The sequence below is a fragment of the Pyrus communis genome, chromosome 6 (assembly GCF_041283825.1).
Source record: "Pyrus communis isolate YQ-2024b chromosome 6, ASM4128382v1, whole genome shotgun sequence".
Lineage (NCBI taxonomy): Eukaryota > Viridiplantae > Streptophyta > Magnoliopsida > Rosales > Rosaceae > Pyrus > Pyrus communis.
This window is the reverse complement of record NC_142570.1, coordinates 4,056,600-4,124,876: the sequence shown is the minus strand read 5'-3', so window position 1 is coordinate 4,124,876 and position 68,277 is coordinate 4,056,600. Positions and strand designations below refer to the sequence as shown.

The following is a 68,277-nucleotide window of genomic DNA, read 5'->3' as shown; positions in this document are numbered from 1 at the left end:
CTGAATCCCGATGTTCAAAAACAGAAACATACGTGTATTCCTTGTGCAAATATATTAACTTAAGAAGCGTACATAACAGACGTAGATATACGAGTAGTACCTGAGATTAAGGTATTCAATGAGATGAGCTCAAGACTACTAGTAGCTCACTTCCTCTTCTTGTATCTCAGTTGTTGAGCCCAGCGGTGAGCTTCCATTGATTTGCTCCAGTGCACCTCCAGATTCAGCTATCTTTGTTATCCTCTGCAACTCATCGGTCCCTTGCGATGGGCCATCGGTCACTTCTGATGGATGTGCAAAGGGCAGATCGTTACCCAGCTGTTCTTTCTGCACTGGTGGTTTTGGCCGTCGGATGGCTTCAGCTGCTGCTGCCATTGCGACTGGGGGTGGCTGGGGAGGAACCCATGTACGCTGAACTGGCTGAACTGGTTGCTCTCTAGTTCGTACGCCATAAGACCCTCCATTGACTTCATTTTCTATCTCAGTAATTCTGGGATTTTTCCGCTGCTGCTGCTGCTGCCACTGCAACACTGTACTGTCACCGTTTGACAGATAATTGAGCCCATTGTCCCGAATGCTGGAATTCAAACCTTCACTGCTTACTTGAGACTGCAGTACTTGGCTCGAGTTGTTTTGGACCTGACCAACTTCCCAAGGCTACCCCAGAAAACACAAAGTAAAAAAATCATCTCCAAGTATCAAAGCATGAAAACTGAATATTATTTACACTTAGTCAAACTTTTGAATACAGTCAAATAAATCTCTCTTTAATTTCATGTAGCTTACAAGTAACTCTGGTAACATTCCAAGATAATCTTTACGAATATGATAAAACGAAACCATTTTCCTTTCTTCCAGAATCCAGATTTTGAAGGACACGTTTCTTAAATGGTCCAACAAAGTTTACAAATCTGGAGTGAATCCAATTCGAATCCTCTTTTAACCCACTGGAAACCAAAAATTGGTAGCCCAATTTCAAGTAACTGGCTTCAGAGGAAGAAACTATTATTTTCTATAGCTAAAATGATTTAATGCACTCAATGAGTCTACATTAGTCCATAACCCATTACTGTTTCCTTTTACTGAACGGGGAAAGAGGAGAAGGTGAAAAACTCTCGAAAGCAATACCTTAGCTCTAGGTGCCAAGCGAGGATTTGATAGTTGCTGATTAGGGTTGGGGGGTGAATCATCAATGTCCTGCATATAATCCAGAATGACAAAGAATTAGCATTTAATTATAAAAAATTATAAAAAAAGGTTGAAAGAATTTACTTTGACATTAGGAGGTTTCTCCCCTCTTTGTACCATGGCCATGATCTGCATTATAATAAAAGTTAAAAATGCAGTCAAGAAGTTAAATACATGATAAATACTGTGGGTCCAGAGACCTACAATCTGCAAATTCAATTTGCAGTTGGAATGATAAAGACTACCAGACAAGCAACAGGTTAAAAAATTTCAAAGTGGCCTGAAACATAATTTTCAACCTCGTCAACTTATAATCTTTTAGACCTCCTGAATCATGCATGATTCATCCATTCTAACCTTAGATTTGGCTACTCTTAATAACAAATTCGCGAAAGTTAAAGAGTAAACTGATAGCCCCTGGGAAATCCCATAAACCAGCTCTTCGAATCTACTGTCGCTGGATGACAGTCCAAACACAAGTTGAGAGAGAAACATAATAGTATTGCTAGATTATTTAATCACATCGAGTTTATATGTTCTCAGAACTCCTTCAAACATTATATGGGTTTTAAGGATAAAAGAGAAGCTCTAAATAATAGACCCATGTACTACACACCATTTCTTATGATAACATTTCCAAGCAATGGAAAGGCCATATAAAATTACTTACGTCCATATAAGACTTTGGGTGAGGTGCAGCAGATGGTTCCATAGATGCAGCAGCAGAGGAAGATTGCACTGTACAGAGAAAATTGAAACAATATGAAGCAGAAATCAATATACATTAGAAAGATTAAACAATCAGAAATTTGACAATTGATTAGAAAATAATAACCTGAGCGCACGTCATACTCTGCCTTGCCATTCACATATTGTTGCTGTAAAACAGATACATGATAACAGATTTTTAGAATAGATCTGGATATCATATTTCTATAGCGTTCCAATATCAATAAGAATTTCAAATTTATGCCTACTGTCAGATGACCTTTGAATTTGTGATAGCGATGCGATTGTCTTCATGATCGACAAGAGAGTTTCTTGAGGCTTTTGTTTCTCCTGATGGTTAGGGCGAAAGATGGCATAATCAAATAATCATCATCAGATTCCAATGTACAAACAAGAAGTTTCTGGTTGCAAACAAATGAGATGTAACTGTTCTTTCGGCAGAACTATCAATTATAGCCACTTGATTAAACAATAAAGTATTCCCAGTACCTTCCAATTTCCGTATGGAATTGCTCATTGACTTCATTTCTTGCACTTGCACATCTAACAAACTCATGAGTTCCACGAAGTGTTTCCTCTCTGGCCCAAGTATAAACCAGGGTGCAGCAATCATGAAAAGGTAATACTCATCAGTATAAGAAACAACAATGATAACAAAATATAAATTCAATCAAGAAAGATAGGTTACGATGATTGGTGAAAGAAGATCACAATCCCACCTTCGGTCTTAGAATTCAGCATTTCCTGGATTACTTTTGCCACATCTGATGCTGCAGCTGCAGCTGTTTTAGCAGCTGCCACAGCTTCTTCTGCTGAACTTGGTTTCATATCAACTTTGTTTTCAACGTCATTCTCATCTTCCAATACAACCTTGCGTATCCAAGCCTTCAATCTAGGAATAAGAGATTTCTAAAACAGGGAACATGTTATTAGACAGCAATCAAGTTGGAACTATAGAGTGACAGAAGTCCTATGGTAAACTGGGTCAAGAAGCATAAAAAAGCAATAAACATGAAGGACAAAATTAACATGTCATGATTGTAGAAGATTGAGTACAAATACCTTAATTAATACAGCTGTTCCACAACCAGAGAGTGTTAGGAATCCTATGGCAAAAACGGCATCAAACCAGCGAAATCTATACCCAGATAATGCACCCACAGGGGAAATGACTTTAGCGGGAGCAGTGGGTGAAGGCTGTAAAGCTTGAGTTGTATTTTGTGCCTGAACATTTGACGATGTCTTCACCTGTCCATCTGCTACAAAAAAGCATATACAAGCAAACTTATTTAAACAGTAGACAACTTGACAAACTCAGTTCAAAACCAAAATACCAGGTTTTTGTGACGGCGTTACCTTGATTTCCAGTAGTTGCCTGCGTACCTGAAGGTGGGTCCTGAAATTTGCAAACAAACAATGTCAAACACTTAAAACAATGACAATTAACAATTAGCTTGAACACCAAGAATCAATCACTAACAGGCACACGCCGAAACGCTTCGTCAATCTCTTCTTTTGTGAGACCCTTCTTCTCGAGAAAAGACCGTCTATAAACAACAGGAGAGCCCCTAACTTTCGGGTGTGAAAGGAATTTCACAGCATTTTGCACTTGTTCCTCCCTCATTGGTTCGGAATTCACAAACACCGACGGTGTAGAACTTTGCTTAGCAGGCTCAGCCCCAGCATCTTGCTGACCCTCAATTGTGGGTTGAGCAAGCCCTGCTGCTCAAGTTAACAACCACAATTATAATTTTCACATAAATTGGACTAAAGCTAATTTTGCAAGAAGTGTGATTTTTTTCATAGACCATCAATTTATTCAATTAATCAAACAATAATCATAAAAACCAATCTCCAGGTTTTTGTTCAATCAATTCCACCAGGAACTAAATTTCCCTAAGCAAATTATTCAGTAAAATAGCAAAAATTTACATAACCAATAGAAAATTCAAATTGTTCATTCAATTTCCAATTGCATAACTTCCTCAGCAACTATACGAACAATAAACAAGAAAATTAAAGTAAAAAAGACACAAATTTGAGAAAATAAGAGAGAGAGAGAGAGGGAGAGAAATGGCACCTGGGTTCTTCTCTTTGTCCTCCATCCTCCAACTGAATCACTCAGCACAGAGAGGGAAAAAAAAAGTACCAGAAACAGTGAAAAAAAGTGGATAAATAATCAACAAAAACTGAATAAAAAGCTTGCAATTAACAATTAAAATTGTGAGATTTTGATCAAGAAACAACTTACAGGAGACGATGGAAATAGTGATGTCAGCGGAGAGCTAAGGTGGGCTTTTGCTCGTCCCAAAGCAGCTTGCTTTTATGAATTATTGTTTTTCGGAAGGAAAGAGAAAAAGTCTGAAACTTTGCGAGGAGAGATTTGCTGATGCAGATAATTGTGTTTTTAGTATCGGCTGCGGTGCCTTGTGGGAGTATGGGTTTTTTTGGGCTTTGGATTATGAGCTGAATTTATTTGGACCCATGATGGGAAAGAAGAGGTAAAGAAACTCTTGGTCCAAGCCCAAAGGCCCATAGCAAGCATTCTCGTCCTTTATTAATTCTTTCTCCTCGCTTTCTTCGAACTCATATCCAAAGATTTCTTGTAAGAGGATGGTACGATGGTTTATAACAGGTTTTGGGGAATATGAATAGGATAAGCATATGGATGAGCCGGAACATGGATAGCGTAGTGTTTCGAGCCGGCGAGAGTACGAGCAGGGCCGTTCTGAGACTGTTGAGGTTCGGGGCGACTTCAAAAATGTACCCTAACTTCATATAAGAAAAATTATTTGTTTTCACATGTAAGACTTCGATAAAGTTATAATTAGAAAAGCACTTCGAACTCAATAATTTAGACACAAAAAACTAATTTATTTTGTAATGAGAAAAGGGAACCAAAAAACCTCGGGCTTACAAATAGATAGATGATGAGTTTTTTTTTTTCTTCTATCTGAACTTTTAAAGTGTTTTTATACAACTCATGATGTGTTTTTTCTTATTTACTAACCTTGTCAAGATGGGACTAAAAAAAATAATCATATTTTCGAATATTTAGTTGATATATATAGGCAGTGAATGAGACATGCATCCATTATTTCTTGAAGGCTAATGCTAGGGATACCGAATTTTTAAACCAAATTTTGTGAATTGCATGATGCTAGGGATACCTAACATGCATCATTTATTACTTAAATGTTGATTAACGAGCTTATTTCTTATTAGTGACACGTCATATGTGTTGCAAATTTGGTATATGCATTACTCTTTGTTGAAGGTTAGACTTGAATTGGAATGAATGTCTAAAAATTGCAACCCACACAACTACTAGCTAGCAATTAAAAAGAAATTAACAACCAAACAGAAAATGGTAAAAATTGAAAAGAATAAAAAAAAGCACATAGCATTTCAAACTTAAAAACTTTCGTTAATTTTAAACAACAAAAGCTATTACTTCTGATTAAAAATTTCTTGATCATTTAACCAAACTTTAAAAAGTTTATACGCTTACGAAAATAAATTCTAAAATTTAAAAATTTATACTCTTATGAAAAGAAATTAATAAAAATGGAAAATAAAAAAACACACATTATTTTTTGAATTTGAAACCTCCTTGTTAATTTTAAACATCATAAACTACCACTTCTAGTTAAACTTCTTAATCATTTGACCAAATTTTATAAATTTATACCCTTATAAAAAGAAATTCGTAAAAATTAGAAAGTCAATAAACATATAGCGATTTTGTGACATCCCACATCGCCCAGGGGAGTGATCCTTAAATGTATATTCTCATCCCTACCTAGCACGAGGCATTTTGGGAGCTCACTCGCTTTGGGTTCCGTAAGGTACCGTTTGGTACGTGGGACGGGACGGAACAGAGTGGGACAAGGCGTTCCGTCCCACGTTTGGTGCGCCTAAAACGGGTGGAACGAGTTGTTCCACGGGACGAGTTTTGGGTGAATTTTCGTTCCACCTCACCCCCTTGGAACAACTGGTTCCACATCTATGGAACACAAAATTATAACCTCTCCGTCTCCTTCTTCTTCCTCCTTGTTTCCATCCAAGGGCATCTTTGCTCCCGCTCCGTTCCGTTCCGTCCTGTCCCGTCCCGTCCCGTCTGCATACCAAACGATACCTAAGAACTCCGAAGTTAAGCGAGAAGGGGGCTAGAGCAATCCCGTGATGGGTGACCCACTGGGAAGTTGCTCGTGAGTTCCCAAAAACAAAACCGTGAGAGAATGGTAAGCCCAAAGCGGACAACATCATGCTACGGTGGTGGAGCGGGCCCGGGAAGTGATCCGCCACGGGCCGGGATGTGACAATTTGGTATCAGAGCCAATCCCTGGCCGGAAGTGTGCCGACGAGGACGTAGGGCCCCTAAGGGGGGTGGATTGTGACATCTCACATCGCCCAGGGGAGTGATCCTTAAATGTATATTCTCATCCCTACCTAGCACGAGGCCTTTTGGGAGCTCACTCGCTTCGGGTTTCGTAGGAACTCCGAAGTTAAGCGAGAAGGGGGCTAGAGCAATCCTATGATGGGTAACCCACTAGGAAGTTGCTCGTGAGTTCCCAAAAACAAAACCGTGAGGGAATGGTAAGCCCAAAACAGACAATATCGTGCTACGGTGGTGGAGCGGACCCGGGAAGTGATCCGCCACGGGCCGGGATGTGACAGATTTGAACCTAGGACATCCTTATTAATTTTAAACAACATAAACCATTAGTTCTAGTTAAACTTCTTAGTCATTTAACCAAATTTTATACATTTATATTATGAAATTATATATGAATATAACACCCAAAATAATTTTGGTGCCCCCGATTTTTTTGGGCCCCGGATGGTCGTCCAGCCCGCATTGGGCCTGGGCAGGCCATGCGTACGAGATTACTGATCAAAGACTCTTCAATTGAGATGGGCTGAAGACCTGCTAAGGAATGGGTCGGATTTATCCCAACGAAAGCAAGAGTAAAATAATTAGGTCGCGCTTGGTATTGTTTTTTTTTTTTTTTTTTTCTTTTCACCAAAACTTCTTTACCTCAAAGTTAAGCAATAAAAAGTGTTTAGAAAAAATAAAACATCTTGCTTATCATAAGAGTAATAGTTTCCTGATTACAACTTTCAAAAACAACATGTAGATTGTGTTTTTAAAAGCTACTTTAATAAAAAACTGAATTGAGTCTTTAATAAATATTTTGAATTCTTGTAATACCCTCATTAATTTTTTTAAATGACATTATTTGCCTTATTTTAGACACATTTTGTCCACCTCACTACATACCCCGACTACAACCATAATTGCCAAAGTTGTTACCGCCACCACTATTGTCACGACAACTACGACCACAAATACCATCATCGTCGAAATATTTTATTATATTTTAATATTATTTATGTTGTTTGGTCGTAACTAAGTACCAAATTTTACGAAACCTAACATGATAAGAAAGAGATAAAAATAGGACCACGTTTTGTCAATGACTATTGAATGAAAGACTTATATCGATCCATGCGTAGCTTTGTGGTGAGAGGGGCACATTCATTACTTTTTCTTAATAGAACCAAAAAAAAAAGGACAAATGCTTGAAACTTGAAAGGACATGTCACATAATCCAAATGGACATGGACATCTTGAAGCTAGAATCTTCGTTTGCATCATGGGGCATGTCACACACGCATGTTGTAATGCCACTAAACATCTGACCAAAAACCATCTCTCTTTCGAAACCTATACCACGAGTTACATATCAATTAATAATCAACCAATTCTAAGTTTCACAAACAAGTGTGAAACTTATCAATTAAGAGCAATTAAGAGCCAACCAATTCTAAGTTTCAAATACGAACTTACGATTTAATTGTAATGTAATCTGTTTATTTGACTGTTAAGTGATGACATAATAAATATAAACCCACATTTATTTTTTATGTTGTGGAACTTTGCAGAGGGGGTTTAACTGTGGCTTAGGATTTTTACCACCTACAAAAGTAAGGATAAAAACACTTAAATACTTGTAAGAGTACAAGGTAACTGTAGTATAGTCGGCTCTAATAAAATCGTTCTCCACAGGGATTGAGTGAATAACTTCTGTATATACCAAATCTTAATTAATTATTTGAAAACAAAGTTTGGAAGTGGTTGATTTTATTACCTAAAATATTAAACACGAATTTAATTAAAAACAATTAAATAAATTGGCAAAGTAAAGGAAACAAAAAAAATAGTTTTGAAAATCAATTTGAGCACTAGGGTTCTGCCATCACCTTAACAATCTTACACAGTTCGTCGAATCACTTATGAATTACCCATGCATATTTTGAAGGTTAGGTTTTCCTAAAGTATATCCTTCTTGGAAGCTCCAACATAGAACATATATTTAACATGCAATCCATCCACGGTGTCCAAATCGAATGTGAACATGCAAGACTCATTAAGTTTTGTGAAAGCCTTTTGAAAAAATCATGCAACCCTTAAGATATGTCGTCTATCCTAATAAGTTACATATACTAACCATAAGAAACCTTAGTCAATTCCAAGGATAGTCTCCCCCAAAATTGCATCAAATTACTTTTTTAAATATCTTAATGGTGGCCAATCACTAAGACAAATAGATGGTTTTAACCGGTGATTAACAATTCAAAACTTGCATGCGTAATATCATAAGTAAATTGAAAATAAACTACATATTCTTGCTAAGGCTCGTGACCTCGTCCTAGTAAACGAAATTAGTTATGAACAATCATAAAACAAAATAACATTAAAAACATGGATAGAAAACACCTTGAAAGTAAACTTGAATCGTCAAAAGCTCTTTAAACTAAGCTCTCCAAAGTAGTGCATTCTCTCTAAAGTAATGCGTTCGTCTCCCTAATGGCTAAAAAGTCTTATTTATACTACTAGAAAATAAAACCTACCTATAAAAGGTATTAGATAAAACTAGGAAACATAATAAAATAATAAACTAGCAAATAAAAGGTTTCCTATTTAAATTGAAATTCTGACTTCAAAGAAGATCCATCTTTTGACCAACCAAATCAACTCCGATTTGGTCTCAAAAGGTCTATTTTTAAAGCTTGAGACATCCCTAACAAATCCTCAGAAGTAATCTTCCTCAAAATATGCCATCTTAACATTCAAAATACCCAAAACATCCAAAAACGTTAATCTGGGAAAGCTGCGCGCTGGGCTTTTATTTCATTGCCACAGCCAAACACCTTGGTAGAAAAATCTAAAACTTTGATACGAATAAATCTACAGACTCACGAACATCTTGCAATTGAAATTACTCCAAAATTCATCCATTTGACCACATTTTACCCCAGAGGACATCAAAAGTCCTACATTAAGAATATAAATCAAAGTATCAAAATTCTCATAAAATAACTAATAAATTATAACTAAGAATAGGGTAAAATATATATTATAATATCGACTCATCAGTGGTTCGCTTGCTACGGATTGTAGTCAAACCGAGGAGAGAGAGAGAAAAAAGAAGGTGGTCATCAGTATTAATAGGAGGGTGGGGATGGTGTTTATCGACAATTGCTATGAGGAAGGAGCTGGGGAAGGAGGACATCGGAAGAGAGGGGAAGGGGCACGAGGGGGATGGTGTTTAATTATTTATACGTATCCAACAAGAAAAATTGTAATTAAACCTTTTTTATTTGTTTTTTATCCACATGTGGCAAAGTTGGGATCCACGTCATTACTTAACGGTTAATTTATCAAATTTTCTTATGGATGTATGACATTGCAACTAAATCGTAAGTTTGTTTATAAGATTGCAATGTTTTAAAGATGTTGTATCGGTTTGTAATTGCCCTCAAACTTGAGAGTACCAAATATAATTTACCCTATGAAATATTACAACCCAACACCTTAAAGGTAGTTTATGAAAAAAGTTGAGGTTCCACTATAAAACCAACTGGCAATATTGAGAATAACTCAACCTCTTATAAGCTCTTGAAATGTTTTTTTTTCCTCGATGTGAGATGAATACTCAACACAACCCGTCATATGTGCCAAATTTTCAAGCATAGCACATGGACAACATAAAAGGAGTGATGCGAAGTGTGGCCGTTAAGCATCACACGAGAGACAACCTACTCTAATACTATGAAGAAAATTAAGATTATACCATACAGCTAATTGATTTTATAATGCAACCCTAACAACTTTTTTTCAATTTATAAATGCCTCTGCGTCCTAGTTTATAGATGCATATAAGAAACGAATTTGGAAAACAACAAAATACTCAAACGAAAATTTTTATTTGATCTCTGCACCAGCTTAAAAACTCCTTTAATAAAATTCCAACTTTGCCTTGAAATAAATTTTTTTTTTTTTTTAACAATTAGAACAAGCCACCATCGTATAAAACACATTGGAGGTTTCACGTTGCCCAGCAAACCAGGGCCCCCTTCCTTTGTTTCTTTTCTTGGCGTACACAATCGAAACTCCGATGAATCCGATAGGTGCTCTGCTTTCTTTCTTGTTTTTTATGCCGACTTGGATTCAATCACTCAGGCAAGAGAAAGCGATGTGTGAATTAATGTTGACGGAGAATAGAGCGGAGCCATGTTCACCTACAACGTATGATGGTTCAGATTCTTCTTGAGGTAACGAAAATGAGAAATTTTTAATTGTGACGAGAACATAAGTGGTATACCACATGTTTTAGTAGAAGTAGTGATAAATTTTATTTTTTAAGTTATTAATTTTTTAGCACACATATCCCATAATTTGTATAATGACATGTGGTGTACCACATCGTGTACCGGTCACATTGAAAATGGGCAGCCTAATTTAGTATCGAATTCACCATCCACAAGATTTAAACCTAAGACCTCTCATTTTCAAATAAAGAGGAATAGTACTGAGTGACTTAAAAATGTCTTAAAATCTTAAAAATATTGATAAAACAAAGTATGCGATAGAATATTTCAGCTTACAAAGTTCATATATCATGCCGTTCTATTCGAAACAGCTAGTCATAGTCTCATAGACCCAAATCGGACCAAATCTGCAAAGCTTGCCTGATTTGTGCTTTTTCATTTGGTTCATGTGATCTACATAAACAATAACCAAACCATTTCCTCCAATTTAATAGACACAACATGTGACATATAGTACATGTATAAAGTTCCACCAATTCGAATAAATAGAATACTTATGTTAAAGCTAGCCCGGTTAGGATCTAAGTGGTGAGGCAGATAGATAAATGCATTAGAATTAGATTAGGTCAAAGATCCGTTCCATGCAACTAAAAGTAAAAGAATACTTTAGTTGTACACGTACACTCTTCATGTTTCTCTTAGCTAGCAAAGTCTTTGCATGCATGATGCACTTTGTGTTGTGACTTCTGAGTCGTGACTAATTTGTAGGGGAGTACAGAGATTCGATTACAAACCCTACTCTCTTTCCCTATGTACATATTCGTTGCAGCTTTGAGAGGTTTGAAAGGCATGCAAGTACCTGATATCTCTGCATTCGTTAATCATTTGTGGCATGTGCCGATTAAACCTATTTTCCAGCGTACAATGCAGATTATGAGCAGCGTTTTTCAACTTTTAATAATGTCCTAAAAACGTGGCAATTTGGATTTATTGGACCACCCGATCATGATAAATATAAAGTAGAGACTAAGTGATGGCTTAAAGGTAACTAGCTAGTGCTTTCCTGCTTGTTCATCCACTGTTTACAATAGAGCTTTTTATGCATATGAGATTCCACGGATGATTACTTAAAAGATGCACAAGTTTATTTATACTATATATAGCCACAATACACTTCTTTTTCGACCAAGGATTTTTGTACTTATGAATTCGTACCTAAATGCCGACGCAGTTGTAGCTATTACATTGACAAAGTTATTGTTCTCTACTAGAATTTAAGTAAATCGATTATAAATGAGTACTAATTAGATTGACTTCTCATTGGTACAAAATCTCATTAAAAATGCACCGAAAGGGATATAAATCAATGGAGAAGAATCAAGAAATATTACTAAAGAAAGAAAAATTATATCCTGAAAACAAATCTTCTTTGGAGAGCAAATGCTGTAATGGACTCTTCTTTCTCAATGCCAATGATTTTGTTGTTGAAAGGGGAGTGACGTTCAAGTAGACAAATAAAGCAACTTTTTACATCATTCAAAAGAGCAATTATTTACATGTTGTGGGGCAATTCAAATCCATCCAACAGCTATTTTCCAAGAGGGGAGCTTTAGGGTTTGGGAACAAAAAATTGACAAGGTCAGAGGCTGAAGGGCAAGCCCATTTGGCCATATCACAATACCCTTCTGCTTTTCGGCTCCCTCTCTCGAAAAAGAGTTGCGGTCCTCAGTTTTTCCTCTTTGGTCATTTTAGCTGGGTAATACAGGACAAATTCCCGTAGGCCATCACAAATTTCCTATCTTTTACCTACTTTTTTACCCACCTTGATTGGGTTGCAAAATCTCAGAGAAATTAGACAACTACTATGTGTTCGATTTCAACAGTGCAATAATTTATTCGCACGTGCACAAAGGAACCAAGAGAAGTAGACGAGGCTTGCATTTTTGCTTCCTAAGATCAACTGTAATTTTTATAAAGGAGCAAAATTTTCTGAGTCACATGACATGGAAAAGTGGATATAAGTTACTCTAAGTTGAGATTCTTGCATGCAGTTGAAGATATATACCTTCATCATTATTACATTTATCACATGATATATCTAGATTATCGGGAGATTTTTACACATAACTGAATATGACTCTATTGTAGTCACCACGTGACCAAATATTTCCCGGATGTTCACACTCAAGGTTTCTTCTACCTATACTGGACATGTTGCATTCTTGTTGTGTTCCGCACGAATGGTATTTTTTTATAATGTAGTTAACTGCATTTTTTTTAAATGCATGCAGCAGATACGTTGTTGATGATTGATATTGTTGATAATTTAACTTTATAGTTATTGATTCAAATATTATATATATCATCAAGAATGCAATTAAACTTAACGTAAAATTTTTATATGTATATATATTGGTCAATCTTAATAAGGGAAATATATATATCCTTATTTAAACTATGGGACTAACGTAATGTGTATGGTTTTTATGTAAAAGTTGAAGGAAGAGGACCACATACCAAAACAGTGAACACTGACTCTGGCAGAGACAGTAGAACCTTATACAGCCACTGAACACTCATCGACTTGTCCTGATGTGAATGACTGTGTCTCCACGTTTGATTTAATAGATTTTGCTCATGGAATCTTCAAATCATCAAAAATTTCACTTAACTGGTATTTCAGAACTAATTAACAAAAAATAAATTAGATTATCAATTAGTGAAAATGCAGATTAAAGATATACAATAATACAATAATAAAGTCTACAAATTATCAAATTGAAAAGCGTAGTGATCATCCAGAGTAGGGTCCAATAAATAAGAGCTATATAGATTAAGGTCATTGCTAATCATCATCGCCTCCCACATGTCGCTAAAACCAGCCCCACTTTTAAAGCCAATATTATTGTCCTTGACGTTTATTATCTCATCATCAAATCCATTGATAACAGCTGCAACTTCATCATCACCGAATATATTGGAATTGGAATCGGAATTGGGAAGTGGCTGCAACTCGGAGTTTGAGTTCGACGAGGGCGTGAAGGAGTTCTTTTTTGCTCGTTCTGAGTCAGGATAAGTCTTGGCTTTGGTCTTTCCTTTCTTTGAACTGACACCAAGCTTCTTGCTCAAATGAGTGTTCCAATGGTTCTTGACTTGGTTGTCAGTTCTGCCAGGAACACGTCCAGCAATCAAGGACCATCTAATTAGACAAAACAATAATAATCTAAGATCAATATCAAGTTGGAAAATACAAATAGAATCAATTACAATTTCCCAACAAAAACAGAACCAGTGGAACAATAAGCAGATAATAAAGAGGCACGAAATTGTAATTGACACACAGCTTTGTTGTCTGGAAAGTTCTTTCTTTCTTTTCACCCCACCCTACCCTACCCTACCCCACCCACACCAGGGCTCGAACCTGGGACCTAATCTCACCCACATCCTCACACACATCCTCACCGCTAGGCTATTCCTAGTGGCTTTTCTTTCTTTTTGGTTTTGATTTGGGTAAATTGGCATAATTGCAAAGAAACATACGTATGCACACATCATTGTCCCCAGTAAAAACAAGAGTGGCAAATTAGGGCAAGTTTGCAACCGTAGCTGTCTAGTATTAATTACAATGTACCAGCCACACTAGGGAAAGAATAGTTGAAAATAATTGCAGTGGACACTGCCCGGTATTATTTGTTGGGACTTGGGGGTTGGGATTGCGAGATTAAGATTCTCTTCCTTTCTTTTTTCATCATCTTCTTTCATCTTTTCTATTTGTTTTTTCTTTTTCAATAAAAAATTAATATAAAAGGTTGACGTAGCTTAAACGTGACCATTCAAATAGGAGGAGAGAGAAGGAGAGAGAAAAAAAGAGAGAAGAGAATCCTACTCCCACGTTGAAACGCCAAGAAAGATGGAATAATTAACAGTGATTGCTGAAAAATCATTCAACAATTATATCAAAAATTTTGCAGAAAAATTTAAGACAGAGAAGCAAGTTAATCATGCAGAAATCATAGACTCTCACCAACCTACCACAGAAGAGTACATACGCTTACTTGAACCTCAATTACGTAGTTCAATCCTACCGACAAATCTAGTGTGCTTACCGGTAGGCTCATTTGCTTTGAAAAATCTCCGACATTAATTTGTTTCCTAAATTATTCTGAAGGAGGAGGTTATGGAGGAACCTGTTGCCAAGGAGGTTATGGAGTCGAATGATGAGGTCATCTTCTTCCTCAGAGAAGTCACCTCTCTTCACGTTGGGACTTAGATAGTTCATCCACCTTAATCTGCAACTTTTGCCGCACCTCCTCAATCCTAACATGCAATGTTTGTGTTATGAACTTAATTAAGCAAATGATTATATATTATGTGGTAAATGTAATTACCTGTGACTTTATTGACACGATTCCACTTGCCCTTGCCATGCTCCCTGATATAATCCATTAGAATTCTGTCTTCCTCCACTGTCCAAAGACCTTTCTTATACTCATTCCCCCCACTTTCCATTCTTGCAGATGTTGTAAAGCAGGAGAGAGAGAGAGAGAGAGAGAGAGAGAGAGAGAGAGCTTTTGTTGGAAGTCTACTGAATGCGGTGGCCTTTCTGATGGAAATGTATAAATAGTGCTTGTGAATATATGTATAATATGGGCAAAATTAAGATAGTAGTGCTGAGACTTGGGAGAGAGTGTGTGATTCATGTGTGATAGAATTAGTGAGTGGGTGGTGATCTAATTTCACCATCTCTCTATATCTGCAGCCATCGGCACTACTTTTGCTTGGCATACATGTACGGATATACATTTTCATACAAATTTATAAAGTGATCAAAGATACTTAAGACTCTTAAAATAGTGAATTTTTCTACTATGCAGTTAACTGTACTTTTTATAATGTGAATATGTCCTTAATATTATTGATATTTTTGATAAACTTTAGGAATGTGACTACAATACTTTGGAGCATTGAATACACTGCCACTTAGATTCTTAGATTTAATCTAACGATTGTCAAAAAAAAATTAAAAATCCATTGGATGGAATATCCCCAAATATTGTAGATTTATACAAACTTATAGTTGTTGATATGTCGTTGATACACTTGACTGTATTTATTGTAGAAAGATTGAATATGTTATATATATATATATATGTATGTGTGTGTGTGTGTGTATATATTCTGTATGGACAGCAAAAAGCTATGGCTTCTGTAGCAGACGACCATTAACATATCATCATATCGATTGGATGACATCATTGTCAGCACCAAATTCCTCAGTCTCTCTCTTTATATCTTGCTGGCGGTGCATCTGCCATCTACACATAGAGGTAGAAGAAGCTCCAATAATTTGGATGAAGTCAATTAATGAAGTTCTGGACCCTTATTGGGTCTTGGAATGAAGATCAATAAAAAGTTTAAATAAGTTGGGTGCCTAAATTCATAATTTCAGTTTGACAATGTGAGGGTGCAAATGATCAAATTTCTTAGCTTTCCAATCATGAACCAAATGACAAGAAACTTTTATATTAGTACGGTATCCCAATTCATCATTAAGGAAAAGAAAGAAAAAAATTAACCTCCCCTATGCAATAATAACAAAGCTTTTTACATATGTATTATTCTTGTAAAGTGTTATTCACACATATATTTTTATTTCGCACACAACATTGTTAATATTTGACCATTGATCTTCTTCAATTTATTTGATTCGGTGACAAAAAATTAAGAGTGGTGTGTGAGAAGTAAAAACGGATGTGTGGATAGCACTACCTATTATCATATTCTAATGGTACTTAAAATATCTTCAAAGTGATTATTCAAATGCTTGAAGGTATAATTTCAAATGTTTTGAAAGGTATAATCAAATTATCAAACACGTCTTAGTTAATGATATTTTCCTTTCAAACACTAGAAAGAGTTTTCAAACTCAGATTTCCATGTTTTATTTCTCGTGAAAATCATGATAAAGATTGGCGTGTTTTTATGGCAGAAACATAGGGACAAAGCACATTTAAGAACAAAAATAAAGATTCAAACTTCTCCATAAAAACGAAGACAATGCACGTGTACGAAAGATACATGTAGCTATATATGTTCATACATGAACAAACCAATAGGACACACATGCATTACCAAAATAGGGGAACCTTAAGTCAACAAAGTTCTCTGCTTGCGAAGGCTAGGAAGAGGAGGGAATATTTGTTGTACGCAGTCTTATCTTTGCTTTGTAAAAAGACTGTTTTCATGACTTGAACTTGTAACTTTTTGATCACATGTATTATCAAATAAAAACAAACTTGGTACATTATTAATGAGTCTACTGTTCTTTGCTGATCAAATCCATCGTTTAGAGTCTCTTTACATCGATTGAAAAATGGGAAAAAATCTTTATATATCTTCGTTTGGCTTTTGTTCGCATGCATGAATTGGTGAAACATTTTCGTTTGTTTATTTGTCACACTTTCACCATTTTGGTCATGTTGTTTTTTGTTTCATGGCACCTATGTGTGTGTGTGTGTATATATATATATTCATTTGCGTGAATGTTTTAATTGTGCACACAAATCTTTAGCCAATCATGCATGACCTGTAAATCATGGCGAAAGAAATTGAATAAGAATTTCAAATTTTGAGGCAGATGACGGACTACAAAACTTCTAAATCATTAGATTCTTTATGGGAATTGTTATTGACACTTCAAATTTCACATTCTACACTTCAAACTTTCTATATTTATAAAGAAAAATACACTTGTGAGGAATGTAGAATGAGATTTTTGAAGTGTCAATAACACTTCCTTTCTTTATTTTTATTTTTATTTTGTTTTTGTTTTTGTTTTTCCAACCTAGAATTTCCCAGAGAGAGAGAGAGAGAGAGAGAGAGAGAGAGAGAGAGAGAGAGAGAGAGAGAGAGAGAATAGGGCTTCACTGTCCCTGATTCTGGGGCTAGTACAGTAGTACGTATTCACAGATTGAGTTGAACTAGTTTTACTGCTACATGATAGGAAATGGCGACAATTGATATATGAAATTATATCATTTATATTAATTGAATAATTCAGAGTACGTATGGGATTCCAAACCCAGCTGATATACAATTAATTAATTACTCCTAGTATTTTCCTTTATCCAATGGAAACTAGCTAGCCTCTGATCGAAAACAACTAAACCATCACAAGTTTTCTGAAAAACAGAGATCCACATAATACTACAACAGTTTCTCTCCATAGTTTTTACACGACTTGGTTTTTTTCTTCATATTTTCCCTAACTTCCACCCGACAGCTTGTATTCAAAGGATACTGCTTAGCGCAAAAATATCTCATCAAAAACATAGATATAAAAAATTTCACTTGCGCATTTTATACATTCACATGTAAGCAAGAATGACGTTTTTAAGAAACGGAGTTAGGGAATCAAGTATTTTTCCATAATTTAAGGGCTCAAAGTTCACTTGCATGCAGCATATGAGATCATAACCTGCATGACCTAGTTGCCACTTTTCAGAAAACAAAAACGAGAATCCAACCAGCATTCAACCGAGCCATCATCATAAGTCAGCAGAACAGAAACACTTATTGCGCGATCAAATTAAAACAAAAACAAAAGAAAAATTACAGATCTGAGAAAAGAAGATCCAGGAAGGCAAAAAACAAGATCCAATAATTATTATATTTGTGGTGTGAGTGCTGAGAGTGAGACTACACGAACAAGGAATCGCACTTGACTACACGAATAAGGAATCGTACTTGTTGGATCCATAATTATGTACGACTGTGTTTGTGTGGATTAACACAAAGGCACAGTGAATGAGAACCTTCGGCCACCAATTGATCAGAGAACTTCGAACTTGTGTTACATACATGTGACTCATTGCAGTTGCATTTAATACTTCAGGGTTAAGAGCTTGTATCTGGGCCCACTGTTTAGCCACGTGTCTATACTGTATTCCAACAGAGCAGCCAACGAGTAATCATTCAGACTGCAAGACTGATTGTGTGTGTGTGTCAGCTTTGTTATTAGAGGTAGCTAATCCGTTGGCATGTAAATCGATATTCATTTAAGATCGATTTAGTTTAATTTCATTTTACATTATCATTATTACTATTAATCTCACATGTATATTATGGTAATATCAAATTAAATTGATTTTAACAAATACCTGTTAACAATTCAATGAGTTAATTTACCACTTCGACTTGTTATATGTCTAGTCAAGCCGAATATTGTATTTATTTCCTCTTGTTTCCATAAAGACACCTTTGTTTAATTATGTTTCTTAATTTTCCTTTGATTTATTCAATTCAAGACAACTAAACATGGATAGGGAAGGAAAGAAAAAGATGTGCAAAAATCACTTCCGCAAGATCTTTCTGTAAGAAATTTTGAGCATCTCAATCTGCTTCCAACCGGGGATTCGAACTGTTTTTTTACCTAAAAGCTTTTATGGGTCAATACCGTACAACTTCATTGATCCATTTGAGATCAAAGGGGTAAAACGACACCATCATTTACTGCTTGGCCAATTTCTAGCAAGATGACACAACTAGTACAATAATTTCGTCGTCAACATAGATATGTGTGTTGTCACGTTGAGCACAGGGGTAAAAAGGAACAAGACCATCATTGTAACCTTGAAATCGTCTGTTACATTTGAATATCTTGGCACGAGCCGAATTTCATTTGGAACAAAATGCAGAATCAATAGACAGATTATCTATTAACACGACGAATTCCCCTGCTTAAGTAACAAAATTTAGGTTAAGAGTTAAGGAATAGTTTCATACTATCTACTGCTTTAACGGGTTCACACAAGTCATAAGGCTCGTGCTCGAGAATGTTTTAGCATATGAGATTGTGATCGCGGGATTTCTTCGTGTCTTCTTAACCCTCGTCACAAAACGTCTTCTGGAAAACACAACGGGTGAGTTTGACAGCTGCAAAGCTTGCAGGTCTTGCATTGTCATGCTACACAAAAAGCATTAAAGAGAGTTAGTTTCGTATCACAAAAGAGTCAGAGAGGAAATAATTGGGGTTTGAATCAATAGGTAACACCGTAACAGACTAACTTGATAACTTCAAATTCTGAATGAGTTTATCCACCATGATTCTCTGCTTCACTCCAGTCAGAGATTCCGAGTTCATGATTGCATTAGAAACGACGATGATCAAAGATGGCGAACCAGCATTGACCTAAATGTTAAAAAGAACCAAAGAGTTGTGTTTACAAACAGAAAGGGAGTTGTAGAGAACAAGTCTGCAACAATGAAAATGTCCCGAGAATTAACTTTGGCCGAAGTGTCCAAGACCCAATAAAATCAGGCCTAGCAAGCAACGATCTTAGTTTGAACAGGTTTTACTATTGATACCGAGAGAAAAAAATCTAAGATAATACGGAGATACAATGAATGCAAGGATAAACCCAAACAGGAACAAAGAATTTTACAAAAGTATGTAAGGGCAGTAATGAAGTATACCCAAACACGGCCGTTCAAACCAACTGCTATTTCAAAGGAAATTTTCTTCCCAAGTTCCTCGAGAACTGGACATCTTGGCGATCTCAGCAACCTGTAAACCAGATGACTGGTTAATTATAACATAGAAGGAAAGAAAAAAACCCTGTTTTATGCATTGGCTTTGTGCTTTAGACTAGAGTAGTATCTATCCCCTAAGAACTTCTTATATATCATAGAAAGGGAACTACATCTCACATTCTTGAAAGGCCAGTCAAACAGTCAAAATTGTAGCCATCTTTAAGGATGCCATACTCTGCTGCTTTTCCACTGGCTAGAAATCACACAACAATTTCAATCACAGTCGAGAAACCATCACAGGAATTCAAATCAACATTTACAAGAGCTAATACACAGGGGAAACATATCAAAATATAGTACGTCCCAAATGAAAACGAATAAGATAGAAAACCAACCATCAGTGCATGACAACTCAGGATTCATGCCAGGGTTTGCCTTCACAACCCGAACATACAGCAATGTACCCACCTGTCAAGTAACTGATTAGCCATTTCTAAACAGTACAAAATATAAAAACAAAGCCCAGAATTTGAAGTTGAAAGTGAGTAATTGACTATTGTGCTAACTTCTACGGACCAAAATTACAACAATGAAAATACTTCAATATAGGAAGAAATTCCCTAGCGCTATTTGGCCAAGCAGCTTTTCTACATAATTCCAATTCTGGTTTTAAACTAGGGTTTCATAGCTTTAAACTGAACTTCCCATTGAAGAGATGTAACCCCGTTCCTTATCTCTCTCTCCTCTCCCATCCCCACCCCCAAAAGAAAAAAAAAACGATTTATGAAAATTACTTGTTTCTAACAAACATTTTCTAACTACACTGGAGCCTAATCATGTTCTAATTACTTGTTTGACATGACTATGAACATCATTTAAGTTACAGTAAGTTAGAATCAGTCACTAATAACAAGATTATGATAAACTTTAAGCTCATAAAAGCTCCCTCATATATTTACAACTTTTATTTTACTTGGGAGTAATAACAACTGGTCTAAAACAAGATGTTTTGATTGCGAGCGAAGTATTGAGGCTACTGATGTTATGTAGATCATACAGTTCATCCATAATTAGTAAGTATTGACAGTTGAATAAATTTAAAACTTAATACTTAAACCATAATTAGTAAGTGCGCATCCAACACACACTTGTACGGTTTTTCTTTTCTTCAATTACTCATGTTTCTGTATACTATCAATAATATGAGTAGCATAGCAACACATATGGATGTAAATTAAACTTTACAAACCTCAAACTTTGGTATGTTTCGCCTAGTTCCTCCTTCGAAAGCTAGCACCGGCAGATACGCCAATGTAGGTCCCTTAATGTCCACCAGAAAATTCTAAATCCAAACAAATACAAACCAAATTCATAAGCAAAAGACCAGCACCAAAGAACCAATAATCATCAAAATGCAACAAAGACATGTTCAAGTTGTTACATCTGCTCTCGAATCCGCCACGATTCCAAGTACCGAGTCCCCCACACAAGGCACATACTGTACAAAAAACCCAACAAATTTGAAATACCGTATGCAACTGAAAAAAATTATACTTTCGTATTTTAAAAGAGTGAATTGGAGGGAAAATTGCTTACCCTTTTCTGAGATGTTTCGACCCAATACTTGTTCGGCTTCGTAAACCTCAAAGTCCCAGCCTTCATCGCAACTATTGAATCAAAATCCTGAAATTTTCAATCTTTTATTCAGAAATGAATGCAAAGAGAGGGAGAGAGGGAGAGGGGGAGAGGGGAAGAGGGGGAGGGAGAGAGAGAGAGAGGGACCTGGCGGAGACCGCCGCCGAGCTTGATGGTTTGGTTAGTCATGTCGGAGAGGTCGAGAACCACATCGCCGGGAATCTAAGCACCACGAAATTCGAAATTACAGATACAAACCGGAGAGGTTGCAGGTACCGATTCGAAGCGAACCGGAGGGGAATAGGAAATAGGAGCTCTTACCACTGGCTTGTCGATGAAGCTCGCCGGCGAACCGGACACTTTTTCTTCCATTGAAATTCCGAGTTTTTGACGAGTAATCGGCGATAAGCAGAAGCTCTTTCAGCAGGCTCGAGTAGAAGGAAGACGACAACGTAAGCGGCAGAGAAGCCCGCAATAAGGGTATTTAAGACCCGCCATTTTATATGCCCTAACCAAAAACGACGCCGTATTGGCGCGCATAATTTGCTTATCTGTTCCTTGGAGATAATCCCGCGGCTTTTTACGACGGCGCAGGGAGACGGCTGCTTCTACAGCTCCGACGAGTTCAGATTCCAATTCGCGTTACCATTACGACGTTGTAGAGATGGCGTTTGTAGTGCCACAGGGCTGGTATTCAATTCATTACCCGGCTATACAATCGGAGGCGGCGTCACACTACAAATTCCGACGTCCAAGTACGCCGTGCTTTCTATCTTTTACTTCAAAGTTTCATAATTTCTGCTCCGGAATCCAATTCCTGAAAGCCCCATCTCGGAAACCGATTCTGGGACGAGGGTTTTCGCGGGAGAGTTCGCTTCTCGAAGTGTCGTCGGCCGGCCAGCTGATTAAGGACTACGTGGAGGACGGGAACTTCGAAGATGCAATCACCATTTACGTCAAAGTTCTTGAATTTGGTCTGCCGGTTTCGGAATTTCGATTCTTTCCCTGTTTGATTAAGGCGTTCGGGGGGCTTTGTGATGCCGGAAAGGCTCGCGAGATTCATGGGCACGTCTTGAAATTAGGAGTTTTGGATGATGTTTACGATGTCAATTCGCTTTTGGGTGTTTACTGGAAGTGCGGGGCTGTTGAGGATGCAATCCAGCTGTTTGAGAAAATGCGTGAGAGAGATTTGGTTTCTTGGAATACTATGATGTCTGGGCTTTGCCATTGGGGAGATTATATGGGTTCGTTGAGGATGTTTAGTCGGATGGTTAATGATTACTGGGTGTTGCCGAACCGGGTGGCTTGCCTTTCGGCTCTCTCGTCATGCTCTTCAGTTCAGCGTTCAGTTCATGGAAGGGAAATTCATGGGTTTGTTGTGAAAAGGGAGATAGCTACAGATCAGTTTTTGGTTAGTGGATTAATCGATATGTACATGAAATGTGGGGATGTAAAGAATGCGGAATATGTTTTTGGGAGCATTGTTTATGAAGAATCGATCATTGGGAATCCGGTGATATGGAATGTGATGATCTCGGGATATGTTGCGAACGGGCGTTTGCCACAAGCAGTGGAGTTGTTCCTAGAGATGTTAGAAATTGGTTTATCACCAGATACTTCCTCAATGGTCGCCGTTATAGGTTTGTGCTCTCAACTGTTGGATTTAGCATTGGGAAGGCAAATCCATAAGTTCTGTTATAGCATTCAATTGAACCATGATGCAAGAGTTGAAACGGCTCTTATGGACATGTATTTTAAATGCGGTGATAGCAAAGCTGGCCTTGAAATCTTTCAAAGATCTCAAAATCGTAACATTGTCATGTGGGGAGCTATCATTTCAAATTTCGCTCAAAGCAGTCGTCCTCATGAGGCATTGAATCTGTTCCATAACTATGTATTAGAATATGGCTTTGTGGATTCTGTCATTGTATTGGCTGTTCTGCGAGCCTGTTCTTCCTTGGCTGTTAGGCCTAGAGGCATGGAAATCCATGGGCTAGTAGTAAAAATGGGGTTTGATTTAGATGTTTTTGTCGGAGGTGCCTTAGTCGATATGTATGCAAAATGCAGAGACATGGAGTCAGCTCAAATTGTCTTTTATAGACTACCCGCTAGAGATTTGGTATCTTGGAATGCCTTGATATCTGGATATACTCAGAATGAGTTTCCAGATGAAGCTTTAAAGGCAATCCTCGACATGCAGTCCGATGGAGTCAAACCCAATGCCGTGACAGTTGCGAGTATGCTGTCGGTTTGTGCTCAGTTGTCAATCATGAAGTCGTGCAAGGAGGTTCACGGTTACCTTTTACGACAAGAATTTGAGTCCAATGTTCTTGTGAGCAATTCCCTTATAACTACCTATGCAAAATGTGGAGACATAAAGAGCTCATGGGCTATATTTGAGAGCATGCCTGAAAGAACTGAAGTATCATGGAATTCAATTCTTTTGGGGTTAGGAATGCACGGCCATGCAGATGAAACATTCGTTTTATTTGAGAAAATGGAAGCAGCAGGAATGAAGCCTGACCATGCGACTTTTACAGCTCTACTGTCTGCTTGCAGCCATGCAGGGAGGGTTGAAGAGGGATTGAAATATTTTAAACGTATGGGCAAGGATTACAAAATTGAACCTCAACTTGAACAGTACACCTGCATGGTTGATCTTTTAGGCCGAGCTGGCCATTTAAAACATGCATACGATATTATTTTGGCAATGCCTTGTACCCCAGATGATCGTATATGGGGATCATTGCTCAGATCATGCAAAATTCACTGTGATGAAAGACTTGCAGAAGTTGTGTCTGATCATATCTTTGAACTCGATCCTACTAGTATTGGTTACCGTACACTTCTTGCAAACTTGTATGAAGAGTATGGGAAATGGAGTGATGCTACTAGGATTAGATCGGAGATCAAAGGCAGGGGGCTCAAGAAGACACCTGGTTGCAGTTGGATTGAAGTCGATAGTAATGTTCATGTATTTATGGCGGGTGATCAGTCTCATAATCAGTTGGAGGAGATATATGCTACAGTTGAATCTTTAACAAATGAAATAAGGAAGGCAGGATATATTCCTCAATCACTTACAGTAAGTGTTCGGCATGATGAGGTTAATCATGAAAATCTTTCATCATTTAAAGACGACGATTTGCTGTTTCCAGTTGCAAGTAGAAACCATAGCCGAACAGGTTCAGTGGAATTGATGATTGGATGATTCTCAGTCAATTGCTAGGCCATGTTGCTATTAATAGAGAGGAAATCCTTTCACTGTTTCGAGTGATTGAGGAGGATTGAGATATTCCCATTCAGTGAGGCCTATCCATCTATCTTTGCAAGCGGTTGGCCTTTGCATATGGAAGCATTTCGAGAGTAAGTTTAACGTGAATTTCTGATTAATTTGATGCGATTTGATATTATATTCAAACTTTAATTTCAGTTCAGTTTAAGAATTAAAGGTACTACTTTTAGACAGAAGAGTTATGGTCCCTTTTTCCTCCATTTATATGATTGGTGTTTTGGATGCAGTGTTTTGCAGACAGCAGTTGGCCAGTTGCAACAAGTGGCTCAGTCTCCGCGGGATTCTGGAATTCAAATGATTAAACTGACGGATGAACGTAAAGTTTTACAGTCCTGTGATCATCCCATTGAAAGCAGATGAAACTGAATCATCTGCTGAGAAAAAAAGGTAAAAGTACCTTTTACTTTTGTAAATTGGGGTGCAGGATGTGGGAGGGGGCAATTTGGAGGAGATCTCTCAGTTAAAAACTTGAAAATTAAGCTGCATCTTAGGTAAATGCATTCGAGTTTGAAAACCGCAAATAAGTCTAGTTTGCTTCAACTGCAGGACAGTGTTGAGTGCTCATTGTTGCTTCACGATGGATGTTTCACAACCTCTACGACAGTTGTCATTGCTTTCTCAATGGGAGTGGCTACTGATGCTACATCGCAACCAGTGTGTTGAAAACGTGTTTCTAAAGATGTAGTGCAGCGATGGTTAAGGAAGAACCTTGAGTCTTTGGAAATATCGTCGGGAGCTGCCTAGAGTTTCAAGACATGAAAATGTCGTCTGCAGCTGAAATAGTTTTCTGAGTTAGGTGTTTATGAGACCAATTTTCTGAAATTCGTAAGAACCCGTCTGTCGGAAAATGTACAAATGACCTGCTCAACACTGTACATAAAACATGAAGATTGCAGATTCCGGTTATGTGAAATGCAGTTCTAATTTGTATAGCAGTTTCATTTGCCACTTTGTCTATTGCCATCCAATTTGTAAACCAGGTTGAAAGAAAGCAAGTTCTTGGTCATAAAATCATAAACCGGAGAAAATCTTAGGTATAATCGGTTGTATACAAGTCGCAAAATCAGAATGAGCAAAATTACTACATCTGTTGTATACAATCGGTGATATGGAAGGTTTTTTGGATAAGTCGACGGTACCCTCGAAAGATTGTAACGAGGCAATTTCCAATAGGTCCAGTACAGAAAGGATTGCCTGGAGAAAAAAGGAAGAACAACATCCACACAGCTGGGGTGTGGGGGAGGGACACTTTGACCCACCAACATTAAATTTCAAATCTTTTCTAACCTAAATATATTAGGTTGGATGTAACACAACAGCAAACTAGGTACGTACCCAATGCCTAATTTCACAACAATTTTTATGTCAAATCCTTTCAAGTTTGGTGTGTATACCATCAAAATGATGTCAAGCCACATTAGTATGAGTTGGAGTTTTTAGGTTCTTACATATATTATCACTTTATCAAAAGAAAACTTTGGTACGGTTGTCTGACTAGGTCACTCGTTTGACACTTACAAGAAACGACACCCATGCTTTGAGTTTGTATCTATGTGTGGGGCTTGATAGCATTATACAAAATGGTCCATTCCTTTGTATGAGTTGGAGTTTTTATAGTGCCTTTAGGTTCTCACATATATTTTTTTTTGGTAAAATAAAATGGTAGTAGTGGGCTACCACTCCGAGCCGGATCGCTGTTTTTACGAAAAGCTCTTCACAAGAGGTTTTTTTTAGAAGCGGATGATCGAATCCCTGACCTCCCTAAGGATGGTACACAGAAGAACCGCCCAACTTGTGGCCCAAACAACTCTTATCTACTAAAGCTTCAGTAAAGTTGTTTGACTAAGTGACTAGTCTGACACTCGCAAGGAGCGGCACCAGTGCTATGTGCTTACGTGGGCCTCGATACTATTCAAATACTAAACGATCCATTTTTTTTGTAAGAATGACTTGACCAATCATATAATCAGGCTGTTCTACTGAAATTTTCTCCCTTGCCGAATAATGAATCTTGAAAACAAACCCTTGGAGATTTCTTGACAACAAATCTAAACGATCAAAAGCTTGGCAATAATAAAAGCTGAGAAAATAAGGACAAATCTAGAAGTGCGCAGTAGTACAATTATTGAACTACTGGGTTGCCAGTGGGGTCCCAAATCTGATTGCATCAAAGATCTTCCTATGTAAAGCTGCAATAATTGATACATCATGAGATATTCTAATTAATTAATTAATACTAATCACCAAAAAAAATAATTAATTAATACTGAATCAGTGTTAAACAAATCTATAAACCTTTAATGTAGTAATACAAATTGTGATGAAATTTTGTTACCAAGATTTGGAGCTGCAATTACATAAATAGTGGGATACAAAATCGTATAAACTTACATATATATATATAGTATATAATTAATAATATAGCCAAAACCCCCCAGACTCGGTTTATTTTAGTTCACCCTACACAACAACAATGTTTTCGACAATGCCAGCGATCGTTTCCTCGTTCTTTGGTTGTTCTATGTTTCTTTCCTCGTAAATACGTCCTATAATACATCGTATTCATTTTCGACCATACTTACAGTACCGTAATTCCATCACTGTTTATACCGTGGGAGTTGGAACCGAGGAGGTTCTCTAGTGATCTGTTTTTTCTGCTCCGGGTTCTGCCTGCTTCTTTCAATAACTCAGCCAGCCTTCTTTTCTCATCATCCACGTCGGGATTGGCTGTCCCGAGCTTTTCTTCCCTCATCTCAACAACGTACTCCAAGATTTCGATTGCATCCTCCAACCTGGGTTAATGATCACAACGATCATCAGAAAACCGTCAAAGAATCAACACATTTGCTAAACAAAAATCTATCTTCCAAAAGAGCAACAAAACACAAATTTCTAGAGCGTTATAAGTTCATATTTTCCCATGATTAATCGTGGAAACAACGGGTCTAAAGGAAAGCAAGGGCTGCACATAGCACGTACGTACTTAAACTTATCAGGCTTTCAGTGCACGAAAAAGAACAGAAAACAGAACATGTGTGATAAGGAATACAAACAAGTCCCAACCAGTTGAGGATTTCCGAAACAGGACACTACCAAGAGAAGAACAAAAGCATGTGTAATGAAAATTGGGGACGACACAATGAAAGTAGTGTAAGGGCAAAGATAAAGATAGAGGGTACCTTCCAGCTGCATCATAAGTGCCAGCAAGATTGCTATATACCCCAAGTGTGTCAGGGTGATATGGTCCGCACTCGTGTTCCAAAATAGTCCTGGCTTCTTCGAAGAATTCTTGAGCCTCATTTATGGAATAACGTTGCACACAAGTAAGCCCTACTTGGTTAAGAACAATCCCGAAAAAAGCAGTTTTCTTCTCTCCAGTTGCGCGGAGCTTTGAAATGGCACTCTTGAAGGAGTCGTAAGATTCAGAATAACTCCCCAGCATGTAGTACATGACACCCAATTGGGCTTCAATCCCGGCAATGGTGCTTTGTTGACCAGGGGCATCATTGTATATCTTTAATGCCTTCTGTAGCAACATGACTGCCTGCTCAAGGTCATTCATCGATTCATAGATAGCAGAAACATCTGTGAGACCACTGGCCATCTCCTCAGGAGGGACTCCAGGCATGGGCTTTTCATAAATTCGGAGGGCATTCTCACAATATGATTTTGACTCTCTAACTTTCCCAGTCCTGTTATACAAATCAGCCAAGCGGATGAAGACTGAACCAACAGCCGGATGATTCTCTCCTTTGGTGGTCTTGAACACAGTGAGTGCCTTCTGATAAGCAAAAGCAGCTTCATCATAGCGAGACAAGGACAAGTATGTGTCTCCAATGCTACAATCAACCGAAGCCACCTCCACTTCCAGGCCATTTGCCACCATGGCCATGCTGGCTAACACAAGATGCTCGAGAGCAGCTTCATGATCACCCTTCGTCTCACATATAAGACCCATCAGTCTCCTATCTGCAGCCTCTTCGAGAGAAGAAGGGGAACCATTCTCTTTATGACTATCGAGAGCCATCTGGCAAAGCCTCTGAGCTTCATCAAATTGCAATGCTTGAACATGAGCTTCAGCCAAATATCGACAAGTCTCACCAACTCTCACATCTGTTTCTCCCAAAACTTGTTTCTGGATTTCCAATCCAGTTGAGTAATGCATAATTGAATTCTCAAGTTGGCCCAGCATAGCATAAGTATCACCCAACTGCATGTCACCTGCAAATTTAGCAAGGGCATGATTTTGGCCTCCGTCAACAGCTGAAAGCTCAATTGAGCGTTCAAGAAGAGGAATTGCCTCATGATACTGGCCTAAGCTACAGTAAATTGCTGCCGTGACGTGAAGGCACATTACCAGCTCTAAACAAGGTTTCCCATTTGCAAATAATTCAAATGATTTTCCAGCTCGAAGAGCTAATTCAAGAGCTTTCTGGGGATTATCCCCTGATGAAATCAAATCCCTTGCTTGCTTAAGCAAAAATGGCCCAAGATCTGGATTATATAACCCTGATTCAGCCAAATCCTCAGTTCCTTTCTGAAACTTTGACCCTGCCACAGATGAATTACTGCGTTTCTTCACAGGAGAGGGTCCCGCATGTTGTTTTTGGAAAATCTTAGCGCTAGGAATAGGAGGTTTGTCAGGACTTCTTCCCTTCGCAACTGATTTTGATGAAGTTTCAGTGTCCACCTGCAAGTGAGCAACTTTCTTCGAGTTCCCTGAAGAAACGGATTTTGTACTTGCAGCTTTAACCATCTTTCCTGATTTTCTATCTGAGGACGAACCTTTCTTAGAACTTGAATCACTACGAGAATCGTACGCTGGCTTTTCTAGCACTTCCTCTTCCATTATCTCCACCTCTCTCATCTCTCCGCCAACAAGATGGCGTAACTCTGAATCTATCCTAGACTCATCACCATCCGATTGAAAACTATGCCCTGAAGGTGACTGATCAGAACTCTGCATATCACACACATTCTCATAAAGCTGCTCAATTGAGGTGTCAACCATCCCATCAACTGGACGATCAAGTCCTGTACTCCGGGGGATTTGCTGATTCAAAGTACTCTTCCAGGATCCATTCAGAGCTATATTTTCCTTACTTAGCATGGAATTTTCATGTGATTCATTTACCACCTCATCGACAATTCCAGGCATCGCTATGTACCCGAATCAACAAAACCTCTACACCAAATAAATTATCTGCAACAAACGGATCTCAATAAATCAAGCAGAAGATTTTAGCAGAATTCCGAATGCATACATACTGCACAAACCTACGGTTTCCATATATTGAAATAACATTGAACAAAAAGAAAAATGCATTAGCAACATCACCAAAATTCATTTAGGGCCTTTTAGCAATCTGATTTCGGGACTTTGTATGTTTATTGTTTACCAACAAACCTAATAAGCAAATATCAAACAATAACCAAAACATATGCATAACATACATTTGCTCCCGAACACAAATCAAAATACATTAAAAACATAAAACATTCATGTTTCTGCGTTTTAGCATTTCACTTTTGAACTTTGTATGTTTCCCAACAAACCAAGGAACCAAATATCAAGTTAAACCTAACCGAAAGGTTGCACCTTTGTGACCAAAAGGTCACGAATCAAGTCGTGGAAACAGACTCTTTGCAAAGCAAGGAAAGTTCCCCTGACCTCGCAAACTGAGGAGCCTTGTTGGCTTGAGGTCGTCCTTTATCCGTCAAAGGAAAAAATGAGAAATAAATAAAACACAAAATGCCCTCTTCGGATCTTCACAAAAATAGAAGAATCCAATCAACCCACATAAACGCATATTCCATACAAAACTCATATCACCATTGGAACATACCAAAGATTAAAACCAATAAAATGAACCCATCAACAATCAAATCAACTTCTTTTAACATTATTGTAGATTAACGTGAACCCATCAACAATCAAATCGAGTTCTTTGCAGCTAACCTCTCAAATTAATAAAGAAAAGCACACCAAAAATTGGAAAATAAATAATGGGTTGTTTGTTGAGCTGAAAAAACAATATGCAGAAAGCAGAAATGGGAAAATCCATACCTGAACAAACAGTCAACCATGTCAAAAGGGCACGAAATGGGTTGTGCTATCTGGGTCTCGATAAAAATGCAACCTATACGTATACATCCATATATATATATATGGGGTAATGGGGGAATTGTCAAAATATATATATCTTTTACTGGTGGGGGATGTGCGGGATGAGGACGACAGCGGTGGAGGCGAAAAGGGGAAATGCGTAAGGCAAAAAGACGAAATCTTTTGAGGAAAAGAAAAGGAAATTAATTAGGGGAAACGATGGAAAGTTGCAGAGTTGGAATATCGAAGGGGAAGAGAGATGGCCACTTCTTTCTTTCCCACCCGCGCGTCCTGCTGTAGGCCCCCAAATGCCGATCGTTTTGTTTTCCCTGACTGTCATTTAAATCGGAAATCGCCACGTGGCGGTCCGATAGCGGTATCTATGGAAAACAATTTATAGGTCAATTTAGTGAGATTTTCGTAATACCAAAAACTACCCTTCCCTTTTATCAATGTTGGAAGAGAATTTTCAGTGTAACCGATATATAAGGTGGTACACCACGTGTTATTATACAAATAGTAGAATATGTGTGTTAAAAAGTTAGTAACTTAAAAAGTAAAATTTTTCACCACTTACGTAAAAACACGTGATGTACCACTCATATTCCCGTCACAATAAAAAATTTCTCCAATGTTTGGGAAAAAAAACTTACTAATTAAAGGGTAAAATAGTAAATTAATAATTTTTTATAAAAATTTAAAAGTAAAACAACTCTTATGCCGCACACACGAAAGCATGAGATTGTTCAGTGTGGTAGAAACACAGCCAATTTAAAAGTTGATGTTTTAAATAAAAATTTTTTAATTGTTTATATTATGACACTTGTGTACCAAGCCCTATTCTCGACACACAAAAAAAATTCTCATAAGCTTGTGGCAAAATATTAGTATCATTTGAAAAGACACTTTTTTAATTTTTTTATTTTACTTTTACATTTTAATTTTTGGGTGGGATGTTGGTTTTTTTTATGGACAAAGGGTCATTGGTCTTGAAGTTACTTTGCTTCTTCTCAACTTGATCATCAAGGTGGTCTCTAACATGTTGGGACAATAGGAGAAACTAATGTTCCTATCCTTAATAATAAAACTTAACGTTGTTATTAAGTTTGAATCTAAAACTTAACTTTGCATTTCTCTTTCACTTATGGGTGATGATAAACCCAATAAGTTTGAATCTAAAAGAAGTACAAGTCTACCATCTACCGATATAATAGAGCACTAATGCATTAGACGGTTAAATTTACATGTTTACATTTTAACAGTTTTAATTTACACTTTTAAACATCAATACATCTCATACACCGGTATATTGTCAGAGAATTATAATTGGGTTGGTTGAAGTTATTGGATTCATTCAAAAGTTCTAAAATAATCTCGTGAGGAGACAAATTGGGAATTTTGATGAAGGTGCATCTAGCTTTTGAAATAGGAGAATGATTTTTTACTCTCCTATTCTCATTTCCTTCCATTCCCTCATCTCACACATTGTTTTTTGTCTTATTATCTCTATAAAAAAAATCAATATAAGATGTTGACGTGACTTAACCATGTTCAAATAAAAGGGTATGTAAGGATAGAAAAATTAGAAGTATAGAGAATCCTGTTTTTTTGAAATAATCATTGGATTTAAGGCAAACAAGTTTCACAAGGCTCTAGGTTGGATGATTAGAATACTCCCAAATGGGGGGCGTAAGTACAATTTACCCACTCATGAGTCATGACTCATGGGTCAAAATATCAACACCTACAGGGGAGGTTAGGTCCTCTGAGTCTCTGACCAGACTATCAATAATAGGAAAGAGATCATCTTCGGATATCTTCCTCCAAGACCTAGGAATCAAGTAATTCAGGTTTTTAAAAATTTAATCCAACAGTTAAAAATAATTATAGTTTTTAAAATTTTTTACTAACTTCTCTGTTTTTAATCATTGGATCAAATTTTAAAAGCTCGAATCACTTGATCCTTGAGGTTTAGAGAAAGAGATCTGGAGATGATCTCTTTCTCCAATAATATATGATGATATACAAATACAATATAAGTTTGGAAAATCAATTTTCTTCTGTAGTTTAGAACTATTAAGTAGTTTAAAAAGCTAAAGAGAAGATTGTTTAAAAAGTCAGACTACTTGTTTTCAACGTGACATACCTTATGAGCTCTTTTTACGTTATTTTGATGGATTGAAATTTGAATGCAAGTTTCTTAATTTCATAAGCTACTTCCATACTTTTTGTGAGAAAGTGGGGAGGTCTTATGCATTGAAGATCAAATGCAGGTGATCCTATCATTCTATGATCACAAAATGATGAATCCTTCCTTAAAAAGAAGGGTGCTTTAGATTTAGCCCCTTACAACTGTTAAACTCTAGACATAAACTCACCTATATTAAAACATCTAAATAAAAGCTAAATTTTGAATTTGATGCCATGTATGATAAAAGATGTCTATACATTTAAATTTATTTACAACACCATGCTACCAACATTAATATGGCTATTATGATTTTTTTTGTAGACTTTTAATTTATTGTCTTTTGTTTGTCAACAACATTCAATTAGTTTAAGTTTTTTTTGCTTTTAATTTAAAAAAAAAAAAAAAAAAAAAGGTTCTTTTCTTCTTTTATGTGAAATCGCCTAATCCAAATCTAATTAGTTCAATATACATTCTATTGAAAAAGTAGATACATTAACTTGTGAAAATTAAAAAAAAAAGAGGTAAAAATAAACTAGTAGATAAATTGTTTCTTGTAAAAACTAAACAATAGTTACATTATTTTCATAAAAAAATAAACAATATGTAATTTTTTTTTAAATTACACAATAGGTACACAATTTTCGTAAAAATTAAATAACAGGTACTTTATTTTTGGAAAAAAAAAAAACTAGTAAAAACATTGTTTCTTTTAAAAATAAAACAATGAATTTATATGGTAAATTAGTTTTTATGTATTTTGCATATATGGGTTTGTTATTATGTAGATAAATTATTTTTCATGTATTTTACATATACTAGGTATATTGTTTTTCTTTTTTTAAGCAATCTAACATTTTAAAATTTTAATAGTAGGTGCACTGTTTGAATCAAATGTTTTTTTTTTTGTAGGTAAATTATTTTGCATAAATTTTACATATATCAGGCATTTATATATATATATATATCTGTGTGTGTTTGAAATAATTTACCTACATTAATATGTAAAATATAATTTTATTGACTTAATTAAGCATGTATAATAACATATATTAGACATGTTTTATGTTATTATATATTAGACTATGAATTTATAACATTACTGTTTTTTTTTTTTTTTTGTAAAATCATTAATTCTCCCCACATGGCATTAATTATGTACATCAAACATTCAAATAGGGTTTATTAAAAACAAAAAACAAGAAAAAAAAAAATCAAATAGGGGTATTTTAGGCATCCGAAATTGTGGAATCTAGTCAATGGTTTTTATTCAAAAAAAAAAAAAAACTTATGTCGGGTTTTATGTAGAAAAAATTAAGTTATAGGGGCTAAAGTGATATTTTCAGTAAAAAGAATCTTGAAACAAAACTCCGTTGTTCCATGATAAAACGAATTAGGCAACCTTAGCAGTTAGTAGCTTCTCTTCTTAAAGAAGAACGAAACGTTATCACTAGGCCACATGAATAAAGAAAGACAACCGTGATAATCTGTATACAGGTTCAGGTGGTCCATAATGTTTCCTCCTTGATTGATTTGCACGTCATAGAAGATAGTTCATGGGAGAAGAATAAAGCTCATCACCATGAATACAGATGTAGTGTAGGACTATGAGGTCTCTTCTCCTTCTCCACCATGTGGGGCATGTTGGTGCTGTCTGACAAGTCATTCAAAAGAGATCGATGAGATCCCATCCGAGGTTTAAAAGGTGGTGGCCTTAATCAGAAATAGAGACGGGAGGGAGATCGATGGATAGATCAAAACAGACTGAAGCCTCCTCTTGCAGTGGCGGCAGAGGCAGCGAACGTACAGATCAACCACTTTGGGTGATGCAGCCCGAAAAGGTTGGATGTCTTTAGTTTAACTCTCACTAATAACGAATTCGATATAAAATTATTAATCACGAATTCATTGAAACTGAAGATGAAAAAAAAACTGTGGTCCATGGTATGGACCTCGTTGGTGATAGGTCACTTTGTGGACCTATAAGAAAGGAAATGAATCACGTTGTTGGAGATAATTTAGTTTAGGGGACTCCCATAATCAATATTGCCTCCCAATTAATTTGCATCTAATCACATGCACAACATGAAGAACTTGGTGGAACTGAGAAATAAGAGAAGACATGTGTTGTATACAGAGTGACCTGAAAAGACATGTGTTGTACACAGAGTGACTTGAGAAATACGTGTTGTACATTCCTATAGTTAACAAATAAACCTTCAATTTCCAAATTTACGATCCATTTTATTATTCAATGGAGTTATAACTTACAAGAGAAACCCTAGCAACTAATTAATTTGTATTTTGCATGCCACGTACTTTACCAGCAGTCACTGTTCACTGGCCTTTGCGGCGTTTGAAGACTGTTTGGCTTGAAAAAGTCGAAGGTTCATGCATGCTTCGGTAGCCGGACAAGGGAGACTAGGTAAAATCGATCTAATCAAACTTTCCCATTTTAATCTGTGGCCTTCTATCGTCGCTTCTTTTTATCGCTTTTCACTCGAAGTCGAGAACTTCAGATTGTGAATCGTAGTTTTCTTCAACGTTGATTGTTGATTCCAGTTGTATTGTTTAGATTCGATATATCTCGTCATATATATAAAAGCGCTAACCAGTTGGTAACGTAAGGTGATCATGATCATCACCCGTAATCCTCTCAGAGGACATCATGCTATCAAATTCTGTTAAGGCTACTAGCAGAGTTTCTGATGCAGCTAAGGTGCGTACGCAAGTCTTGGTCCTCTCTCTTCCGCAGCCCTTCCTTTGTCACCGCCTACCAGAACTTTCACTGCAACGATAAAACGAATACTACTCACCCCGTCCTTCAATGCAAGGAACACTTCTTCTCCTCCCAATTAGACCAACAAGGGAATCCGACTCTCGTTGATGTCGTATTAACGGCTTGGTATGTGCTTCACATGATGTTTACCCCTGCTGCACCGGAGAGTCTATCAAACTTCGCCTTGTGCGGAGAGACAAGGCTTGGGTTGAAGATTTCAACACTGAGCACGGATTCATGGAGGACATTAGAAGTAGATATCGATGATCTTCCTTTTGGTCGTCTGACTTTGTTGGCGTTGCTGCATCAGAAATGTGTATGCATCAATGGGGACATGTACTGGAGGCAAACTTATTCCACGATACACGCCTCTTCACTTTCAGGCACCGACGAAAGAACCACCATCTAAAACAAACCCAATTACTTGGTCCTCAATCTTTTAGCGACCCTTGATAAGGGCAGTTAGTTGTGATTATTTTGTATCATCTTTTCTGTTGTGCATTTGGAATGCAAATGTAATGTTGTAGCTGCTCTAGGGCTCGCACACTGATAAGAACTTCCACTGTATAAAAGTATTATCTGTGACTTTCACTGAATTAAATCTGTGACTATTTCTTAATTATCTGTGATTTCATTGTGTAAAAGTGTTCGATTGTAAGCTTGCTGTTTAAGGGTTTACAGGTCAGAGAGTTCTTGATTCTCTGTGACCTCATCTAGCTGCTATGCAACGTTAAGGCGATGATACCTCTAATTTGGGGCCAATATATAATTAATGATATTCGTTAATTCCTTAAAGTTTTCTCTCAACCCAAACTTAGGCATGTTAGACGAGAAGCAAATCTGGCAGCACATGTGCTTGCAAGAGCAAGAACTGGAGAGCAACATGAGGTGGCTTGGTGAACCACCGGCGTGGTAGCGGACATCTTGATTGAGGATAGTTCTATTGAGTGATTACATCTTTTTCTCCCTTATTCTGTAATGGTGATCTCTTTTTTTCTCGATTCTGGTTTGAAAGTGTCGGTAAGGATTTTTTTTCTAGAAGTCCACATCATTTCTATGTTCTAAACATTTTGTAAGTATTTTGTCGACATCTTAATGAATATTGTACCCTTTTATAAATAAATAAAAAATTTGAAAAAAAAACTTGTAATCAATCAAAGAGACTCTTGTCCTCACCAAAGTGCAGGCAAAGAGTGGGCAGAAAGTTTTTGGCACAGCGGGACTCATTACAATCCTTTTTTCGATGGAGTTGTAAAAGCAAAAGAGAATAAAAATAAAAAATCTGACGGCTGTGGGATTTGAACCCACGCCCTTTCGGACCAGAGCCTAAATCTGGCGCCTTAGACCACTCGGCCAAACCGTCGCACGTTGAACAATGTCACAGATGGTTATAAATGTAATCTTCAACTATATTTTGGTCTTTTGTCTTTTTCTCTTTTGGTGTTTCTTCAGCTATATTTATTACTCTTCTTTTTAAGAGAAAATAAAATGAATTAGTTAAAAAAAAACAGCTAATTACAAGTGAAATTGTAAGTTAGAGTGAAAGAAGTCCCTGGGTGGACAATTGGAAGCAAGCATGACAACATACATGTTAAACTCACTTATATATGGTCAATGGATTAGGATAATGAGAATCACTAACCTTGACTCCAATATGCAAATTCATCTGTTCAATGATATTGTATTATTAATTTGAAATACTATGATAATGTACTAAGCTGAAATAAAATCTCTTTATAGATATGTAACCGACGCATACCATAAACTTTCATATATATCCAAGTCTTAGGCTAATAGTGGCAACGCACTTTAGGAATGATGGAGAGGAAGTTTCAAAAGTGCTTCTATTGAAATTATCACATTCAACCACAACAAGTAACCTAGTGGTAAGGGCGCATACTGCAGCTTCCCAATAAACAAAAAAATGTGGAAGGTCACGGGTTCGATTCTCCGAGCTAGTAAGTCTACTTGACTGTGGTCATGTGAAAGATCACGAGTTCGATGCTCCGAGCTAGTGAGTTTGCTTAACTGTGACCACGGGTAAGGTGAAACTCCCTATAACCTCTCCGGACCCCGAAGAGATGGATAACCGTGACTTGTCACCAGTTGTCCTCTTATTAAAAAAAAAATTTGTCACATTCAACATTTAACATCAAATTTGACTAAAACAAATAAACAAAGAATTTAATATGCACATTATTGCATATATCAATCATAAATAGGATAATACAATTGTTTGCATCACAAGTTAAAACACCAATAAAAGCAGTGACTATGAGTGCTATTAATCCCATTATATTCAAGATAAAAGGATAGAAGGATAAAAAGGTTAACAAGACAGAAAGGAAACAAAAATGTTCACAAATCATAATTCATATGAACATGGGGAACCTTGACAAGAAAAGCATATGTTTACATTTTAACATCAAAACTTTGATTCCAGAAAAAAAGAATCCCTAAATCTTTCCAGAAGCAGATCTACCGGCGACCCGTCCATTTCGGAAAGCATCGCGATAGGGCGTGATTTTCCGGTGGCTCGTAAGATGAGAAGAAATCCGGGTCCTGCTCAAGGGACTCAGCATAACCTTCCAAAATGTGCACTATCTCGTTGAAATGAGGCCGCTTGTCCGGATGGCTTGACCAACATCGGCTGATGAGACGACTGAATGGCGCAGGGCATGTGGACGGCAATGGGGGTCTTGCATTCTGCACAAAATGAAGCAGATATAACCACATATAACGGAATAATAAGCTTTTCTACAAAGGAAAGTAACACCTTATCATTGTATTAAGACCACTGCAGGATACTTAGTCTATTGTGTTCATACAAAAAACCGCATCAACCCGACAAAGTTTCAACTAATTAGGACTCATCTCATCTTCAGTTCCTGCAACCAAACTTGAATGGCAAACTGTAGCTGTGAACCGCCAAATTCTGGCTTTTGCGACAACTTCCAGCACATTTTTCCCGTTCATGTGGTTTAGTTTACACAAAACATTTGACTTTCATGTTTACGGGAATCATAAGCGCAACCAAGTAAATTGATTCGCATATTGATGCCATACATTCCAGGGGTTATTCAGAATAGTGCAACCACACGAAAAAAGTTGAATGTTCATAGTTTCAGAACCAAAAGGAGATCGACATATATCTCCATAACAGGTCAGCTTTATGTTAAAAGGGTTCAAAACATAGCAACAAAACCGGTTTACATGGGTGGAAAGTGAGAATTCAAGGTGGCAAACAGACAGGGTTCCCAATTATTCCACAAAATCTTAACAGGTGCAAGAAGATGCCAACCGCTAAAACTGAAACAGATCGAAATGTTAGATGCCAGTATGCTGCTTCTTGGTAGAAGGCAATTACGAAATCGCTGAAGTTATACTATCATTATGAGGCAGAATTAAACAAACGTTAAATGCAACCCTCCACAACATCCTTCAGAATTCAGATGTGTACATGTATTAGTGCATGACTACCACTGCTTTAAAATATCTTATCAACAAAGAAAAAGATATAGGATTTAATATATTTCTCTGAATTTCGCAGATGTCATTTCCTGCATAGATAAGGATGGCCAAATGCAGCAGGTCCCCACATGATCTGGATAATACAAGGACAAGCATATAAATGACTGTCTCTCACCCCACTTAGGATGCATGTGAGAAACATACTGGTGTAATAGATGCATCACGAAGATAGAAACTAAGAACGATAACAGATAAACTGTAATTTCCTTAATGGCATATTACTTTTACTGGATGGCAATTCAAGAAAGTTTATCAAATGTTGTGAAGTAGAAGAGCTGATACTTAAGATCTTTCTAAGACCAAAAATATCAATGCATGTGAGAGTTATTCAAGCAGTCAGTTTAGGAGGCAAGTACAAATTGCATGCTTTAAATTGTATCTTAGTGTGCTAAAATGGGAATATAATATGCAGAAAAGAAAATGATTCAGAAAGGAACACCATCATTCTCTGTTTCCATGAATCTCTAACAGTTTTGAACAGTCAGAAACATATGGGTGACAAAAACAATTTTTAGTAGTACCGGGATTTTTTTAGGCCTGTTATTCAGAGTTCAATATTTCAAGAATGGATATATTGGCCTCATTTAAATGCGTAGACTAAAGCTTGCTATGATAATATCCCGGTGTCAATAATAGGTATCACCATATCAACACCTCAATGATAACTAATACGTATTGATACAAATTATTAACCGCAGAGCAGGGCAAGTACCATCACGGGTACAATGAGAAAAATACCTTCTGCGATACTGCAAATGCAGCCTGTTCAGGAGTCATGTTGTCAAATGGTGTCAATGCCGTTAAAAGCTCCCACAGAACTATTCCAAAACTGTAAACATCAACTTTCTTTGTATGGTGTTTCTCTTTGATCATTTCGGGTGCCATCCAACGGTAAGTGCCCGTGAATCCCTTTGCACTGCCACACTGTGACTCTAGGCATGAAATTCCAAAATCCGCAACTTTCACAGACATATCTTCCCCTAGCAATAAATTTTCTGACTTGAGATCCCTATGAAGTATACTTTGAGAATGGAGATATTGCATCCCACGAGCAATGTCGAGGGCTAATTTCACAACTAGGCTAAGCGGAACAGAATTTGGATCCTGCTGATGAAGATATTTTCTTAATGATCCCCCAGCTAAATACTCAGTGATAATGCAGAACACTGGAGGTTTCTTACAAGCAGCAACAAACTGCAGAATAAATTTGGTACATGAAGGTCAAAAAACATCAAGGGCAGCTATTGTTTCGACATCAGAATGTTACTACCATGATTCTCTAAAAGTGAAAATTCTTGAAACAACTGATTACAATTTTCGGATTACACGAGATATCAACAAAGATTAAGGTCAGATATAGAATTATAAGGATGTAAACTCTTAAGTAAGGAATCTGCAACAATCAATCAATGCCTAAATGATGAAACAGTAACAGATTTCCTAAACACTGGGCCGAACAATTCCGGTTCCATTTTCGAGTGCTTTCTTGCAGTAAGATCTTAAAATGCAGGGTTATAAGGGGTTTTGGGTTTTATACAGACCAAAAGATCACAAAAGTTAGCAGGAAGAAAACCTGAAAGAGAACAAAAACAAAAACTGCATTTCCAACAAAACATCAACCAGGACCACATCCTTGAAAAATTTTCCAACAGAACTGAAAAGGCAAGCAACACCACCTTAAACCCAAGACAGGAGAGAGAGAGAGAGAGAGAGAGAGAGAGAGAGAGAGAGAGAGAGAGATTTTACAGTGATGATATTAGGATGGTGCAAACGAAAGAGCAAAGCAACCTCAGAAGTGAACTGCTTCTCAAGCAAAACAGCCAACCCTTCATCTTCCTCAGGCTGGCTGATCAGCTTAATCGCCACATCCCTCTGCTTATAAACCCCTCTGTAAATCCTGCTATGCCTTCCCGAAGCAAATTTACACCCAATGTACAACTGTGACATGTCAGCACTCCACTCCTCTCCTTCCCCTTTAATCTCAGCCCCTGAGGACACCAAGTACTTGGACCATGAGACTGCACGGTTATACTCGCCGAGGGAGAGCCTCCTCTCCAGCTTGCCATTGTTGGAAATCTGCTTAAACCAGTGGAAATTCTTCATGGGTCGGCGCCAAAACTCATAAAAAAAAAAAAAAAACCAGAAAAACTCAGAACCCCTTTGGTATTTTCACTCCTCAACTAGCAGAAAGCCTCCAAATTTGCAGAAAAACTTGGATTTGCAGACGACCCAGAATGATTAAATTGTTGTTTTTCGGACACCTACATTTCGAAATCATCAATCTCTGTGCATTTAAACGCTGGTGGATAACGGATTCAGATTAAGCAGAAGCTGGGAAAAAAGTTGATAATTTTCGAGGCAATAAGCATGTTTCTGGGCAGAAGGTAGAGCCTTTGGTCAGAAATCTTGAATTTCTACATATTTAGAGAGAAACCCACCATTTGAAAGACCAAAAGAAGCTCTGGAAATATGGTTTTCGAGCTTCCAAGCCCAAAACCACACATGGGTTTTGAGAAGTTGAGAGAAAGAGCTCAGGTGGTGAGGGATGCAGTAGTTCAAGTAGAAGAAAAAGGTTGAAAGCTTGTAATAACGTGAAGCTAGAAAACAAAAACAGGAGGGAGAGAGAGACAGCGAGAGCGAGAGGAATGGGTCGGTTGAGAGATGAGTTGGTAAGTTGGTGGTGGTGGTGGTGGTGGTGCAGTAAAAGCATATGCTATGGGCGGGAGGTGCCTGGCTGTACTTGTCTCATCATCTCATCTCTCCATAAAATTCACAGCTCCTACTCTCTACAAACTCCATTCATGAACAGGAACGTGCGAAGATCCACTTCTGAGGAGACAAACTGGAACCTTGTTGATTTTGACCTCTACCTCTCTGATTTTCCCTCTTTGTCCTTTTTATCCCAATGCCAAAATGCCACTGCCTTGCCCCTTTGTTACTCTTGGAATGAGCAAACTAGCATGAATAATGTTAATTGGTGGTGGTAAATACTTAATACATCATAAGCTTTTTCACATTTTGACAGGTCAGTTTTTTATTTTTTCGAAGGAAGAGAATCTTCTTCGGATCCTCTTTGTAAAGATTTTAAGAATCCTCATATCCTAGTCGTTAATCGTACATCATACGGTTAGTTTTCGTTATATACTATTTGTTTTTAATTTTAAATAATAAAATTCAAATTATTTCTAACCGCACGATATATAATGAATGACTCAGATATGAGGATCGCTACAATTTGGATCCTCCACCCTATGAAAGAAAGTTTTTGCATGTGATTATAAGTAATTGGGCTACGTTTCATATTGCTAATTGGTTTTATAGTGAAACCTCAACTTTCTTTATGGCATTAGAGCAGGTTGTCTCACATGTGAAGCCTAACGATCACACTTGCTTCACGTCACCCGATTTGTGTCGTTCAATTGTTAAACTTGAAACTTAGCCACACATAAGAGGACATATTGAAAGAACTAATTCCACATCAAAAGAAAAAAATAACGCTTAAAAGAAATTAATTACTCTCCATAATACGAATTAATTTTGTGATAAAACATCAATTTTTTCAAATACCCAATTTCAATTATAGTCATAATCCACTAGGAATGTCATTGATTAAAGGGTGGTAGCATTAACTATAAGAGTAATTTTAAATATTTTTTAAAGAGTGGTGGCATTAATTATTACTATTAGTAATTTTCATTGTGTACACAACTGGAGGAAGAGATTACTATTTGGTAATATCTTGACTATGACTTATTTTTTATAAGCAAAACATGATTGTGGGCAACACTTGCTAAAGCATTTTACCTCTCAAATTTTGTTCTTCAATCAAAGTTAAAAGCCCCTATGCAATAATTTTTTATTAACAATCATTAAATGTAGTAATTATAATGTTTATTGGCCCAGAAATAAGTACATAAGTTGGATTTGATCGAATTTAAAAGTGTTAATAATTTAACATTGAAATTATCACACACTTGTAATTTCTTTTAATATTGAGATCCGATAAATTAGAATCAAAATCTTATTCATTGTGCACTTTCCTATCTAAAGATTGAGTAAAGAATTAGTGATTAGAGAGAAACTTGTGTGCTTCGGCAAAGATACCTCATCACTCATCAAGAATCTTTCAGTAAATTTTAAAAGATACAAAACACTTGGTGATTTCATCATCGATGAAGTACGGTACAAACAACTTCTTTACGGGGAAACGATATCTCATTCCAACTTCGAAAATAAAGTGAGCTTTAACGACCGTGCTCAAAACTTCTAAAGCAGTGAGGCACCAACACCAAGGCTATTTTAGTCCCTCAAAATTTCACTCGAGGGTATATGAGTCATTTCATCAAGCAGGCCGTACGTTACAAAACTTGTAACAGTAACCGAAGAGGAGTGAGGACTATAGTGTTATGGCCGAAAAGCAAGTGGGCCCCACGCTCATACAGAGGGATCCGTGGGAGTGTCAGAGAAGTCGTATGGTCCTCTTCCGTATACGGTCTCTCTCTCTCCCCTCTACCTCTCTGATTCCTTTTTAATTTTTAACTTCTATTTTTTATTTTTTAATATATCGATATTTTTACATTAGAAAATAAAAAGTTTAGTTAAGCAATATAATAGATAACTTAATTTGGTATCGAATTCATCATCCAAGAGATTCAAACCTAAAACCTTTCACTTTCAAGTGAAGAGAAATACTACAAGACTGTAGTATTGAGTGACTATTTTTTTAACTTTATTTACTAGTTTTCCTTTTAAACATATTCGATTAGAGTATGTAAGCCTCACAATGGTTAGCCATAATGTGATTCGTCTTTAATGATAATCGAATCTAAAATCTCTCACTTACAAATAAAAAAAAATTATTACTAAACTGTAATATTAAGTGATAATATTTTCTTTTGTTTTAAATCACCAATAAAACAAAGAAAAAACAAGAAAGAAAACTGATCCGCTCTTGGAGCACGAAAGTTTCACTCTCCGTATGACTTGGCCAACTAACTCTGTCTAGGTTCACACAGACAAGAGGTACAGCCCAAATTGCACCCACAAGGTACAAGGCCTACAAAGCATGCAAACAATTTACAACTACAACTTGGCTGGGTCCTAATTTGCCTGCTGGACCGATTACCAATCTAAACAAGTCTAAAACATCATTAATTCCTCCCTTGTGTTGTGCTTCCGGTCAGTTGTTCATGCACGAGTGGTCGAATCTCAACTGTTGATGTATGCGACGGCTTACCAGTTAAATTTAAAAGTTTTGTTTGAATCAATTGTTGTTATATTATAATGGTTAAATATCAGTTGTTGATGTATGTAAGTTTATATCACAGTAATCAACGTCTTACCAATTAAAGATTTAGAGTTAAGTATGGATCATTTGTTGATAAGCTAGTGGGTGATTCTTACTCGTTGATGTATGTCGACAGATCATGGTGACGACCAAGATTTATCATTTATGCTTGGCTGGATATCCCACTTAAACATGATCAAATAACTTTAACGTTATATGCAAACATGTTTGAGGCAATTCATTGGTTAATCAATCTTCGATAATAACCCATGGACAAAAACGTTTTGCCCTTCATACAATTTGATATTTGTGATGTTGTTATACTTCATCTGATCAGTCGACGTTATGATTTCTAGATTTTATCAAGTAGTGTTTACAAATTGATCTAGCAAGGCATGTTAGATGTTGCATGACGTATTATTTTGAGGCTTAAACCTTATCATCAAGATCTACAAAACCATTCATTTTTTAGCTAAAATGATCATTAAGACTGTTATAACTCTTCACTTTGGTCTCTGAGATTTAAAATTGATAGAGGTAGTCCTTGAGATTGTCCACCATCAATCATTTTGATCTTTCTCTGAAAAATCTTCGTTAAATTGAAGAAACCACAAATTCAAGAAAAGGGGTTGATTTGACAAAATACCCTCAATTTAATTGAGATTTCTCACGAAATAACCAAAATGATTGACGGTGTACAATCTCAATGACTGCTTCTACTATCAATTTTAAATTTCAGAACCAATACGAGGAGTTATGACAATCTCATAGGTAATTTTGAATAAAAAGCCACCAACTATTTTCTGCAAAAAAAAAAAAAAAAAAAAAAAAGGAAAAAGAAAGATCAGCCCACCATTGAAGATCGATTTTGCATTAATTGGTAGGTTGGCATGCAGTGTAGCAGATGATTAACGTTGATCAGTATCTCTTAAGATATTGTTAATTAGGTTGGTTGATTTCTTAATCAGGAGTTGGAATCTTGTGAGAGAACTTGCATATGCATATATAGTTGATAGTTTAGTGGGCAAGGAATCCCAAAACCATGCATTTTCAATCAGTGTATTATTATTCAATTGCTACTTGAGTATTTTAGGTGTCAACTCTTTATCAGTGGGTCAATATTACAAACTGATTGCCCGTATATTGATAGTATATTAGTATCACAATATCAAATAGGTAACCTTTTCTTTAATAGTTTTTGTTGCAAAGAATCTTCGGGGAAGTTTTAATCTTGTATAGGAAAAGCTTGCATTATTTATCAGAGTAGCGACTTTCGTACTTTCTTTTTCTTGCAGAAATAATCTTTTTGTTAAGTATAAATTCTACATTGAGAGATGAGAGATTTTGTATAGACTTATAAGTAAGTTGGGTTATATTCTTCATATTGTCAATTGGTTTTTTGATGGAAACTGAACTTTCTTCACTTTTTTTACTTATTTTGTGGTTCTATGGTTTTTTTTTTTTTTTTTTTTTTGAGTAAAAAGCACTATATATTCTTTCTCGCCAATTTCTTTTCTTTTTCCATCATTGTATCAATCAACGAAACACACAAAAATGAGGGAAGGAATGCAAAATGGTAAATTTGGAGTTTGAAAGTCATTATCCTTGTTTCTCCATCTACAATCTTTCATTTTTAGAGAAATGTTAAGAGAACTCTCTTAAAGAACTCTCTATAAACTCTCTGACATCTCACAATTTAACGTTAATTTCCTATCAACATTAAATATAAACAGTGTGTCAAAATATGAGATGTTAAAGAATCCATAAAAGGTATCATTTTGATAGAATTCCCTTAGCATTTCTCTCCTTTTTATTAGTTATTAAATTGAATAAGTAAAAAGAGAATCAATAAATGAAAACAAGAAGATAAGTAGAAAGAAGAAGACGAGAATGTGAAAATGATTACCCAATTATTATTATCATCATAGGGAGGCTGCAATTACCAAAACGAAGCAGCACGAAATAAGGGTGCTGCACATGCTAGTGTACCGTGGAAACATTGATGAAAACACCACGGCCGCACACCTTATGGTTGGTGGCTAATCAGATTAGATGACTTAAAAGAATGATTAATTAGAATATCAATTATCGCTAATGACAAAAGTTTAGTGAGGTGTAAAGTAAAGTATAAGCATATTGCTTTGAGAGTGAGCCTTATATATACAGACGTAATTATTTTGGCAATCGTATATGATGATATTATTAGGCATGACAAACTTTGTTCTCATGTCATATCTATTATCTTCACAGGTCGTATCATGTCTAATCTATTATCTTGACGAGTTCTTAACATGTGACGTGATAACAATTCAATTAATTAACAGGTCGTGTCTTTTCGTGTCATATCCGTTATCTTTACAGCTCGTGTTGTGTCTAACTCACTATCTTAATGGGTTCTTAATATGTGATGTGATAACGACCTGATTCGTAAACGGGTTGTGTCGTTTTGTATCGGTTTAACGGATCATGCAAGAAATTGGTATCTCTAATATTGAAATTAGACAAACGATAACTCATCGGGTTAGTAACGTGTGACTCGAAAATGACCTGACTCGTTAAGAGGTTCTTAATAGGTGACCTGATAACAACTCGACTCGTTAACAGGTTGATTCGAAAACTATTATTTTCACATCGATCTGTGTTAGATTAACTTGTTGTGCAAAAAATTATCAAACCTAGATATTATGGCTAGCTAGGGTTTGCATGGGATTTGTATTTATTCGTGGGATATTTACGAATCGGAGGGCTGAGATTCGTCGTGCGTGTATGGACGGTAGTGATGAGTGTAGTACGAGAGAGGACAAGTGGATGTGAAGGGAGGAAGACGGGAGTGAGAGGGAACGTTTGTCACCTAGTTGTATTTTGTGCATTGCATGAACATCGCTGATGGTGGACATCACGTGGAGAACTTCTTCAACTCTCATTTCACGTTAAAACATTTTGTTTCTTCTCATGAACAGTTGATATATGTTCTTAGACTGTCAATTAAATTAATAATTATATATAAACATGTGCATAGAATCACTGACGAAGCAACAATGAAATCACTTAATAACACCTTTTTTTTTATTTCTTCCATTAATTTGCTAATTTGGCAACGTAATCTTTCATAAAATGATTAAGTGCTGGAAAAGATAAAAAATTAGTAATCGATATTTGTTTCCTTCATGGTTATGATCATAAATCTTATAACGTCGAGTTTCTGATTCCGTCACTGATGACATCATTAGGGTTTTTGGGTCATGGTACTCTTCGATGAAGTTTGAAGTTAGTGGCTCTAGTTTATATATTTCTTGGGGTTTGGATAAGCTTGGATTAGCATGTGAAAAGCAGAGATGAGACGTATAATGATGGTTGTTTGGATATGAGACATGATGTGTCTAAATCGATGCCTGATGTTTTGTTGCAAGTAGTCTGATGCTGAGACTTCACCATTGTTGATAACTAAACCTAACACGCTTGATGTTTGCATTACACAATTATCTCGATCTTTTGCTGCAACTTAGAAATTCTGTCGTACGATATAATTATATGAGAAATGTTACGGGAACATTTTCAAAAGCGGAATTCTTTATAAATTCTCTATCACCTCACAGTTTAACGTTAATTTCCGTTTTGAGAGTCCATGGAGAGTTCGTCCTAGGTCTCTCCGTTCCTTCATTTGGCTTACGTTCTTTATGTGGCATTCAAACTGATGGCTCTATAAAATTATGTCGATACTTCCACATATTACGGGTAATGTAGGAGGCATCTCTTCTTTTTTTCCCAGGAGATCCTTAGAATTACCACTACTTAGCTTTCAATTCGCCTCTAACCATGAATAGTTGACTAGGCAAGTGACCTTATACGACAGTGGTGGAGAGGTATTGCATCACAACATAGGTTTGAACTCTGTCGGCTCACTAATCTAACATCTAATATGACAAATATATCATTTGACAAAACGAAATCACAATCCCCAAATCTTAATCAGATAATGGGCCGTTAAGGGGGGTCAGTTTTGATTTCTCATCATTTTGAAAGCGCAACCATTTATTGGAGGCCCATTGTGTCTGTCTGTCCAACACCAACAAAAGGAGAAATGTGGACTTCGTTCTCTTTAAAAAAGAAAACAATAAAATAATTGGCTTCTTCCCTGAGAGGTAAAGACCCAAAAGAGATTCTTTCTTGTCTCAGTTGCAAATTAACATGTGTAGAAAGATTTCATCATGTTTCTAATGAACTGTTTTTGTACATTTGTCGGACCATCGAAGTATATATATGCATGCAAGCAATAACATCTCAAGCAAATTACGCACGGTTAGTTTTTAACCTTTTCACATAATAAAATGTGATTAACTTGAAAGTCTTTCGCAGAGGGACCACGATGTTCTCAGGCCCATCCTGGCATTTTTTTTTTTTTTTTTTCATGCAAAAAAGTTTAGTGTTATGCTTATGGTATTCAAGGTTTTTCTGTAGGCTTAAGAGTCACAATCCGACGTTTTAGTTTGATTTCTTTTATCGGGTTTGATTTGAGATTGGTGGTTCCTGTGGAATTCAAACAATCCATTGCTTGTGAACTTTGAGGAGGGAGAGAGGAAGAGAGTTAGAGAGGCTTCAAGTTGAGGTTTAGCGAAAATGATGATGAGTATGACACCATAACAAATCCAAACACAGTAACCGATTGCTAACTATAGGGCAAAGTAATTTTTGTAAGATTAGGAAAGCGTTTCATATTGAGACATTTGGGCTCCTTCTAAACTAAAATTATGACTCTGCCGTTTATCTTACGCATATGCATATAACTAACTTGTAGATACTGAAGAAATGTTTTCCTATAGTGAAGGAGCTTGTAATCTCATCGAGAACTTCCTTACAACAAGAGACGCCCCTATGGTCGTATCTCAAAACCAATCAGGCATTATTACGTGAAAAAGTTGAAACATATAGCTGTGCGTTATTGCCTTGATATATTAACAACTCAAGATTTCACCGTTATTATGATTAAGTATATAATTACACATAAATTGCTATACTAATAACATTAAAGCCGGAACACAGCGACGGCAGAACTGCTCTGCGGAAAACATGCTGTTCGAAGCTGTACAAACGTCGAAAAAAATAACTTTCATTCACATTCCGTAAAAACAACATTCTCGCCAACATGAGAAATCGAAAACCGAGTCCACGGGCGGCCGGTTGTAGGATACATTACGCAGAGTCATGGATACAGAGGTTGTAACCAGATATAAGGGAGCTAAGCGCAAAGGCAACAAAAGCCAGGAAAGCCATGCTAACCGAAGCAGTGGCCATCTCCGTGAACTCATCTTTCCCCCAATTCGATTGCCAGTCGTCGACCCGAGTGGCCGCAGACGATGACGCAGAAATGAGAAGGTATGCCAGCACCTGCAAAGTGAATCAAAACCACAAAAGCACAATGCATTACTTATCCGTACACAAATCTTTAGCTTCCCTCGAGTTGAGGCAGTTTAACGGAACTGTAGTCAACTTAAAACAAAGGCCTAACTACAAACACAACAACAAATCAACGATTCAAGTTTTATCCCTAATGCTTACACCCTAAATCTTAAAATGGCATCGCTTCGGTCTGAAGCATAAGAAAAAAACAGAAGCCTATTTCGGAAACAACAGACGTTAGGTGATGACCATTACCTTCCGAATCAAAAGTATACAAGCACAATTTTCCCTAAAGAAAATTTATCATATTCCACTAAGTACTAACATATAAGGTAATACATTTAACAATAGAAATGTTAAATAGCGATGAAGACAGATGGGCGGGCTGAGGAACTTGCCTGATCCATGAAAAAATCAAAGTGATGACGGAGATGGTGGCGGATCACGAACTTCCCGGTGACTAGATGGTAGGATAGATTATAGGCTTGAAAGGCAGCATATACAAATCCAATTACATTCACAGCTAAGCAATACCTGCAAAGTCAGCACATAATCTTCAATTCATCATAACATTACCTCTAAAAGTAAACAAAAATTCAAGAACCCCATCCACAGTCCATGCAAATGGTGCGCACTGACTTTCTAAGATTCATACAATCGAGACCCCACTTAGTGGGATAGTGTTGTTGCTAATTTGACTTAATCAGATAATCGAGATTAATAATTTTCTGAAAAAGGAAAAATTAAAATGGAAATTAAATTGAAATTGAGGCGGAGGAGAAACCTGTATTCCTTGTAGCGGTCGAAGGAGTCGCCGCTCCATCCCTGAGTCTTGTCCGCCGCCATAACCGAGAACGAAATCAAGCACAACACCAACTCACTCACCCTAAACCCCAGCGCCGCCGTCTTCATCATCTCCCCCCTCTTCGACCGTCTCAGAATCGAATTCGTCACCCCCTTGGATCTCCCACCGTTGACTCTGCCTTCCTCCCCGCCTCCAACACCGTTGACTCCGGCCAACTCCTCCTTCAACACGGACGGCGCCACCTCCTCCTTCACCGACCGGTTGTACACCACCACCGGCGACAGCGCCTTGGCGTTCTCCGGCGGCTTCTGATGCCGGAGCGGCGGGTACTGGTTGAACTTGTCGACGGCCATGATCGCCTTGGAGTTGTCGACCGGCTTCTCCGGCGAGTTCTCGGGGGACTGGTACGGCGGGCTGTCGGGCGGGTCGAAGGCGTCGGATCGGATCGGGGAGTGGAATCGGAGGGGCGAGTCGTCGGAGGTCAAAGACCAGGACTTCTTCATGTTGGGATTGGATTTCTGGTGGTGGTGGTTGGGTTTCTGAGTTTGGGGTTGGGATTCCATTTGGCGCGCATAAAATTTTCTCGGGAGATTTATCGAGTGGGAAAAAGAGTGTTTGGGAACTGAGAAAGTGAGAAGAGAAGTGATGGCGGTGGGACTCCGGAGTCTTTGAGTTGATGTTTTCGCGCTGTGAGGAATTGGCCTACGTGGAAAGCTTTCCTTCCCGCTTTACTACTTACTAAAGCGAGAAGCTGATTGATTCATACGACGTCGTTACCTGCCTCGTTTACAACTGGCAAATGCCACGGCGGAAAGCAAAGTTACCAAACCACGGGTCACGTGAGTTAATTCAGTTGATCAGTGCATTACTTAAGTCGTCAAAATACCAACGTATTATTACACCGGTTTATTATCTACTCAAACGTTTAATGTTTATATAATGTTATTTACTCATTTGACTTACATGATAATGTAATTTTAAGTTTCGAAACGTGCATCAGTTAGTCCTCACTCAAATATAAATCTTGAAAATTTTCACCAAAATCGAATTTCTTTGAGTAATTTGGTTGTTATCATGAACATCTTATCGTTTTATTGGCGTTGATTTGTTTGCTTATTTATTTAATTACGGTGACATGATTAATTGTTTTTCAACTTCGGTGAATTTTACAAACATGATATTTTCATAAGTGTATGATTATCGTGTTGATTTATATTTGTAACAAAAAATATATCAAAATTATAGCTAAAAACTAAGTGCTAATAGTGGTGGAAGAAAAAGAAAAAAAAAAGGCAAGAGCTTTAAGAGGCTGAAGAGGAAGACTTGCATGGCAAAGGTAAAAGGCAAGAAAAACACATAAAATGGTAGAAAATCCAAGCAAGGTAGCTTTTAAGTATAAAAGCTTTCTTTATGTAAAGTTTTCTTTAATTCACTAGTGCGCTATCTTTCATCACCTAAAGCCATAAATTCCTTCCCCAACTTTTCCATCTTGCTTCCATCCAAGATTCCTCCTCGGGAATTCAGGATTTTGAGAAATTTTAGTGTTAAAAGTACAAGATTTTCAGAGAGAAACAGAGCGTGAACGGCACAAAAAAATTTCAATTCGCCCACCAAGGGATTTCGTAAAATACTTGGTTTGTTTGTTGTCGTCAGCCAAACTATGTTGCACATATGTCAACATATATTGACATATGTTTTCAGAAAATTTGTTGAGTGATGTTGACGTACTCGTTAAAATATGCATAATAAATATTACATCAAACACTTGATAAGCACAAAAGGAAGCCATCAAACATTTAGATGATCCCCGGAAGATCGTTTCCTATACTCTGAGTGGTCATGGGACTACCTTGATCCCAATGCACATTCGCCACTGCCTCATGTAAAATTGTGAAGACAATTCAATAATAAAACACAGTTGTACGAAAAATATTTGATAATACTCTCTTACAAGATAGACTGACGTGTTATGTTAATCACCATGAATCAAATCGTCAAACAAAGATCATGGTCAATAGTTAGGCAAAACACTTTTTCGAAGAAATTTTATGCGCAAAACGACCAAGAAAAGCATCTCTTTTAATCACTTCGGTCTGTGTATCATGTTTATTGATCACGTTGGCTTTACGGTTTAAATTAACAAAAAGAAAGCACCAAGAAGTTTGCTTTTTTTCCCTTTAAGCAACCACAAGATATTTCTCCATCAAGTTTTAATGAGTTACCATCGTCTAATCCATCAACCAGTCATGATAATAAACCATGTTTTGTACGATAAAACATTAACAGTCGACACAGAGAAACCGGGCAGTATCCGGAAATGTTCACAACCTGGAGCATCATCGTAGTTTCAGTACCGGTCGTGTATATATATATTTGGTCAGCAAAAATGATATAAAGCTCATGGAGTTACATGGGGGTAGCAGATGGAAGTTGAACATGAGAGGAAAACAAAAAACTAGAAACCAATAACTCCAGAGTACGTACTTAAGTAGGCGGCGCTAACTTCTTTGCTCAGATACGGTACGCTTGAAGAACTCTTCTCTGACATCTGTCTGCCATATCGAAGTTGTAAGAACTCGAAAAGATTAGGAATCATTGGTTCATTCTGGTAGTTTCAGGCGGTTGAACAGTACAAGGAAACTTTGCTCGGGGATGATGTAAAGAAAACCAAGATCTGCACTTTTGATGTATGGTCCAATGCCCTGCACACGAAGTTGCAAACATCAAGCAAAAGAAGGAAAATGTTGGAAGATACAACGCCGGTTATTTGAGAGTTTTCTGGCTAATCAGATTGTATACGGTAAAGCTAGTAGGTATACTGAACCGGTCTATTCACCTTGTTACTGAGCTGGAGAAGTTCTCCTTCAACCCACTGTGGATTCTGGAACCCAAATTCTGCTATTCTTCCTTGTCCCTTGTAACTTGCTACCTGGATAATTGAACACCTTATCAGCAGCATATATCCAGAGTTTTATTTTGATGCAGCCTAAAAGACATTCTTTAATTCAATCCGTTATGATTATGATGCCAAAAAAGGGTATATGCAACTTTTCCTTCACACTATTCCTTGTGTGGGTTGAAATGATATCAAGATAAATCATCGTGTTTCTTCACGAAACATGAGGCACGGCCGCGCAGTTCATGATCCTATAGTATTTATACGGTACTTTAGAAAGGCCCCTAGTAGAAAAAAGGGTATTAACAATTGTACACGCCAGTAAATATTTTTTATTAAGAACAGCAAAAATTTTCTTGATGTTTTATGCAAAACGAGCAGAAAGGGTTTTCTATAACTGTTAGGCATGTGTTCATCTCCTAGTTTCCATGGTACTAAGCAGAACATGCTTCCTTGAGTTTTTGGTCTTAGAACTCTAGAAAGAGAGGAAAAAATAATAACAACCAACCAACACATGCACATACAAAGAGAAACTTCAGAGTATTATTACCACTCCTAACTCATCTGGATACAATCCACGGTTAGATTGGCGGTTCCCTTTCCCAATTTTAGCACGAAATGTCACCTGGATATGCAAAAATTGGTTTAGTACAAAATCGCTGAGCATGTAGTAGCATAACTATTACGAAATTTGGAAAGCTATAGACCTGGCCAGCAGGAACATTCAGGTCCCCAGTTAGCTTAACTGCTTCAACATATTCGAAGAACTCCACATCTGAAGAGTCTTTGCCTTCTGAACTATTCCAGTGTCCATACTTACGCCTAAGTTGCACTACCTCATTGCCATAAGGGCCAAATGCACCAACATACAGGCCTATACTTCAAACAGAAGATTCCTCAGAAGATTGTCCCTTTTCTAAGTAAAAAGTAAAAAGTGGGAGGATAAGAAAACTGACCTTCAAATGGATCCAGATCTCCTCTTGAGGTGTTGAGCCGACTAAAATTTGTATACTCAGATAATCTATTCCGCTTCTGAGCTTGACTAACAGCAAACTTGACTATTTCACGCATATTCCTTGTCATCTGTTTATAATTTAACGGAAAACTATGAACTATGAGCAATTCACATCACTCTCAAGAAAAACATAATATTGTGCCCACTGCCCAGAAGTAATGAGGATTTTGATATATTTTTCAATTGTAACCGGTTAGTATCAGTCTGTTCTAAAATTTAGATCTAAAATTGCAAAACCTTCCACCAGTTATGTGAATTAAAATATAAACCCAAACCCTTGGTATTGCCCACATAATTTATAGCTGAGCCAAACTCTGGCCATGATGCAAGCTTCCTAGAATTACTACATCGATAAAAGTAAAACGATAGAAAAAGGAAAGAGTTAGACATCAAGCAAGGGTAGTCCTTGGAAATTCCTGATGCTAAAACCTTCATATGCCGTGAGTCTACCATGTACAACAAAAGTATCCAACTCAAATGATTCCATTCATGAACCCAATTACTTTATACCAATTGAAAGAGTTAGGTTTCTACTGTGTAAATTCCATATCTTATTTTCCATTTGTCGTAGAACTATAGAAATTCAACTGACCTTTGATGAAAGCTTGTCAGAATTAAAAAATGCCTTGGCAACCTCAGAAGGCATGAGCTCAGCAGCACTTTTAGGTGCTAGTGCTGCCACCTTGAACTTAGATGCTTTACTTTCTCTAGTGTCATGATCCAGGCTTCTCCAAGGAATATGCAGCACAAAAGAATCTTTCTCCACATCTTTGATTTCAGCAGGCCGACGCACGTACTCATCCTTGCTAGGAGCATCCTCATTATTATGTACAACCCCACCAATAAAAAGTTTCATATGCAAATCCTTTTCATCTTCTATAGTATCGCTACCTTCTCCTAGAGTGACCTCATCAGGCTGAATTTCATCCAAATTATCCACTTCGTCTTCAGAATTCTCATCAGAATCTGACGAGACACTATTTTCTTGCATCAATTGGTTTGCAGAATTGTCATCCTCTATCACTTCCTTAGCAATATCAACATCCATGACTTTAACTTTCAGTCCAGGAATTTTTTTCTTAAGAAAATTTAACACACTTTTTATTCCCTCCTCAGTTGCTCCCTCAATATTAAGGCCCTTTTCCTCGCTGCTCTCGGCCTTACCTTCATTTTTCTGAACATCTACTAGGGTTGCATTATCAAGTTCGGAAGTGGATGAGCCTTTTTCAGGTTTGGACGGTGTAACACCGGAGTTTGTTGAACTGCCTTTGGGTTGGTGTAAGTACACTACCTGCTAACAGATATGATATCAGAAGATCAGAGAGAGAGAGAGAGAGAGAGAGAGAATTTCACACAAACTGCATTAGACAGGTGAAAGATAGTTCAATTGAAAGATCTGGTCCACAAGGCAATCTTCAACACTTACAAAATTTAAATGGCAAGCACATATATCAGATGAAATATTATTATTATTATCTACTACACGCATCTGTACTCACCTGCATAACGTATGTCCCATCAGCATTTTTTACCACAAAAATTTCAAATAGGGGACTTCCTGGCGATGATGCAACCAACTGTCTGCAACAAATAACAAATCAGTAATTTTCTCCAGTGGATAAAAAATAATTCAAAACCTAAACGATCTTACCTTGGACTGTAACTCCTCCCAACGAATCTGCCCACGCCAGGAGTTATTCGTATTAGTCTTCCAAAAGGATCATCTGAATCTTTTGGGTAGCCAACCCACCAACCTACCTGTAGATACAGACAAAATCATTGAGGACACAGCGAAAATCAAACACAAAGCGGGCCTAATTAATCAGGCCTAACAATCAAATTCATAAAAACATCTTAAAGATGCCAGGAAATGGAAAGCACTTTTCTGACTCGTGTTTCATGAACCATAGGCAATATAATCTATCAAGTCATCCATTTACAATCAAGGACTCATACAACTAATGATCCATAAATCAGAAATGATAAAAATAGCTTCGTATGAACCTGACTCAACCAAGCAGGAGACGAGCATTAGAATTACATCAGCTTCAGAAACCATCTTAACCACATGCTAATCCATTATATTACAGTAAACGTATTGAAAAGGCTAATTAAACACAATATATAAGTGACATTCATGTCATAAATAATAAACATAAAAGAACTCAATGTCATTGCAGTCCAAATAATCTCCACAGACACAAAAGTCTATATTTGTGTGGACCAAATGGAAATGGAATGTTTCGACTTTTGCAGAGAAAAGCACAAGGATTTATTATGTGTAGGAAAAAACAGGGAAGGCAGTGGCATGTAAGTGATGGTACAGACACAAAGGTCTAATTTATGATAAGTGTAATCACTTCCTCCCCTCGACACTTTGGAGGCAGACAAAAACTGCCATGACTGCCATTAAAATTCATGTACAAAGGAAACCATAATATATCTAATTCTTGAACGAAATCTACTTGTAGTATTTTAAATAAGTGTGAAAAGAAAAGAAGAGTAAAAGCTGCCTGTTCCAGCCAAGAAAGATAACTGAACTGACAAGACGTGTCGTTCAAAATTGGAAGAATCTGAATATATAAGCCAGTAGCAAGTGGGAAGCTTACCAGTCCACTTCCTGTGTATCTACACAATCTCGAAGCATCATGGTAACGCTCTTCCTCAATCGCATTCTGCAAACATACAACAGACCAGGTAAAGAAACAAATTTTGATGTGAGCAAGTACACAATTATAATAGTATAAATGCTCAACTAACCTTCAATTGAGACATGATCTCAGCAACAGTGTCCTTTGATGTAGCTTCTGAAATAGACATTTTCAGTTTTGCAGCTTCCTCAAAATCTTCCTTCTCAATTGCATCTTCAAGTTGAAACTGCACGTAGCAGCAAGGTTTTAAAAATAATCAAAAGCACTTGTAATTCTTTATTTTTGGTTAAGTTCAGTTGAGCTTTTTTCTTTATACGTGCAACAAGCTCTACCAACGGTGAACCGCCCTAAGCAACCGAGACTACAGAAAAAATATCAATCTTTGCACTGGTACATGGTTCAGGCGAAAGTAAGAAAAGGCGGATGGAGCAACTTTTGTAACGTCAATGATCACCGCCATTTGACAATTTAGCAACTTTAAGAATTCCGTGAAACTTGCTAATCTGCCGGAGAACAGGGTAAGAAACTCTCCACATCTTCCCAAATTTCTCATGCAATTCAAACAACGCAAAGTAAATCTCAAAATTCTCAAGAACCAAGTTCCAAAATTTGTTTTACGTTTCACAGCTGTCTTAGAAAAGGTTCCGAAAGGGTGAATTATGTTCTATAAAACCATGAGAAATGGTAGCAAAAGGCGCACGGATTTAAACAATTATAAAGCTCAAAGTAAAGAAAAATTGATGAGCTTGATCAATGATATATAATCATCACAAGCTACGAACTTCAAGTAAATTCAGCTTACTTTTGGATTTATGAACTTTGCAGTTCAACTAATAGAGTACTAAACATAAAGTAATATTTCAGCAACTGGGAACTCTACATTGAAAACCAACAGAATTCCAAATAAATTCAGAAGTAACCATCCAAATAAGTTAAGCGATATAACCAAAAGCACTTATGAGCAAAAGTGCTTTGTACAAATCATATCATTTCCCAAAAACTAACGCTCTCTTACTGAATCAAGTAGACAAAAATTTAAACTTTGTTAAAATTCAGCAACTGGGCAAAAAAAAAAAAAAAAAAAAAAAAAAAAAAACAGAAAACCCACATACCTTGAGAACAGAAGCGAAGCTCTCAGCCTGTTCGACCTCGGAGAAATGGCGACTCCACCGATTCCAATCCCATTCCAACGACGACCCGACACAGTCCTCACCGTAACTGTCGCTCTCACTGCACCGGCAGCACAAATTCGTGCTCTTCCGACTCCTGCTACTACTCGAAGACGAAGAAGATGAAAGCTTGGCCTGAGCGAAGCAGCCCCAACTGAGAACAACGCTCAGATTTTTATTGGAAGTGTTGAATTTGGACTTGGTGTTGGGCAAGAAGCCGGAGCAGCAATTGGGTCCGAATTGGGGCAGTGGGATTGCTTGTCCCACGCCCCATCCATTGGCCACCGCCATCTCTCTCTCTCTCTCTCCTCCCCGCAATTCTCTGTGTGTTGGATTTTGTGGGGAATTTGAGAAATCAATATTATCCGAGTTTTCTGTGTTTATATTGGTGCAGTTGGAGACGAAAATGAAGACTGGAAGAGATATGGATAGAATCGCCCGGTTAACTGTTACAATTCCAGGTAAACCAGGCCCACTAGATCTATGGGTACCCTTTTTTTCTTGAAGGCAGATTCTCTGCCCTCCTACTTCTCCGTGCCCTTCTGTTTTGTGTGGTCACGGTTAAACCACGTTAATATTTTATATTATTATTCCTATTTATCTTATTATCTCTATAAAATATTGACGTGGTTTAACCGTGATCACACAAAACAGGAGGGCATGAGAGGACAGAGAATCTGCCTCTTTTTTTCTTACATTACCAAATTACTAATCGCACATTGTTTGGCTGTTCAAGGATAATCATAAATTCGCACGTAAAATTTTTCGTGTTTGAATTATAAAGTTTTGTGTTTATGATCATAATCGTTCGTATTCTGAATCATTCTGTAAAGATCATTTCTGGAAAAAAAAAATTGAATGAAAAAGTAAAGTCGTTTAGTTAATTTGTTGTAGTAAATACATAGATGGTTCGTAATGCTTTTACAATTTTCGTTCATCTGTTTTTATACAATTTGATTTATAATATTGCGGTTGGTAAAACTAAACAACCTTAGTTTTAATTATTTTTTGCAGATGAGATCTTTAAAAAATGATTTATAATATAAACGATTATGATTATAAACACAAACAAACAATTTTGAGTAGCACACCCTGCTCATTTTTTAAGAAGCAATATTGTATTATTCTTACAAATTGGATTAAATTTTCGTTTAGATTTGGTGGCATTTGATTCTCCGACTTCGATTCAACTTCAATTCCTTTCCGGCAGGTACTTGACACGTATAAACATTACTTGCAATTTGATGTGCGTGCATTAGTATAATTTTAATAAGTTATTTACTTATGTGTTATTTGTGTGATTGTTGATAAACATTAAGAAGTCGAACAATATCAATAGCGAATCTTACTTTTGTTTTACGTACAAAGTGAGAGTGATGTATAAACTTATCACTTTTGTTGGAAAATTCAAACTTAAATGTAAGAGGACGAGAATGTAATACTAACCAAAGTATGAGTGGTTTGTAAGAAGAAATTTAGTGTGAGGACGAGAATGTAATATTTTGGAAATATTAAAAAGGTTCTCGTTTGTAAGGCTGTCATTAGATAAGTTAAACACGCGTAATAGCGATGTGTTATATGAGATCAGAATATGCCTCTTTCAACCAAATACGCAGCTAAAGGATGAGTGTTTGACCCACCACTTCTCTCCGCTGGTCGCCATGTGTCACAGCTGCGAGCAAGAAATATACAGCACGACAGTTTGGCAAAATTGGATGAGTGGACTACAAAATTAGGCTTACACGCTTTCGATAAAGGCTGTAAATATGCCACGTGTATTGCCACTTGGCTTGAAACCTGCCCGGGGACAAGTCAAGATTCTCGCCGAAATTTCTTTGTAAAGATCTCAAAGATCTGTGAGTCGTGTCTGTTCATTGTGCAATCAAAAATCATTTTAAATATTTTTATTTAAAAATAAATATAAACAGTACTTAACAACAACTGACCGCACAATGTACGATGAATGAATACGATTCACGGATCCTCACCAAAAGGATTCGGAGAGGATCCTGTTGGCCCGGGGACCAAGGACCCCACTTCATATTAATCGATCTTTCAGATGAGAAGGAAAATACTTGTATGAAACGGAGAATGCTAAGGTTGCAGTGTCGTAAATCTATCATGGGTTGCCGTGTGTTTGAACTTTCTTACATTAGGATAGCATGACTGGTTTTGGACACCGGCAACTTAGCGTCCTCGTTTCATGTAAGTCCTCAAGATGAGGAACATTTCAGATCTGCATTGGTTAACCGATAAGTTCCAGTTCTCATATCCATGAATATGTATATCCATCGTTACAACCAGAAACCATGGCAAAAAGCTTTAGACTTTTAGTAAGCAACCTTCCCTCAGCATGTGGGTTAGAAAATTGAGTTAGATTTTGGGTAATGTAAACCAGGAAAAGAGTCTATTGTTGTTGCCGGGAGGCGGACTCGACCACGACGATATGTTCAATGGAATGTCCCGCCCCTGGGCTTGAAAGATCCCGAATGGATGAATGAGCAATACCCCCTTCCTCAGCAGTTTCCAAAGCAGCGTCTGCCTCATTGCCTGCACCTGCATTTTCTGTACGGACTGGGCGGAATGCTCCCTGCAACCTCAACAAATGCCTCTGACTATCAGGTTGGGTTCTCACATACCGGTTGGTTGTCAACACACTGAGAGGTGAACGCTCAGAGTCAGGACGGAGATTGGATATAGCACTGAGGTCGAGATTTGGGAAGACTGAGCAACGGCATCTGGGACATTTCACATTCAGTCGAAGCCACTCATCGATGCATTCTACATGGAAATTGTGAGCACAAGGCAGGCCGCGAACCTGCAGAACTTCCAGTAAGAATCTGTTGTTGAACTTTGCAATAACTGAGCCACTATCAGAAGGTAAAATATGTACGGGAATCTGTTCGTGAAATTGGGAGGGGTAGTCTGCATTGCTTAATGATAAGCTATGCACTTGATTCCTATTTTCTTAAAATTCTCTCAACATTTTACAGAGAGCAACCGAAGGGGTCCATTGATCCAATTCTTAGATAAACAATTTGGTAGTGAAACATAGATTTGACTTCTACCCGAGAGACATGGAATAATTAAAATCGATGCGGTGTTTAAAGTAGGATAGATATTCATAGAAAATTTACCTCATTGCCTACATGAAAATCTTCCAAGCAGATTGGACATTCACTGCAATCAGTTGGAACAGCCTTCAGTCGGAACTTTGGAAGCTCCTGAATGAGTGCTTCAACTGCTTCTCTCTGTAACACCCACACAAGAACGTCAACCATCAGAACCCAACAATTAAAATATCAATAGTGAATTGATAGACAACAAATAATTCACAAGGAAAAAGGAACTGTCATTGAAGAGGTTAATATTTCTTTTTAGTATATCCTCTTGTTACCAGTTAAGCACAGCAATTAATACACTTTCATACTAGGTCTCTAAAGTTCAAGCATGCTTGAGAAAGTCTGAGACAGAGTAATGAGTTCACATACATGCAGGCGTATGTGTCCGCAACACCCAGTAGAATCCGTTATCTCTATTTTCTAGGCATGGCTTTTGCCAATGCTAGTTTAAGCATAGAATTCATCCAAAATGATACTGCTTAAATAGCTTGAGTAACTACTATCATGATTTCAAACATTTGCATAGAACTTTATTATTATTATTATTATACATAATATGTTGTAAAAAGAGTGAGATAACAATTAGACACAAAACTGAACAAATGTGTGAATCTAAGGGCAAGCAGTTCCCTCAACAGGAGAATTTTGGGGTGGAGGTTACCTGTGCTTGAGTCAAGTAAAGTCCAGGTTGGAATGCAGCAGCATCTTGGCCCATCCCTCTTGTTTCTTGACCGGCAGCTTCAAATGCCCAATCTGGCACCCGAATCATATCAACCAAAACCTTAACAATGAGGAGAAATCATTACTATGAATGATAGGAAGAACTGGATCAACACAGAAGAAAAGAACTTTGAACACTTAATTGGCAATCACCAGAAAGTGGGCGTGTTACATAGTCAAAACAGCATTATCATATAATGTCTATCTGGTACAATAGCAATACTGGCATGCGCTAAAATGAGGAATAAAAACACTACGGGTCACCAATGAGAAGCTTAATAGTGTGCAACCATAGCAATCATATTATATTTGTACTACTACAAGTTAATATACGTTCATAAATATTACAATAAAGGACACTTTCATAATGGGAAAACAAAAAAAGACGTTTCAGTGTTTACCCCATATTCTGACACAGGAATCCCTTGCTGAGCTCGCAGTAAGTGTGCCTCCCTTCGTGTCAACCACTGAAAAAAAGGGGTTTGAAAATTAGGATAAGAACATCAAACTTCGAAATAAAATGTCCTGGTTGAATCTAGAAAATGGACAAAGCGCCACTAACCTTCCCAATTGACATGCAAGCAATGCAAAGTAGAGCACTGTAGCTAAAAAGTAACCAAATGAGAAAACCCCACTTCTGACCACTTTCAGGCAACTGCAAGCATTAAAATGCATTAGCACCGCCACTAAGATTGTTTAAACTTTAAAACACCACTGTTCTGCCAATGAACTAAGAAATATAACTTACACAGTCCTTCGATTTGTGAAACCACAGTGTACCAAGCAGTGTCCAAGTCCAAAGAAATGGATAAAGCAGCAGAGAAAGAATTGAAAGGACCACTACTCTTCCGCAGAAACGAGCATATCTTTGCTGCCACCCAAAATCCCTAAAACCACAACCATTCGAAGGGAAACGACAAGGGTTTATGAACCATTCAACTACAAATTGAACAAACTATGTAGCAGAGAAAGATTAACTAAAGAAATGGCCTTACAAACCCATTCCAGAGGCAAGCCCATTATCCACAAACATCAACATCCGAAAAACAAACACAGTAGTGTAATCAACCTGAGATTAAAGGCAAACATATTTCAAAATAATCCCATATCAAAATTGCTTGGAATTCAGAGAATTTATATAAATATCTATAAACCTACCACGATCCATATGTGCAACGGGTATGCACAAGTATGGTACCGCTTCCAATTAATTCCAACAATCACTCTGTCACCATACCCGTTAAAGAAACGAACAATTGGGAAAATTGGGATTCCAGCAAGAAAATAAAAACCCTAATTTACAAGAAATTAAAGGATACACGCTCGTCGCGAGCATCGACAAGAAGAACCCATCGTACCTGCAAATGCAAAATCGTGGAAAATTCGACATCAAAATCCCTAAAACCCACACACAGAAATCGAGCGGCGGATTGAAAGAAAAGAAAGAAAGATGACTTACCACTTGAAATCGACGCCTCGGATGGCCATGACGGACGGCGAGCTGTGCAGAAGAACCCTACGCAGAGGACGACGGCGAATTCCAAGACCCTACGATGCTCATTTGAAGAGATAAATTCTTGCAATCTGTTGTACGCAGAGATTGAGAGGAGGGAGATTCCGGAGAGAACAAAGCTGGCGAGCAAGAAAAAGACTCATGAGAGGGAGAGAGAGAGAGACAGACAGAGAGAGAAGGAGAGAGTAAGAGACTGACAAGGACTTACTGTGAACTTTTGCTGACTGGCAATCTCCCTTCTTCCCAATTACTTGACGGCGTTATGACGGGCGTGAGTTTACTACCGTTTACTTTTTGTTAATTTTAATTTATTTCTTTTATTATTTTTAGTCTTTTTCCATGCGTGCGTGTAAAATGTATTTTTTAACACCGACGCTATGTGCGATTTAAAAAAAAAAAAAATTAAGGAGAGGAGAATCGGACCAATGACTTCGAATGTTACCATGCAGAAGTGAATATTCTTAACCAAATGAGATACAAGTTTCTTTCAAATGCTATAAAGTTCAGGCTATTAAATTGAATAAACCCTTTTGTTTTCTAGTTGTTGCCATGTTCATCCTTATTTTATTAAAGATTTGTTGTCTTTGAACATAACATAACATAACATTGAGTGAAAAATACTCCAATGTGGGGGCAAATCTTGAAGGATCAGTCCACCGACCGACCACTCACATTCTGCAACTATCGTGCAAGATTTATCCCGTATTGGATAAAATAGCACCTTTTAGTATCTTGTGTTTGGAAAGATGATTATGTTAATTACAATTTGGTGGCCTTAGGCACTTGTATACAGCTGATGCAGGTTGCTTGTAAGTAGGGACACTATTGGTATCAACAAATCTGACTTCTGGTGAAAAAGAAAGTTCCCTGTGCCTGAAACTCAAAAGAATTACAACACCTTAGCGCTTACAATGCTTCCTTCGACACGATATTCGCGTCAAAGTAAAGAGTTTCGGATTACCTGCGCAAGTCGAGTCCAATGATACCAGCCTGCAGGACTGTCAAATTGTCCGAGTGTGGTGAGACAATGATCAGAGTGTATTCAGAGTACTAAGTTTTGAGTATGGATATGAGTTGTATCACCCGAACGAACACGTCTGAGACGCTTTCGTTTGGAGAAAGAGTATCTGATTCATATACCGGATGTGCATTAGCAGAAGAAATGATCATACTTTGCTACTTGGTTGAAAAGAAAACAAATCCTGATGACTTAAAGATTTACGAAGGTATACTTAATTAGCAGGTTTCGAAAATGGCTGTATAACTCTGAATTGGCTTCGAAATTTCGACAATCATGGTACTAATTCAGGTTAAAATGCTTAGAGAGAATGAGTTTGATTGGGAAGGCCTCATCCTGATAGCTCAATAAGAAAAGGAAACAATGCAACTGGCATAAGCGCTTTTACTAGAATTAACAACTAGTCGAAAATTTTATTAAAAATCCCAAGTGTTTTCTGAAGTAGCACCTCACAAAGCCCTTTTGTTTTATTCTACCAAACATGTTCATAAGCACTTTTGGTTGCCAAAAAGCGGTTTTATACAGCATTCAAGTAAATTTAGTACTGCCACATGAGGCACTAGATTTCGCAGTTCTTAATACTAACTTGCACACCTTCGACTGACCCCATTAGCGAATAGCGATGATCTCTGCAGCCGGGTAAGCTCTCTGAGTGATAGAAGGCCATATCCAACGGTTCTTGTCACAAGCCCCCATTTCATTCAAATCGAAAGCCGACCTCACTGCCTGCTTCTTCCCCTTCTCCGACAACCCGTTATCCACAGACGTTTTTGCAACCGGGTTCTTGTTGATTACTCCTATGCTCTCATACTCAAACTCCCATGCCCTCACCAGAAAATACCTTACGGTTTCATACACACAAAAAACAAGAGTAAAAAGCAATCAACGTACAAATAACTCAATGGTACCATGGCTATATATTAGCATCACGGGATATGTTTTTCGTACACCCTATTGCTTCTCATGTGCTTTCTCTTTATTTTCAAGCCTTAATTATTTAATAAATAAAAAGAGAAACAAATGAACGAGTGCAAAAAGAGAAAACGGAAGCATGAAAATCACTACCCTTAGCATCATGTACGATGCATCACTAGTAAGGCTAAAATGGGGTCAAAGTTTTCAGCTTTCTAGAAACAAATAGCAATACAATCCACAGTACTTGTTTTCCATCAACTTTTTGAATTTTCTCAGAAACCAAACAGCAATTCAAGTACAAACAAAACATGGGTTGCTGAATTACTGGCTGGTGAGCCGAACTGGGGGCATCTGGAAGAGGCCGCGAGCAAAGGCTGCTTCTTGTGCTGACATGGGGCTGAGAAAATTGTGTGCAAAAGGGGTTGCGGCGATGGATACGGTGAGGGCGGCGAGGAGGCTGCAGCGGCTGATGGGTGGAATCATTTGATGGGTTTTGAGTTGTTGATGATGGATTTTGAGGAGTAGGAGGAGGGCGGGGGTTAATGGAGGAAGATGTTGCTAGCATTTTTGGCGGGTATATTGGGGGCGGACCGGAGTGAGTCTCAACCAAATTAACAGCCAATTCTGTCTCGAGAGATTTTTCAATATGGTCGGAATCAGAATGGTATACCACTTATTACTATATAAATAATGAAATATATATGTTAAAAAATTAATAAATTAAAAAATAAAATTTGTCATCACTTACCTAAAACACGCGGTGTACCAATTTTTTTCCATCACAATAAAAATTTTCTCGCTTTGCTTTATTTCTCTGACAGTTTTCACTTCGTCCAACCAAATCCAAGCCAATATACGCGACCAATTGGATCTGGAACGACATGTAGTTTACATCCAAGCCCAATATTTTGTCAGCACCAAGCCCGGAAAACCCAGGTCCTAAACATCCAAGTCTCCAGGTCAGCCCCCTACTGCCCTTGTCTCCCTCGAACATGTAGATCTATGAGATATTGTACATAAGTCGTTAATACGAAATTGCATGAACTCTTTGGTGTACAAGTCAGGGTTTATCAAGTCTTATTGATAACGTTTGGACCCGTTAATCTAAAGGTTCGTGTCATGTTAATCTGTGACATCCGTTTCCACTTGTTCAAATTTAGAGTCTTTTAATCAAAATATACAAATTTTATTAACTAACTTGTGAAAGTACACTAAACATGTGTACAAGACGATGGCAAATAAAAACAACAAATTCACAAGGGCAAAATTAACATAAACAAAAATTGCATTAACAATTATAAAACCTACATGACAATAATCAAGTTTAATCTCTTATCAGCGTAAATAACTTAAAACACCCTAATTAAAACCTAAAAACCACAACCACATGAATGAGCACCGCGAGCAAACCAAGTGCATCTAGTCAACATATTTCCATCTAATGATAGAAGCCAAAGAGAGACTACACACAAAATAAGTGCAGAAGATTTGAACTCCCATCAAACAAAGTGCATCTAGTCAACATTTTCCCATCAAACTCGACAACAACAACAACCAAGCTTTATCTCACTAAGTGAAGTGTATATGAATTCTAAAATGTCATTGCGCACAATTTTACGCCAAATCTTCCGTTAACTTCAAGTCTGTAATAAAAGAAAACCTTCGTTGGTTGGTTATAAAAACACATATTGAATGTACTAAAAAAGTGGCTACTTGTTGCTTACAACTTTTTAGAAATGATCTCATAGAAATTGCCAAGTGAATAACCCCTTTGTTTATAACAAAAAACAAAGTACTGGCCTCTTAATCCAACAAGAAAAATAATAAGAATTTGTAGCTGCGGCTTCTAATTAACTAGATATATTTGTTGGCTATTGATGTTTTATATATACATACTGCCAGCAAATGAGTTCCTAGATAGCTGGGACTAGGAACTGAAATGCACGCTGCACACAATTAGTGGGCTACAGAGGCCAAAAATATGAAGCATCTTTGCCTTGGTAGTATTATAAACTCGAAGCTCTGGGATTTTACCAAACCCATACTTTAACATTATCTAGTTCAGCTAGCTCCAGGCTGCAGCTATCCTTTCGATGTTTGAGTCCCTCTCCCTTTGAATATGGTTATATAAATCTCACTCCTGTTTTCCATAACTGAGATCTGTCGAG

At 37.3% G+C, this 68,277-nt stretch overlaps 9 protein-coding genes, 1 non-coding gene and 1 pseudogene across 20 annotated transcripts in view; 1 reads left to right on the top strand and 10 right to left on the bottom strand.

Moving 5' to 3' along the window:
* Positions 1–4,341, bottom strand: part of LOC137710394 (peroxisomal membrane protein PEX14) — a 4,722-nt gene extending 381 nt beyond the window's left edge. Inside the window, exons 1-13 of one of the 4 annotated variants that reach the window (XM_088695453.1) lie at positions 4,169–4,341; positions 3,998–4,029; positions 3,398–3,636; positions 3,274–3,313; positions 2,980–3,173; positions 2,637–2,826; positions 2,407–2,496; positions 2,177–2,247; positions 2,024–2,066; positions 1,859–1,926; positions 1,273–1,317; positions 1,129–1,197; positions 101–657 (exon numbers count right to left, since the gene is read on the bottom strand). In XM_088695453.1, the coding sequence (XP_088551579.1) occupies positions 139–657; positions 1,129–1,197; positions 1,273–1,317; positions 1,859–1,926; positions 2,024–2,066; positions 2,177–2,247; positions 2,407–2,496; positions 2,637–2,826; positions 2,980–3,173; positions 3,274–3,313; positions 3,398–3,636; positions 3,998–4,022 (1,593 nt within the window). In that variant the 5' untranslated portion in view covers positions 4,023–4,029; positions 4,169–4,341 and the 3' untranslated portion in view covers positions 101–138. Of the gene's footprint in view, positions 1–100; positions 658–1,128; positions 1,198–1,272; positions 1,318–1,858; positions 1,927–2,023; positions 2,067–2,176; positions 2,248–2,406; positions 2,497–2,636; positions 2,827–2,979; positions 3,177–3,273; positions 3,314–3,397; positions 3,640–3,997; positions 4,030–4,168 lie in introns of all 4 variants that reach the window. The other 3 variants (XM_068449397.2, XM_068449396.2, XM_068449398.2) reach the window with 3 other exon arrangements.
* An 8,884-nt stretch (positions 4,342–13,225) lies between these two features.
* LOC137711725 (transcription factor WER) lies at positions 13,226–15,164 on the bottom strand. The gene is made up of 3 exons (XM_068450983.2): positions 14,925–15,164; positions 14,724–14,853; positions 13,226–13,735 (listed from the first exon to the last, which is right to left on the bottom strand). Exons 1-3 carry the CDS (start codon positions 15,043–15,045, stop codon positions 13,300–13,302), a joined length of 687 nt encoding a protein of 228 aa, XP_068307084.2. The 5' UTR covers positions 15,046–15,164; the 3' UTR covers positions 13,226–13,299.
* Positions 15,165–19,138: 3,974 nt separating this feature from the next.
* Positions 19,139–22,165, bottom strand: LOC137711359 (uncharacterized). Of its 2 annotated transcripts, XM_068450585.2 has the most exons (10): positions 22,024–22,165; positions 21,850–21,924; positions 21,664–21,750; positions 21,509–21,565; positions 21,317–21,409; positions 20,463–20,535; positions 20,245–20,320; positions 20,011–20,101; positions 19,603–19,726; positions 19,139–19,501 (listed from the first exon to the last, which is right to left on the bottom strand). In XM_068450585.2, exons 1-10 carry the CDS (start codon positions 22,072–22,074, stop codon positions 19,497–19,499), a joined length of 732 nt encoding a protein of 243 aa, XP_068306686.1. In that variant the 5' UTR covers positions 22,075–22,165; the 3' UTR covers positions 19,139–19,496. The 2 variants fall into 2 exon arrangements, with proteins under 2 accessions (XP_068306686.1, XP_088551578.1); XM_088695452.1 differs by lacking the exon at positions 19,139–19,501 and having other exon boundaries at positions 19,598–19,726.
* A 201-nt stretch (positions 22,166–22,366) lies between these two features.
* Positions 22,367–25,932, top strand: LOC137711357 (putative pentatricopeptide repeat-containing protein At3g01580). Of its 2 annotated transcripts, none has more exons than XM_068450584.2 (3): positions 22,367–25,068; positions 25,225–25,384; positions 25,549–25,932. In XM_068450584.2, exon 1 carries the CDS (start codon positions 22,367–22,369, stop codon positions 24,911–24,913), a length of 2,547 nt encoding a protein of 848 aa, XP_068306685.2. In that variant the 3' UTR covers positions 24,914–25,068; positions 25,225–25,384; positions 25,549–25,932. The 2 variants fall into 2 exon arrangements, with proteins under 2 accessions (XP_068306685.2, XP_068306684.2); XM_068450583.2 differs by having other exon boundaries at positions 25,544–25,932.
* A 1,486-nt stretch (positions 25,933–27,418) lies between these two features.
* Positions 27,419–31,416, bottom strand: LOC137710382 (protein KINESIN LIGHT CHAIN-RELATED 3). Of its 2 annotated transcripts, none has more exons than XM_068449345.2 (3): positions 31,065–31,416; positions 28,177–30,180; positions 27,419–27,789 (listed from the first exon to the last, which is right to left on the bottom strand). In XM_068449345.2, the coding sequence occupies exons 2-3, from the start codon at positions 30,153–30,155 to the stop codon at positions 27,576–27,578; spliced, it is 2,193 nt and encodes a 730-aa protein (XP_068305446.2). In that variant the 5' UTR covers positions 30,156–30,180; positions 31,065–31,416; the 3' UTR covers positions 27,419–27,575. The 2 variants fall into 2 exon arrangements, with proteins under 2 accessions (XP_068305446.2, XP_068305444.2); XM_068449343.2 differs by having other exon boundaries at positions 28,177–30,200; positions 31,065–31,391.
* A 5,937-nt stretch (positions 31,417–37,353) lies between these two features.
* Positions 37,354–37,433, bottom strand: TRNAL-UAG (transfer RNA leucine (anticodon UAG)). The gene has a single exon. It is a non-coding gene; the product is annotated as a tRNA-Leu (tRNA).
* A 916-nt stretch (positions 37,434–38,349) lies between these two features.
* Positions 38,350–42,475, bottom strand: LOC137711085 (serine/threonine/tyrosine-protein kinase HT1). Of its 3 annotated transcripts, XM_088695451.1 has the most exons (4): positions 42,040–42,241; positions 41,348–41,862; positions 40,340–40,795; positions 38,350–38,776 (listed from the first exon to the last, which is right to left on the bottom strand). In XM_088695451.1, the coding sequence occupies exons 2-4, from the start codon at positions 41,702–41,704 to the stop codon at positions 38,549–38,551; spliced, it is 1,041 nt and encodes a 346-aa protein (XP_088551577.1). In that variant the 5' UTR covers positions 41,705–41,862; positions 42,040–42,241; the 3' UTR covers positions 38,350–38,548. The 3 variants fall into 3 exon arrangements, with proteins under 3 accessions (XP_088551577.1, XP_068306392.2, XP_068306391.2); XM_068450291.2 differs by having other exon boundaries at positions 38,350–39,674; positions 41,348–42,475; XM_068450290.2 differs by having other exon boundaries at positions 41,348–42,468.
* Positions 42,476–49,804: 7,329 nt separating this feature from the next.
* Positions 49,805–51,852, bottom strand: LOC137711117 (CASP-like protein 4A3). The gene is made up of 3 exons (XM_068450323.2): positions 51,070–51,852; positions 50,684–50,819; positions 49,805–50,273 (listed from the first exon to the last, which is right to left on the bottom strand). Exons 1-3 carry the CDS (start codon positions 51,651–51,653, stop codon positions 50,079–50,081), a joined length of 915 nt encoding a protein of 304 aa, XP_068306424.2. The 5' UTR covers positions 51,654–51,852; the 3' UTR covers positions 49,805–50,078.
* Positions 51,853–53,337: 1,485 nt separating this feature from the next.
* Positions 53,338–59,290, bottom strand: LOC137710485 (protein EXECUTER 2, chloroplastic). Of its 3 annotated transcripts, none has more exons than XR_015963391.1 (11): positions 58,765–59,266; positions 57,762–57,878; positions 57,611–57,676; positions 56,653–56,759; positions 56,501–56,582; positions 55,594–56,292; positions 54,943–55,069; positions 54,694–54,860; positions 54,511–54,611; positions 53,927–54,019; positions 53,338–53,792 (listed from the first exon to the last, which is right to left on the bottom strand). XR_015963391.1 is itself a non-coding variant. In XM_068449519.2 (11 exons), the coding sequence occupies exons 1-11, from the start codon at positions 59,110–59,112 to the stop codon at positions 53,691–53,693; spliced, it is 1,983 nt and encodes a 660-aa protein (XP_068305620.2). In that variant the 5' UTR covers positions 59,113–59,290; the 3' UTR covers positions 53,338–53,690. The 3 variants fall into 3 exon arrangements, 1 of the variants encoding a protein (XP_068305620.2); XR_015963390.1 differs by having other exon boundaries at positions 53,927–54,015; positions 54,537–54,611; XM_068449519.2 differs by having other exon boundaries at positions 54,537–54,611; positions 58,765–59,290.
* Positions 59,291–61,058: 1,768 nt separating this feature from the next.
* Positions 61,059–64,413, bottom strand: LOC137710969 (E3 ubiquitin-protein ligase SIS3). Its single transcript, XM_068450145.2, has 10 exons — positions 64,123–64,413; positions 63,983–64,021; positions 63,822–63,888; positions 63,659–63,732; positions 63,412–63,550; positions 63,226–63,318; positions 63,065–63,130; positions 62,605–62,724; positions 61,959–62,072; positions 61,059–61,639 (listed from the first exon to the last, which is right to left on the bottom strand). The coding sequence occupies exons 1-10, from the start codon at positions 64,149–64,151 to the stop codon at positions 61,229–61,231; spliced, it is 1,152 nt and encodes a 383-aa protein (XP_068306246.2). The 5' UTR covers positions 64,152–64,413; the 3' UTR covers positions 61,059–61,228.
* Positions 64,414–64,931: 518 nt separating this feature from the next.
* Positions 64,932–66,731, bottom strand: LOC148696131 (uncharacterized; annotated as a pseudogene).
* Positions 66,732–68,277: the final 1,546 nt, after the last annotated feature.

Excerpts from the sequence above, each read along its gene's own strand:
- LOC137710382 (XM_068449345.2), bottom strand. The coding sequence starts at position 30,155 with ATGCCTGGAATTGTCGATGAGGTGGTAAATGAATCACATGAAAATTCC. Across the intron at positions 27,790-28,176 it reads ACTTATGATGCAGCTGGAAG|GTTGGAGGATGCAATCGAAA; the intron begins GTACCCTCTATC and ends TCATTAACCCAG.
- LOC137711117 (XM_068450323.2), bottom strand. The coding sequence starts at position 51,653 with ATGGAATCCCAACCCCAAACTCAGAAACCCAACCACCACCACCAGAAA. Across the intron at positions 50,820-51,069 it reads GACCGCTACAAGGAATACAG|GTATTGCTTAGCTGTGAATG; the intron begins GTTTCTCCTCCG and ends CTGACTTTGCAG. Across the intron at positions 50,274-50,683 it reads TTGATTTTTTCATGGATCAG|GTGCTGGCATACCTTCTCAT; the intron begins GCAAGTTCCTCA and ends TTCACTTTGCAG.
- LOC137710485 (XM_068449519.2), bottom strand. The coding sequence starts at position 59,112 with ATGGCGGTGGCCAATGGATGGGGCGTGGGACAAGCAATCCCACTGCCC. Across the intron at positions 55,070-55,593 it reads CTGACAAGCTTTCATCAAAG|ATGACAAGGAATATGCGTGA; the intron begins GTCAGTTGAATT and ends AATTATAAACAG. Across the intron at positions 54,861-54,942 it reads AGATCTGGATCCATTTGAAG|GCCTGTATGTTGGTGCATTT; the intron begins GTCAGTTTTCTT and ends TTTGAAGTATAG.
- LOC137710969 (XM_068450145.2), bottom strand. The coding sequence starts at position 64,151 with ATGGCCATCCGAGGCGTCGATTTCAAGTG. Across the intron at positions 63,131-63,225 it reads CTTGCATGTCAATTGGGAAG|TGGTTGACACGAAGGGAGGC; the intron begins GTTAGTGGCGCT and ends CCTTTTTTTCAG. Across the intron at positions 61,640-61,958 it reads ATTTTCATGTAGGCAATGAG|GTTCGCGGCCTGCCTTGTGC; the intron begins GTAAATTTTCTA and ends GAAGTTCTGCAG.
- LOC137711357 (XM_068450584.2), top strand. The coding sequence starts at position 22,367 with ATGGCGTTTGTAGTGCCACAGGGCTGGTATTCAATTCATTACCCGGCT.
- LOC137711085 (XM_068450290.2), bottom strand. The coding sequence starts at position 41,704 with ATGAAGAATTTCCACTGGTTTAAGCAGATTTCCAACAATGGCAAGCTG. Across the intron at positions 40,796-41,347 it reads ACCATCCTAATATCATCACT|TTTGTTGCTGCTTGTAAGAA; the intron begins GTAAAATCTCTC and ends TTTATTCTGCAG. Across the intron at positions 38,777-40,339 it reads CATTTGCAGTATCGCAGAAG|AATGCAAGACCCCCATTGCC; the intron begins GTATTTTTCTCA and ends CATTTTGTGCAG.
- LOC137711725 (XM_068450983.2), bottom strand. The coding sequence starts at position 15,045 with ATGGAAAGTGGGGGGAATGAGTATAAGAAAGGTCTTTGGACAGTGGAG. Across the intron at positions 14,854-14,924 it reads TCGTGTCAATAAAGTCACAG|GATTGAGGAGGTGCGGCAAA; the intron begins GTAATTACATTT and ends ATTGCATGTTAG. Across the intron at positions 13,736-14,723 it reads CATAACCTCCTTGGCAACAG|ATGGTCCTTGATTGCTGGAC; the intron begins GTTCCTCCATAA and ends TTGTCTAATTAG.
- LOC137711359 (XM_068450585.2), bottom strand. The coding sequence starts at position 22,074 with ATGGAAGAAAAAGTGTCCGGTTCGCCGGCGAGCTTCATCGACAAGCCA. Across the intron at positions 21,566-21,663 it reads TCGAAACATCTCAGAAAAGG|TATGTGCCTTGTGTGGGGGA; the intron begins GTAAGCAATTTT and ends TTTTTTGTACAG. Across the intron at positions 20,536-21,316 it reads GAAACATACCAAAGTTTGAG|GTGGGTACATTGCTGTATGT; the intron begins GTTTGTAAAGTT and ends GTTACTTGACAG.